Source organism: Sphaerodactylus townsendi, linkage group LG08 (assembly GCF_021028975.2).
Source record: "Sphaerodactylus townsendi isolate TG3544 linkage group LG08, MPM_Stown_v2.3, whole genome shotgun sequence".
Lineage (NCBI taxonomy): Eukaryota > Metazoa > Chordata > Lepidosauria > Squamata > Sphaerodactylidae > Sphaerodactylus > Sphaerodactylus townsendi.
In genome coordinates this window covers 82693947-82765455 of record NC_059432.1, presented here as the reverse complement: position 1 = coordinate 82765455, position 71509 = coordinate 82693947, and the positions used below count along the sequence as shown (strand labels likewise).

Sequence of the window (71509 nt, the reverse complement as noted above, 5' to 3'; positions counted from 1 at the left end):
ACATATTGACTCGCCTATAATCTGAAGGTGGGAAGCCAGGAGGCGGAGGGAGCTCCTTATTTGGGCAGTGATGCCCCCTGATGTCATTGCCCAAATAAGGAGCTCCCTCCACCTCCCTGCTGGGTTTGAGGAAGCCCAGGCAATCAGGAGGTGGAGGGAGCTCCTTATTTGGGCAATGACATCAGGGGGAGTCACTGCCCAAATAAGGAGCTCCCTCCACCCTTCAGGGTAGTGGCTGGGCTCCCTCAAACTCCAGCTTTTCGGGGAGGAAAGTGGGAGGAGAGCTCAGACTTATTTGGGCAATGACATCAGGGGGAGTCACTGCCCAAATAAGGAGCCTCCCTCTGCCTCTCCCCGGAAAGACTTTGAGGAAGCCCAGCCAGCCAGGAGCCCTTCACACCCTCCGAGGAGGGCAGCAACAAGCGGCTTGTGCAGCCGCAGGGAGGTCGTCCCGGCCACGCCCCCAGCCTTGGCAGAGGCCTGAAGAGCCGGCTGGTAAGCAGTGACTCATGTATAAGCCGAGGGGGCATTTTTCAGCCTTAAAACAGGGCTGAAAAACTCGGCTTATACGCAGGTATATACGGTACCAATTTAATGAATACTATCTTAACTATTAAAATATTTATGTTATTGATTCAGCCTTACACTGAAAAAGTGCTTCCCACTTCTCATCAAACTCAGATTTTTACTTTCTGTTTACAAAGTTTGTCAGTTTCACCATTGTAGCATATTCTCTTACTTTATACTCCCAAGTTTCCATATTTGGGCAACTCTCGGTCCTCCAGCTAGATGCTGTTAACACTCTGGCATCCATTAACATATACAAACATAATTCATTAAGTTTCTTTGAAGTTCTTAGGAAGAATACCAACATCATATTAGCAGCAAAAGGGAATTTAGTCTTGAATAAGTCCAATATAGCTGAATCCAAAAAAAATGCTGATTTTTTTGCACACCCCTAATGGAAACCTTGGCTACTTTCTGCCCTGCCCTACAGAAACCATGGTATAATTGCCACATGGCTGTGAATCTAGGAATGGACTACAAAATTTGCCCCAATGAAGCTCCCCATCCTGCTCTCGAGAGCAGGATGTCTCAGTAAAGCAATCTTCAACTCCTATAGGAGAACTTTTAGAAATCGCTTTCTTGGCCACAATAATGATTCAGTTTTATGTTTGACATAGAAATATCACCTGCTTAATTTTTTTTAAAATGCAAGTTACCTATTTAACCTTCTCACAACAAAATATGTTATGTTTGCTTTTAGGTGGAACAAGCTGTTAAAGACGATAACTGCTGTTTTGGGACAGTTGACACATGGCTATTGTATAAACTTACTAAAGGTAAGAACAGTAACAAATTGAAACCATTCATGTACACACACACAGAATGGAGAGAAAAGTCACATGCCAAATTTGCTCAAGTAAAAAAAATCTAAGAACTATAATTGCAAATCTCTGCTAATTCTTGAATTGTTCTCTTTTAAAATACTGTAGGCTTGCCTCAGTTGTACTTCTTCCAGCTTCACTAATTTGTTGCTGGTTCCTAACTACTTCTGCCTTCTTACAGTGCGATCCTGTCTGTGTAACTTAGAGCCAAACTAGATATGGTGGTGATAGCTATGTTGGTTTAATCTTGTGTCTGTCCTGTTGACATGTGAAGTGGATAGAGGAATAGGAGTATGTGGGGGCAGGGAAGCCATGCCTCCCAGGGGTCTACCATCAAGGGCACCTTTCTTTCATCATTGCTCTTTATCAGTGTTAAAGTGAGACTGAGTAAGAGAGTTCAAATGCAACTTCTGATATAAAGTCAACTCCCCACCACACCTTCATTCATAATAGGAAGATATGTGATGAAGCTAATTTACTGTCATGTCTAGCCTTGCCTTCAGGTTGTATCCCTATGAGCAAAGAGGTGATCATCTCTATAGACTTCAGCACACTCTTGCCAGTAAAGAAATGGTTGGTGAAAACGAGGTGGTAGTGGTAGTATTAGTAGAAGATTGATAATTTGGTGTGTGTCCTTCTACTGAAAATCTAAAATGTGCCTTTAAAAAAGATTACTATGAATATGTAGCCTGGATATTAGGTGGGGGATTGTGTCTGAGCATAGATCTCCAAAGTTGAATCTATTGATTATCAGTGAAATCTTCCTTTGCATTTTGGGTTATCTTGTTTTGTTTATTTCAATATCCAGGTGCAGTGTATGCTACAGATTATTCAAATGCAAGTACCACAGCATTTTTTGATCCATTTAAGGTAGGACTAGTTACCTATGCCCAGTTGTTGTGGTAATTATTCTATATTGCTTTTACCCCTTTTTTATGCATGTGATTTCAGCTGCAGTGGAGTGTGATTCTTGGCAAATTATTTTCCATTCCAATGTCAATTTTTCCTCCAGTGAAGGACACAAGGTAAGAAAAGGTCTAAGTCTAAGGAATATATGCGTAATTTTCTTTGACAAAAAAGCATGAATGTTGATGTTTCTATAAAAAACAATATGGAAGAAACCCTGCCCAAGTCTGATTCAAAAAGAGTATGCATATTTTTTACTCTTATATATTTATTGAGGCAAGTATTTTTAAAAGGGCGGTGGTGGTAGAAAAATATTATTAATATTCCTGTAGGGTATGGCAGGATGGGCCTGCTTTGACCCTATTCTACCCTACCCTCTCCCAGGGGTTCCTGGCTTCACCTTGGAGGAGCTTGTATTGTTCTCTCTCTGGTTACTGCTGCCACCATCTGACTGTTGTTGGAATTGCCCACTGGGGAGGGTCAGGACTCCCCAGTTTCCCTTTCAAACTCCGAGGCCTGCCTCTGTATCTCTGAGGCCTGTACCTCTGTATCAGCCAAAAGAGTGCTTCTTCCTTGTTCTCACTAGTTTTATTCATTCCCTTTCTCCACCCCATGACCAGGTCAGCCTGGTTCAAAGGACCTTTTCCTGGAGCCTTCTGAAGTCTTTTCCTTCTTCCTGAAGTCCTTTTTAGCATTTTAGAACCTCCAAATGAGCCCCATAGTGCAAAGTGTTAAGCTGCAGTACTACAGTCAAGGCTCTGCTCGTGAGCTGAGTTTGATGCTTATGGAAGTCAGTTGTATGTTGCCAGCTCAAGGTTGAATCAGCCTTCTATCCCTCTGAGGCTGGTAAAGTGGATATCCAGCTTGCTGGAGGTAAAGTGTAGATGAGTAATATGAAGATGGCTACAGATCCCTCTAAAAATAGTCTTCCTAGTAAATGTGATATGATCTCACCCCATGGGTCAGTAATGCTTGCACAGGGACTACCTTTACCTTTAGATAGTAGAAACCATAATAGCCCAGCCTAGCCTGATCTCATCAGAGCTTAGAAGCTTAGCAGTTTTGGCCATGGTCTGTACTTGGATGGGAGATGACCAAGGAAGACCAGAGCTACTGTACAGAAGAGGGCAATAGCAAAGCACCTCTCCTAATATCTTGCCTCATAAGATTTTCGAGGTGGAACTTCACAGAGTTGTTGTGCGTTGGTTGTGACTTGACAGTACAATTTACCCTTTGGTTAATTATTAAAACTGGGTTTCTACAACTTTGCCAGTTGAACTGAGAAAAATAACCATTAACCTTCTGTTTGAAGTTACATGTTTGGATTGGCTGATGCTGAAATATTTGGAGAGCCTATTCCAGTAACAGCTTTGGTGAGTGAAACATTTTTCTCTTCTTTTTCACATCTGTTTAGAGAAATATTTAGGTCAAATTGGCTACAGAGTGAAATGTATTCATCTACACGTAGAGTGGAAATTTAAGCCGCAGGTGTATTCACTTTCTTCCTATCATGTCAGACTTTGTATAAATATGTTTTTTCAACCAGTTTCAATCTTGCCTTTCCATAGTTGCTTGATTTTGATTAACATATAAGTGTTCTTCTAAAAACCAAAGGAAAAGCTCTGTACCCTATAAAGTGTTTTGAAAAAAGTAAAATCTCTGAACTACAGTATATACTCGTGTATAAGTCAACCAGCATATAAGTCGAGGCACCTAATTTTACCACAAAAAACTGGGAAAACTTATTGACTCGCATATAAGTCAAGGGTGGGAAATGCAGCAGCTACTGGTAAATTTCAAAAATAAAAATAGATACCAATAAAATTACATTAATTGAGGCATCAGAAGGTTAAGTGTTTTTGAATATTTATTTCAAAGAAAAACGGTAAACTAGCTCTGTAAGTGGAAAAGAGGGTCAACAAAAACAATATGGTCTCAACAATAACTTTAAAAGTACAAAAACCTTAGCTCAATCAGCAACCAAGCTAAAATACAAGAGTTTAAATCCGTCAAAACTGGATTTTTGGTCAGGGGAGAAATATTAGCAGTACCAACATTTCAGAGTATCTTTAGGAGACCCTCCTGATGATACCACCCAGGTTTGGTGAAGTTTGGTTCAAGGGGTCCAAAGCTATGGACCCTCAAAATGTATCCCCATCTCCTATTAGCTCCCATTGGAAACAATGGTGGATGGGGATCCAAAAGTATGGACCCCCTAAACCAAACTTTACCAAATTTGGGTGGTATTATTAAGAGAGTCTCTTGAAAAATCCCTGAAATTTTGGTGCCGCTAGCCTAAAAACTGTGCCCTCTGGTGGCCAACAAAGTAAAAACCCTAAAATATTTTTTAAAATACACTCACTCAAGGGGGGCTTTTTCAGCACAAAAAATGTGCTGAAAAATTCAACTTATATGCGAGTATATACGGTATTCATCCAAGCAAAGTTTTTGCTTCTTTTTTTACTACAGTTTGAAATGCAGGTAAGCAGACAAGCTTCTGTAGCTGCATAGCTTTTTTCCTTACAGGTCTTTTCTGCACAGCACAAATATAATGTCTTCAGGATATTATAAAAAGCGTTTGGTTGAGAATGTTCGCACATCTCTCTCCTCTAAAATGTTTTCATGTCATTGTATGTTTCTCAACCTGGGTTTTTCAAAAATCGCTAAACTAGTGATTTTTTTCCCCTCCAAGCCAGATTGAAGAAGTTTCCTGCTTGCCCTGTGTGAACAAAGCAGACAGGAAACATATTATTTCTCCTATACAATTTCTCCGGCCTGAATTTGAAGCTTCTCACACGCCCCTCCCTACTACTCTGCTATTTAACATTTGTACTGCTAACTGACATTTTAGGTTGACTCTTGGCCCGCCTGACATTTTGTGAAGTTCCTCAAGCATGTTTTCTTTCCTAGCAGAGATGCTGTGCACCAGGTCCCTCAGCACAGTGACATAATCATTATAGCATGCCTGCTTCATGAAAGTGCCCTTTTCCCTTTTTAAAATTTTTTGTCTGTTGAAAATGCAAAGCCACAAAGCAGCCATGATGGGGCATTTATGAGAGGTGGGTAAGATTATTAATATATTTTATTGATTATATCACTAAGTTTAAGGATAAAGGGTTGGGAATTGTTTTAATTGTTAAAGTACTGTAGGCACCAAGCGAACAAAAAAAAATGAAACCAGCTCTTTTTATAACTTCATGAAGATGTTATATTTGTGCTGTGCAGAAAAGGCCATTAATGTGTATCAATGTAGTTGTAAACTAAAGGAGGGAACAGTAGTGAAAAAAATAATTTATTTAAAATATTTGTACCTTGCTTTTGGCTCAAGGTGACTTAAGGTAATAATTAAAATATTACATATTAAATTCAGATCAATAATAAATAAATAAATAAAAAACAAACTACCAATTGGTATGAGTTGTAGCTAAAAATACATAGCCAAAAGAGTACACTAATCAAGTCTAATGGGCTTTTAGTTGGACTTTGCAAACATGGACAACATAGGCAGGGACTTTGCCCACTGTGCACAGAAGTATTTTAGTTCTGTTTCCTCAACACATATAGCAAGAGTGCCAAGGTCCAATCTTGAAATCTGCCATTCTCTGAAGTTAATAAATCTGCTTCCTCCACAACATGATGACATTCAAGTATACAAGCTTGGCAAAATCTTGCCAATAAAAATAAAATTTAAACCACAAATGAAACCAAAAAATATTGCCAATTTAGCAATTATTACCAATTTAGCAATAATGGTGAATTCTGCACCACTGCAAATGGAAAGTCTTGTAAAGTGATTATTGCTGCCTCTCCTTCTCCACTAAAGTCCATTGTGCTTCCTAAAAACTCAGTTCTGAAGATGGAGGGGTACCCTCAAGAACAGTGCGATATTCAGCATGAGAGACCAGATTCAGAAGAGGGTGAATTACCAGGCTATTCTCTGGCTGTTTCTGCATGGGCCAATAACAGCACCTCAGGGATGGTAAAAACACCATCCCTGTGGTGCTGTTCACATGGCACTGCAGCACCACTGTGCTTTCCCCACCCCCTAAACGGCAGGAAAACGCTACTTTCTTTACTTGCTCAATGAGCGAGTCTTTTGGAAAGCGGCGTCTTCCCACCAGCGCTGTGCGAAGTACACCGGTATGAGGCCGTTGCTTTTAGGTGCTGCTGGTTTGTTTTGTTCACCTAATTTTTCTCCCTGTTTACCTACTTTTTGTTTACATACTTTTTCTCTCCAGAGGGCAGTAAGGACATGCTTACGTTGCCCTCTGACCCCTGGAGGTTGAAAGGCAGTGTGAGCGTGTCCCTCCAGAGAGTCACAGGGAGAAAAGGTAGATAAACAAAACAAACTAGAGGCGGCTCCATGCGGAGCTTCCCTTTGGCCGCAGCGGCTTCGGGACTGCCCGCACGGGACTATGCAAGTGGTCCCAAGGCTCCACCAGCATAAATTATGCCAGTGGCCACCCACTTCTTTCACCCATGCGGAAACGGCCTCTGACTCTTGCAAGGAGTGTGTGGGGGTACAATTGGGGCTGGTTTCAGCATACTCTGAGATGGGGCGGCTGCAGTCCAGAGTTTCTAGCAGGGCCCATTGCTGTTGACATGCATGCCTTTCCCCAACCTAGCTGCTTCCTGGCACTCTACCATGTATACTGCTACCCATACACACTGTCCAGCATAATCAGGGAAAAGGCATGAAGATGGTGCAGGCATTTGTAAATGTGGGCAGTGAAAAGTCACATAGAGGTTTGGAGGGGGGAAGTGTAAGCACCAGCCCCTATACTGGTCACAGAGCAGGTAACAGGACCTGAGCAAAAGTCATCTTCATGTCTGCCATAACGCTGTAAGCTGCCAGCACGAAATCATTACTAAGCAGAATAAAAGAGAACTCAATTGTATTCAGTTATAGAAGTAACAAAACAAAGGTCTTTCTCTAAACCAGTCTCTTTGGCAACATTAGTTTGCAAGATAGGAGCCTGTCAGAAGTGTGTGTGTTCTCTTTGTTCATTATACCAACTGTGTAAGGATAATGAAGACAAGTTGAAAGTATCCATAAATGTTCTGGCTTAGTACGCATTTTATTCTTGGCCCGCATCCTGAAAAATGCTTTAAGAAGCTCTGATACTTGTCATTCTGTGTGATTTTTCTCTTGGTGCTGATCAGACCCTTTTGATCTGAATAAAATTAATTCTTTAATTTTAATTGGTTTTGATTTTTTGCTTTAATAATCTAAACTTGGTATCCTGGCTTAAGGCAAATGAGAGATCCTGCCTTCCATTGAGGTAAAAAAGGAACTTCTCTCTCTGTGCTAACAGGTTTTCCTGTCTTCTGTAGAGGCTGATCGGAACCTAGGTCCTGATTGGGATCTGAAAACAGGGTTTAAAGAAAGGAAAGATTTCATTGTCTTCCATTGAGACTGGGTGAAATCTAAATTGGGACACATCAAAAGAAGATTCCTGTCTTCCATTGAGACTGTTTGGAATCCAGGGTCTGTGCTAACAGAAGGGAGGCATGAACGGGGAGAAGGGGCCCTGGGGACACTCTTCCCAGCGCCCCCTCTCAAAACAGGAGCTGGTCTTAGGTATAATTCTTGAAAATTCCCCCCCCCCCTTCAGCCTCTAAACCTCAGTTGCTTCCAAGAGTGTTCCAGATTATTTGCTGCTTGTTGCTTTTTTCTCCCCACAAAAAGGGCAAGGAATGAATATTCTAAATTAACTAAGAAAATCAGTAATTCCTTGTTCTTCTAACATTGTCTCGGCCATTGAACTTTACCAGAGAGTTTTCCATTATAATTTTTGTATTATAGGTAGCAGACCAACAAGCAGCCATGTTTGGAGAATGTTGTTTTAATCCAGGTGATGTTAAGGTCACCATGGGGACTGGCTCATTCTGGGATATTAACACTGGAAGCAAAGTTCATGTATCTGGGACAGGTAAGCTTGTATGTTTGTGTACTGAATCAGAGGTTGATAGAACTGATATTGGGAACACTTTCATTTCTAAAATCTCGCTGTTGTGTAAGAAAGATCAAAGGGTAGACACAGGAATTTATAAACACACACCATTTAGCTTGGGAACTAAGGAAGAGCTTGTTAGAATGGGACTAGGAGTTGAACTTCCTCGGTGAAAACTACACATAGGCTTAAACTGAACAGAGGGGAAAGATGAATTAGGAGAGAAGGGAACAAAACTTTACTTCTGTGTCTATATTTCGTGTACTTTTGTACTTACATTCTTGTGGGTAAACATTTTTAAGTGTGCTAGCCTTGGATCTAGGGTTGCAAGTCCCCCGGACCACTGGTGGGGGGATGGGTGGGGCAGGTTGCTGGATTCAGGTTGAGAAACTCCTGGACATTTGGGGGTGGAGCCTGGGGAGGACAAAGACCTCACTGGAATACAATGCCACAGAGTCCACCCTCCAAAGCATCCATTTTCTCCAGGGCAACTGATCACTGTAGTCTGGAGATGAGATTAATTCCAGGGGATTCCCAGGTCCGCTAGAAGGCTGGCATCCACACTCCCTTCCAATGATTTCTCTATTTTCTCTCTGCCATTTTCTACTCTCTTTCTCTCCCCAGCCTTTTTTCTCTTCCTCTTATTTCATGCTTCTGCTTTCACAAAACTTCCAGTCGTGCTGTGAGTGCTTAGGCCCAGCTCTCAATGTCTTGGTTGCTAGGCAACCTAGAGTGCCAAGTGTAATCTCATCAGATGGTGCAAGATCTCAGTTGGCATTCTCCGTTTGGCATTTTTCAACTCCCACAGCTGTTGTTTAGTTTTGGTATTTTTCTGCAAATGAATGAACAATTAATTAAAGAGCATTTTCAGTTCACTAAGGAACATTTTTATGAAGGCAATCTAACAACTGATGTTCACACTAATTCTATTAGGCTTATATCCGTTGGTTGGATGGAAAATTGGGAAAGAGCTGGCATACTTAGCAGAAGGCAATGCTTCTGATACTGGGAATGCTATAAAATGGGCTCAGGACTTAGGTGAGTAGCTTTCTGAACCTGTAAATAATGTAGGCTGTGAAATGCCATCCATGATTTTCTTTAGTTGATTATTTATACCCCATCCTTTCCCTGAAGAGCCAAATTGTGTAATAAACTTTCAGACAATAGGATATGAACATTTTCTTTATTCATTCAATTTCTTTTTTTTACATATTTTGTCAAAAAAAGCCATGTGAAACATCAAAATTCTGTTAAAGGCGCAAGGCAAATATTGATGAAAACTATTGTTCTTTATTACAAAGCATAAACTGAAAAATAATGTGATGTGTAACCTTGCTTAATATTGATGCATTTTTTGATAGATGAAAAAAAAATCTTTTTTAGGTTTTCCCTTGCTGACACTTTTTATCTTTGGACAATTAAATTCGAGTTCAGTAGCACCTCAGGGACCAGCAAGAGTTTCAGGGTATAAATTTTCTAGAGTCAGAGCTCCCTTTGACAGACATGAGCAGGAAATAAGAATCCTGTATCCTTATTCACCCTTGGAGGGTCCAGTGTTCTGAATTACTGAAGGAACTCAAGTTCAGCGATCTCATGTCGTCATGTTCTTTGTTTGAGGACTGCTATTCTTCGGTTAAGAATGGAAAGACCTGAAAGATTAACATTTTCTCCCAATGGTTTTTGAATGTTGTGGTTTTTAATGTTAGATTGGGTCCATTTAATATTTTTCATAGGGACTGATGCGTTTGTCCAGTGTAGAAAATGGAAGGGCATTACTGATATTTGATGACATATATAACATTGTAAGATAAACAAGTGAATGAACCTGAGATAGTTTTTGGTCTGGATATTGTGTTGGCCTCTTGGTTTGTTGCAGGGCGTGGTTCCAGAGTTCATACCCAAGTTTGGAAGAATATTGCTGTGAGTGCAAAGTTGTTTAAGGAAAGAAAAGGATTGACTCCCAGTGCTTGTAAGAGGAGTACCGTTGTCTAGCATATGTTGTCAATTGTTAATCATGCATTGAACTGAGAGCTGCATGTGACCACCAGTGGTGTACTGTTGTTATTTCATTTGGGCCTGTCTTGTAGCAGGTTATCCCTTAGTATCATTCTGGCTTTGTTGAAATGCTTCCATCAGGTGACCACTGTAATTCTATGAATGTTGTAGATAATGTAGGTGAGAATCTCTGCCCGAGGGATTGGAACAGATGCAGCTGTAGTATAGAGCTTGGCTGTCAGCAGTGGATCATTTGGTGGGTTTAGGATGGTAACTGAAGACATGTAGACATATTTGGTGATCAATGTGTTTTTTTGCTTCCACTGTATATTTGTACAGTAGTGTCTAGAAAGTGTATTTCTTGCATGGATTGGTTCACGGTCTGGTTGATGGTGGGGTGGAAGTTGCTGAGGCAGAGGAGAAATTTCTCCAGTTCTTCTGTCTCATGTTTCCAAATTATCAAAATGTCATCAATATATCTCAGGTTCAAGAGGAATGTTAATGGCTGGGAGCTGCGGAAGTACTTATCCAGGTTGGCCTGAAAATGTTGGCATATTTTGATGACATGCAGTTGCCCATTGTTATGCCATTGATCTGAAGGAATAAATCTCCATCAAATCTGAAGTAGTCATGAGTGAGGACAAATTGGCAGAGCTTTGTAGTAAGGTGGGCTGTGGTGTTGTCAGAGATGCTTGTAGTTAATCTTCGTGAGGGATGTTGATGCATGGTGATTCAACATCCATGGTAGCCAAAACAGTGTTTCTTGGAAGACTGTTAAAAAGATGCACACCAACTTGCTTGCATCCATTATTCTGCCTTTTGAAGTAGGGATTCTCATCCACCATCAGTCCTCCCTTCCATCTCAGTTCTTGGGCTATGATACAAGCCTGAGGAAGGGATAAGGATTCAGAAATCAACCTATCTTTTGTACTTTCACAGATCTTTTTAGCAATGCTGAAGAGACATCCAGAATGTCATACAGTCTGGACAATTCAGGAGGAGTTTGCTTTGTTCCATCTTTCAGTGGATTGCAGGTAAAGCTGATGCCCTTTATTATTCCAAAAATATGTGTTGGTCCATTGGAAATCATTTCTGCTACTGTGTCTTACCTAGCTCTTGCCATAGTGATTAGACCTTATTTTAGAGTGTGTGTTTGTTTAATTCACATAAAAACAGTATTGGACTGCCTGGTGGTGTGTTTAAATGCCTATTATTATTCTAAAAGGCCCCCCCCCCCCCGAGTTATGGAAATATATTGTTTCACTGAAGTCCACAATCACATTGGTGACTTGAGACAAACATGGAATTCACTTTCAATACTTGGAAAGCTTGAGCTACTTCTTCCCAGGCACTCAAGTTTGAAATGCAAAGACTGGATTGACTGGAGCAGATCACATGGACTGAAATTTACTACTCTGAAACTCTGAAATTTACTACTAGTGGATGCAGTAAAGGCCAATGGTGTAAGTGTGTGGCCATTGCTGCGACATATCTATTACTTCCACTTGGAGATAAAAACTTATTTGACTGAATTAAAGCAACACATTGATCACTAAATCATGGTGCTATCTGGTGACTGAATGTTCCCTTACTGTGTCACGGAGAGAAACCCATCTCACCATGACATGCCTCTGAAGTTCTTAGCCAAAAACTGCTTGACCATGACCACACAGTTTGGAAAACCCACAGTTGATTCCAGCCCTGAAAGCCTAAACAGTACGTTCCCTTACAATGTTTAGTCTTTGCAGGCCGCAGTCCTTAGTCTCTAAAGGAGGGCACTGAGGTTTGCCTGTTTTCAGATTCGAAGTGAAAACCTATATTTCCCAGCCAATAACCTGTCAGTGCATTAAAACTTTTATTTAAAAATGGTATGATCACTCTAAATCTGGTTAAACAAAACATTAAACAGACAGACAGAACACTAGCGTACTCCATAGAAATCAATCCTGTATAAGTATGTATCTCATTCCTAACTTGACTTGAAGAAAAAAGGTTAAGTTTCAAAGTTTCTTACCCATAGCTTTACCAGAAAAGGGAGGGGGAGCAGGTTTCACTGAATTCCAGATATGAGAGAGATTCATAGTTTATCGGAAGGTTATAGAAGCTATTAGCGTAAGTAATAGAAGTTATTATGTTGGTCAACATATGACTTTACTAAACCTTCTGATTTGTGCTGTCTGAATTGGTGATGAAAGACACCTCTGAGCATCTCAAACAATAATTCTTGCAAACTCCATTCCATTTGTTCTTGGATTTATTCTGGGCATAAAACCATTTCTCTTTCAAGACTGATCACAGTGAGTTAGCTAGAACAGTGTGGGGAGGGGGAATGTTCTGCACCAGGTTCATCATGGACTCACTGGCCTCCCCAACTGCGATCAGCCCGCCCGGGAGACCAGTGGCCAAGACTGACCCTGTTGAGGTGAATTGTGGCAAGAGGAGTGGCCAGGCTGGGAACCAACCACTGGAAATGGGGCCTGCCCATGAACAGGGAAGATGGGTGACCCTGAGGTAAGTGAGGGCAAGGGTGATGGCTCAGAGGCAGCGTCATGCAGCAGGTATCCGCCGCCCAGCTGGGAAGTTCAGTTAGGGACAGAGAGACTTGAGTGCCTGCCTCCTTTGCTGCCTATTCTGAGACCAGCCTCTCCGAGCCCAACCAGGAACTTTGTGTGGAGAGTGGAGACAGCACAGGGAGGGTGGTCGGCAGTCACAGGCATCTAACAGGGAAGTTTAAGAATCTATAAGCAAACTCTCAGGGAGTTCGTGCTGGTCGGTGTTGTGGTTTCTGGGCTTGTATGGAAACAGTGTTTCACATCACCTTCTCTCCTGATCAAAGTTTTGCCAGATTCTGTGGCTGCGTATTCAGCTGGGATCTGATAGTTGGAAAGAAAAGCAAGTAGAGTATATATACCTGTGCTTTCCTTTCCAACTATCAGATCCTCTGAAGATGCCAGCCACAGATGCAGGTGAAACGTCAGGAGAGAATGCTGCTAGAACACGGCCATACAGCCCGGAAACCACACAGCACCCCAGTGATTCCGGCCGTGAAAGCCTTCGACAATATCTCAGGCCTGCTGTTTCATGAAGGATAGGTCCATCAACAACAACTAGCCATGATGAGTACAGAAGTCTACAGTCCTTAAATGTTCAATCGCAGTGCTAAGAGGCAGATTCCAGGGGCTAAGAGGGGCAGATTCCAGGGGCAGATTCCAGTGCTAAGAGGCAGATTCCAGGCCTTCTATGCCCTAGTTGTTGTTGGCCCTTCATGGCAATTGGCTGACTTCTGTCTCTGAGGCAAGATTGTGGACTCGAGGGGCCACTGGTCAGATCCAGCAGCACATCTCTTATATTGGTACCGAAAAAAATTATGTCAAATGGCACAATAAATTATGCAACCCCTTAACAGCATTTAGGGAGTATTTTTAAGCATAGGCTACTCTCAGTCCTGAATATAAACAAAGATTAGTATTCCAGAAGATAGACATTCTAATCAAAAGCAGATTTTCAATAGAGGAACTATTTTAAAGTGTATTCTAAATAATAAAGCAATTAAGATCTATTTGCTACTTATTGCTACCTTAATTTTCTTCTTCTTACTATGCTGCCTCTTATTGTCATGTGTAAGTTATTTTTTTACTATTACTTCTGTCCATTCTTAAACATCTGCCAGCAGAACATATTCATGCATATCTTAATTTCATACCTTTATTTTAGATTCCAGTGAACGACCCTTGTGCATGTACCTCTTTTATGGGGATCACATCCTCTACCACCAAAAACCATCTTGTTCGAGCTGTGTTGGAATCTATTGCTTTCAGGTACTAAGCCAGCTATGCCCAATGACAACATGGTGTCACCTACAGTTGGATCAGGTTGTTATCTGTCAGTGCAGTTACTGTTCAGTGGCTTGTTTTTAATATTGTTATTTTAATTGTCAGCTACCTCAAGCAGGACTGTGAAGAAGTGGCGTAGAAAGTTCCTAAATAAATAAATATTGTACCTGAATTCAGGTGTTCCCTTCCCCTTGCACTCTTACTCATATATTTTGATATCAAAAATCCAGCAAACCATGTTGCCATTATGTTAAGGCTCTTGCCAAGCTCCAACCTATTTCTGATTCCTATGGCATCCTGAGTTCACATTTGCAAGAAATTACACCAGGTCCAAAAGGTAGCATGTCTGAGTTTCTGCACAATTGCGTGGATCTTTACTTGAACACCTCCCATGCACAAAAGTCCAATTACTGATGGAGCAAATAATTGAAATGTGTGCACAGGTCATGGCAGCCACAGGAACACTCAAAAAGAGAGGCCTCAGCCCTGAAGAAGACCAGAAATTAGAAGTATTCTTGTTGTAATTCCTCATACTCATACCTGTCTTCGCACTGCCCTGCTTGATGTGCTGGTCTTCCCAATCCTTGCTCCTTTTTTCATGCCTAAAAGACATTTTACTTTGCATCTTTCAGTCTTCTGCTTGCACTTGATCTAGAACCTCTATTTGTATTTAGGACCCGCCAGACGAAAATGTTAATCTCTAACCCCCTGTGTGCTTACCCTCATCTTATTGTAAATTTTCTATGTGGGTGGTTTAAACTTTCTACAGGCACTATGCCCATTGCTTTCTCATGTGCCCTACTTCCTTGTTTTGCTTTCGAAATGGCTGCTAGAGCATCGTTGAGCAATAAGAATTTAAGTTCTACTATGAAATTACCATGAACAACAAGCAGTGGTTGGTGAATAATAAATGTTTCATAATAACAACAGTAATGTTAACACTGAGGCCCTTTCTGCACGGGCCAAGTATCCCGGCATTTAGCCGGGATACGTGGCCCCGAAACTGCCCCAGGCCGTTCGCACGGCCCAGGCCAGGGGCCTGCAGGACCATAGCGGGTTGCTGCCATGGCTCTGCACAGAGTTGCGGCTGCCTCCTGTGCTCCTCCTCCCTGGGGCCCTCCAACCAGCCCGGCCAGCATTGAAGCTGCGACCAGCTGGTCACCGTACAGAGTGGGGGTAAAGAAGATGGAGCAGCCGCCACCAACCCAGCTTCCCGCTGGGGCTGTTTGCTCAGCCCTGCCTCCATGCCAGGTTTTACAAAAAGAACTGCAGAAAGTGCGACTCACGTAAAACCCGGCGGGGGTGTGTGTGTTTCCCCAGGATTCACCTAGTTTAGGGGCGGGAACTTTGCACAGTTCCTGCCCAAACCGGGTTACATCCCGCCCCCACCATGGGATATTTGGCCAGTGCGGAAGCTGTGTGAACGCATTGTTTTGATTGATGGGTGTAGAATAGATAATGGTGCCTGTATGCATATTAAACTTAAAATTGTTGAAATACTGAATTATTGAAATACTAACTGGTTTCCTATTCCATTAGCTAATAGAAGTTGCTATCTATGCCCTTTTGCTAATACAGCTAGGAACTATGGGTACTATAAAGAGTGAGCATACACAATTTGTTTTAGAATAGCTATTTAAACCTTTTGTGGAATCCAGCTAAGTTTGAACAAACTGGTGTCTTGGTCATTAAAATGGCATTCTGTGCTTCTAAAGTGAATATCACATTTATATAAATGCTTTCATTTCTATTGAATATTTTCTGCAAGAAACAAACAGCTATATGAAACCATCGCAAGAGAAGTGGATATTCCAACTACATTCATTTGGTATGTCAAGTTGCGCATTTTTTGTGAGTTTGCATAAAATATGAGTGGTTTCTGAGATTTTTATTAAACAACAACCAGTGGAATTTTGTCTTTTTGTTGAATTTGGATTTCTGTCTTTTGAATAAGCAGTGAAGCTTTCTAACTGCCTGTATGTTTTCTATCATCTTATTATCAGCAACCTGGGGGGATCAGTGATAGATGCCAATTCATCTCTTTATCAAAAACAGGGGTGTCCAACTCTGGCTCTCCAGATGCTCATGGCCATGCTGGCAGGAGCTGTCCATGAACATCTGGAGGACCAGAGTTGGACACCCCTGATCTAAAATGTTGTTAGCCTGGCTATCTTTTTGTAGTCAGTGATAGCCTTTTAACATGGAACATATCCCTTAATTTAATGTCCTATTAAATAATATTATTTTAGCTTTGTTAATCTTTTAAACATAGTTTGGGGCTAATGGAAAACTTTCAGGTTCTTCTGCTCTTCCATACTGGCTGTGATTTTTTTTTTTGCCCTTCGGAATGAGAGACTCTATATTCTTCTGTGGTAAGATGCTGCATTTGAACTTGTGCATTTCACTGCAGAGAGGTACAGGAATTCCCATTCACATGTTGCAGTAGAAAAGCCAAAGGCAAAAGTCCTTATTTTGCTGTGGGGCAAAAAGTTTCTTCCCCCCTTTCTGGCTGGATACAGATAACGCAGGCAGCACCTTTCATGAACTGAAATCCACTTCTTGGCATAACTTTCAGTTACGATGTTCTTTTTATTGCTCCAAACAATATTTATTGAGAAAGATGTTAAATAATGAACAGAAGGCACAAAACGAAGGAACAGATCTTAACATAGGATTGTTATGTGCACCAGGTTAGAAGGGATTATGTTATAGTATGATGACTTTGTGATTAAAATATGATGCTCCACTTTATCTTGTAGAAATACCTACTGCCCACATGCCTTTTTTCATTCCCTGCATTTGCTTGAGACATTTAACCATTTAAACCAGCCTTTAAAAATTTTTTCTCCTTTTTCACAGTGCCGATGGAGGTGTTAGTAAGAATAATTTTGTAATGCAGATGACTTCGGATTTAATTGACAAAACAATAGACAAGCCTGTAATTACAGACATGTCTTGTCTTGGAGCAGCTTTTTTATCAGGCCTTGCTATAGGTATGTAGCAGCTGGAATGTTAAAGTTAATTTATTAATTAAAATGTTTATATCCTGCCTTTCCTTTAGTTATTTCCTATTTTGAGAAAGGAGGGGGTTTTTGTTTGTGCGCCCTATGTTATAATCAGAAAGACAGACATATTTAGTATGCTTATTATACTGTTGTAAGCTGCCCTGATCCTGGGAAAGGTGGGATTATAAATACAATTATATTCTATTATCCAAAGTAATTCTGTTCATTTCAGAAGCAGAACTGGTTTTGTGCTTGCTTACTGCTTCCTAAATTGGCAGTACAAGTAAAATGGAACTTGTGGTGTTTCCCCTCCTCACCCGGGGATCTTGGGCGACTGATTCTTCCCTCCTTCCCTGACCTGGGGGTTGGTTGCCCCAGCCGATGACTTTTCCAGTTGGCCAGAGAGGCCAAGAAACAACCGCGCTCACAGGGCGCCTGGTGTACGCAGCAGCCCTTGCCCACGCCACCCTCTTCCTAGCAGGTCTCTCTGCCCTCCTTCCCCTGGCTGACCTGAGAGGTCGCACCCTCCCCCTCTTTCTCCCTTGTTGCTTCATAGGGATAGGAGTTTCCAGGGGTTTGCCTCACCCCTGTGGACTCACAGGGAGAGGAGGTTTCTAGCCTGTTACTTCACAGGGTTGGGACCAGCCTAAACAGTGCTCTAGGTTCTGGCAGGGGGTCTGGGCTCCAGGGTCCTCTTCCCTCCTTCCTCCTTCCCACCACTGAGCTGTCCCTTTCCTTTTCACACCACCACCCACATTTCCTGCTGCTGCGGCAGCTACTGTCTCTCCCTTTCCCACTTCCTTATATCCCTTCTGCCCTCTCATTTCTCCCCTGTCCCAGCTGCTTCCCCAGCCCATCTCCCACATCCGCCTCAGCTGTGGGTGGGCGGGCCCTGCTGGGCCTAAGATGCTTCTCCAGCCCATCTCCCACATCCGCCTCAGCTGTGGGCGGGCGGGTCCTGCTGGGCTTAAAACTCCTGTCCCCCCGCCTTCCTCTTTGAACAAGGCCTCTAAGGCTTCCACTGCCGCTGCAAGAGGCTCCTCTGCGGCTCGCACGTGATCCAACCGCAGCTGAGCCCGGATAGAAATGTTCACATCAATTTATTGAACATTGGCCACTGTGTATAATATTTTTGAATAATAAAGAGAGAAATAATTTCCTTGTGTATGAGTTATTATAATGCCTGTTACTTTGTGTAGTTGTGAGTAAAAATATTTGTGTTGTGTTTTGAATTTGTACTTTGGTTATATATTGAACGTGTAATGATTTGTAAAGAAAAAATTATACTACAAACTTCACTTGAGACTTTGTTTCTCTATATTTCTGATAGAACATTCTGTGTCTAGTTTTCCATCTATATGTTTTTATAATTATATGAATATAGCACACTAAACTTCCTCATAGTATATGTTGTCTCTTTTGAAAGACATTGCACTATGGATAGGGACTAAACTCAGCAGTCTCACCTGTATACGTGGAAGCTAAATGCCCTTTTCTATCATGGACTTAACTTTTTGGAATATAATTATTTATTCAAATAATCAGCTAAGAGACCTGGTACTACTTTTAGCTATTTTTTTCATAGAAACCATCTGAAGTAGTCATCTGACCTAGGCTGACTTATTTGGGTATAAATTCTGCTGAAAATGTATGGAACTGACTTTCAGTTAAATTTATTTTCATTTGTGATCTACAAACCACTTTAAAATTGTGGCTTTGAAGCAATGATTTCAGTAGGGCCAACAATCTAATCTACCAGTAACACAAGCACTGAGTAATGAAAAATATGATCCATTTGTCTGCTATTTTTATACTGTGTGTTTTTATTGTCTTTTTACTTTTTTTGTTACTGAATTTTTTAAAAATCATTTAAAAAACCTAATAAACTTAAGTAAGCCTAATGACAACTTTCTTGCTGGTGGATAATTGGATCTATTTTCTATAAATTAGTTGCAGAATAAAAATTACAAGTGGGAACCCACGAAGACTTGTGGGGGACATCTCACTTCTCCTTCCCCTACTACTTTCTCGTTCCCTTTCCTGAAAGCCCCCCAAAGCCTCTCCCCTTTTCCTGCTTCCTTCTTATTCCTGACCAACAGCCAACCTACATGCATCTGTCCCTCTCTCTTCAGCTTTCCCTGTCTCTCCCCACAGCAGCCTCTCCCAAGGAAAACTGTGGGCTGGTTGTGTGGTGCTGGCCACTGAGCCAGGCCAACCTGCATGGCAGAGAACCCTCAAGAACTTGTGGAGGGCAACTCACTTTCCCCTGTATCCTTCTCTCCTCACAGTTTCTTCTGTCCCTGCTTCTGCCAACCCCAATATCCTCTACCCTTTTTCTACCTCATTCTCTGCCATTCACCCACCTACCTTTTATCTGCCTCCAACCTTCAGTTTATTTTTTTATATTTCATTTTTATCCCATTTTTCTCTACAGCGGGGACCAATGCAGCTTAAATTGCTCTCTTCTTTTTTCTCATCACAACATCTCCGTAGGATAGTTTAAGCTGAAAACATGTGATTGGCCAAAAAATCAAAAAGTGGGCTTCCACAACAAGATGGGGATTCAAATGTAGATCTCTCATCCATCTCTGAAGCTCTGCTACAGCACGCTGTTGAACAGTAGCAAGCAACCAGGCCTAGCTGAATCATGCAAGTCTGGTAGTATCAAGTCATTCAGTGGTTGCTGTTAGATCTATCCCTCAAAAGCCAAAACATTCCTGGAAAGGACCCTGGCCCCTCTCCCTGCCAACTTACAGAAACCAAGCTTTGTAAGCTGTGGTTGTCTAGCAATGACCACTGAGGGTCATTTGTCAAAGTTACAGGCATTGCTTTTATCATGTCGGGTTTTTTAAACTCAAAGTATTTTTTATTTTAGATTGCAGATTCTTCTGCAAACCTGGGGTGTTGCTCAGGTTTGTAGAAAGATCTGTCTTGAATATTCACAGTTCCAGTCACCAATTTCAAGTTTCCTCAGATATGACCAGCTTATGCCTCTTCGTTAACATGTTACATCTAAATTACTTTCTTCTGCCATTCCAACATGATTTATGTATTGGTCTTCATTTGTTCTTGATACTAAATTTATGGGCAGCCTTATGAAGAATTATTCTTTGTTTTTCTTTATAGGATTTTGGAGTGACAAAGAAGAGCTTAAAAAGCTGAGAAAAACTGATATGGTTTTTACACCACAGAAGGAGCCAGAGGAATATGAATTTGCCATAAGTAACTGGAAAAAAGCTGTTCAGCGTTCTCTACATTGGTATAGTCAGATATCATAATAACATTAGGTGCAAAAATCTAGATTGTCTATGAAACTATGGCTTACTTGGACATTAAATTCTGCTTTACAATAGCAAATACTGTACTTCATATGTACAGTTACTAATCCTGTATCAGTTGAAACATCTGTGACCTTCAGTGACTACCATGTAATGTTGAAGAAGGTTGAATGCCAGTGTTACATGTGGTCCCAAGGGATGACTTCCTGTAAGAGCAGTAGATCTCTTCAGCATTTTTCTGCTAGTTCGTGATTTCACCAACTATCACAATATCTACATAATTGAGTACAGAATGTTTTCTCATAAAATTGTACCAATGGTCCAAGTAGCAAACAGGCATATTTTAAAAAAATGATTTTGCTTTTGATCCATCATACTTGATATGATTTTCATGGTTGAAGAATAATTTTGGAAATCAGTCAGCCACCTGGCACTGCTTAGGAAACAAAAAAGTGTCTTGTTTGTGAAGTATTGCTTCTGATGCCTTATCCTAATTGTTAAATTCCATAAGGAGAAACTCCTTGCAAATCTGTAAGCAGTGTGAACAGATCATGATGATCCACAGCAAGGAGAGTGTGGCATCACAGCGTTTATCTCTTGGTCTACATTCCAGTTTTTCTAAGTGTTTATATACCGATTCTACTCCCAGTGTTTCAAATTTGTCCCCCAATCACTGACAACTTCCCAATCCAATCATTAACACTATGTACTACCTCAGTTTATATGCAATAGTGCACATGCAATAGATGTTTTCTTTTGGCAGCTAAACTGTTAAAGCCCACATGAGCATCTGCTACACTGTGAGGGTCAGGTGGGGCTGATGCACCTTCCAGAGACTTCTCCATGTAGACAAGAGAAGAGTTTAACACCATCCTTGTTCTCCCTTCTCCTTTTCTACTTCTTTCACCTGTAGCCAGCTAGTTGGCATGATAGCCAGCATGTCCTCCCAGGCCTGGGTCACTGGGCATTATGGGGGATACTCCTTTGGGAATGCCTGCCCCTTCCTCTTCCCTGAGTGTTGCCCCACCCTTCTGGGTTGATTTGCAAGAGCTATTGCCAATCAGGTGTGACTGGGCCAGGCTGGTTTCCTCACCTCCCTCAATCAGCTAGTGCCAGCACATTAAGGCTCAAAGCTGCCCAATACAGCAGCTCTTCCTCTCTTGCCCTGCTCTGCTGGGTTGGACATGCTGGCCTCTTGGGCAGGACTGATTTCAATGGACCTACTACCTGAAAGGCAGACAGACTGCCTTGCTGGGTCGACTGCCAGGGGTGGGGCTGAATTCTGTTGCATGCTCCTGTGCTCTCTTCTCTTCACCTTTGGGAAGTGCTGGGGCTACAGCCAGATAACTCCAAACTTTTTTTCCCCAAAGGGGTTTATGGTTAAAGCAGTATAAAAAGCTGCTCAAGGGGGAAAGGGGTAGCATCCTATAAATAAGGAGTGGAAAGCAGATCTTTTCCACTTTCCCTAGCAGCTCCCTGTTCCACCCCTCCAAACCTTTTATACTGGGAACCACAGAAGCCTCATGAAAAAATGCCATGGGGCGCAGGTGGCTGCAGCAAAGAGGAGAAATAAGTTGACACAGACCCCTTGTGGTGATGGAGTCTCCTGCTCAATGAGCAGAAGAGGGACAATACTGCCAATTTCTGCCTCCTTGCAGTAGTTGCACGGTTGTCCATTTCACCCACACCGCTCCTGTGACTTGCAGTATCAATTTCTCAAAGAGTTTTCAGGGCTGCTGGGGAACAGGATGCCAATTATATAGTTAGCGAGAAATCCAAACGTTAGAAACTTTGTTAGGAATTTTTAGAATTCCAAACACAACATTTTATCCTAGGAAACAGCTAATGTCCTTGAGTCCTGTACTAAAGTTCGCAATGTTCTGTGAAACTGCTGGCTAATACCCGTTCTGCTGCCATTTTATGTACTCTCTGAAGAGTTTGTGGGTTTTTTTTCTGGAGCCGCAGGTTAACTTAAAAAAAAGGCCTTGTTAATTATTTTGATTAAGCTTTCTTTAAGGCTGGAAAAGGGGTGTATAGTAATACAGCCTTGCTTTGGGATACAAATAATAATCTCTTCTCCATAAACCATTGTCCCCCATCTAGTGGGCCCTAGATAGAATGCTACAGACACAAAGTGGAATTTGTAGGTGAATCATATATTTTGCAACATCATATGAAAAAACCTAGCACATGCATTTCTAGATCCTACTGATAGCATGCAAATGCAATTAAGCATCAACATAAAATGTTATGTGGCTTTAATTGCAGAATCTGGGGGTTTTACCTAGATTTTTGAATGCAGAATTCTGGATAAACCTGCCATATGTTACCATGAAGTGCCTGAATGGGAATGGGGCACAAACAGAATTTTACATGACAAAAATCTGTACTGCATTATTTCCTCTGTGTGTATATCCATATCACCATATCCAGTGAATTTTAATAATGATTTATTTTTATATGAATCTGTTAGTTATTCCATATTCTGGGCTACTGCTCCTGGGTGAACTTGACTTTGTGAACTTGAAAGAGATGGAGAGTGCACATGTGTGCAGATGCTTTACAGGCCATTGCCATGGGCATATTTGCTTCGACTGTCTTGAGGTTGCAGAAATGTAACCAACTAGATTTCTAATCGTGTAATACAAGAATTGTATTGCTGCTCTAAATTAATGATGGTTATTAAAATTATAAGCACTATCGTCTTTGGTGCATCTTTAACAGCATTTAATACCTTTTTACTTACAAAAATTTAAATGGCATCATGTATTACTTTTTCACTATGTGCTTAAAGCTGGGCATTCCCCAAACTGTATATATTTTAGAAGATATTGTTTTCTGAGAACTTTTGCAAGTTCTTAGGAGTAGGAAAATTAGCATGCTGAAGTCCTGCAAGCTTAGAGTATCTTGGGGTGAGTGTGCATGTTTTGCGGTTTCCAAACTGTTCCTCCCACCTGCATTTCTTCACAGGGCCTCTTGCTTATGATTATAAATAACTCTGCCTCTAAAAGCAGGTGTTCAGTTTTGACAGTCGACAGCACAATATAATAAAATAATAGAATAAATATATAAATATAATACTAGAATATAATAAAAAAATAACATCTCATGCCTTTTCTACAAAAGTCAATGCATTGTTTCATGTTATCAAATGCCTCATGTTAATTTTTAATTTCTGCACATTTTTCTCTGGTTTTCAAATGTTGTCTTTTCATTTTTTCTTGTGTTTTCTCTGAACACTTTAACCATGGCTTTAAAAATCTATTTCAAAGCCAGCTTTCAGTGCATAAGCAAAATTCTCCAAATGTTCTTTTTTGCTTCACTCCACCAATGGCCAGTCCATGTCTGAGCCCCCATTTTTTGTTTTGCTTCATGGGGGAGTAAGAGTGACATACAACATTCACACAGGCTCCCCCCCCCCACTTTCCTGTCTAGTCTTTTGTTGTTTTTCTTCCTTCCCCCTTTTCCTTCCATCCCAGCACCATCTCACCTAGCCCAAGCAGACACGTTAACAGCAGAGAAGGAACAAGTTGTAGATTACTCCCCCCCCCCCGCCCCCCGCTGTGCTGGCTCCCTTTTCTTACTGCCCTCATTGGTCTGTCAATGAGCTGTTGGTGTGAATTACGATGGCAGTGGTGGAAAGGCAGAAAAGAAGATGAAGCAGACTACATGTTTGTTGCACTGAGGTGGAAACAAAAGAAGAAGAGTTGGATTTGGAAATTCAGAGGGGTTTACAAACTCCTTCCTTACCTCCTCACAACAAACACCCTGTGAGCTCTGAAGAACTGTGACTAGCCCAAGGTCACCCAGCTGGCGTGTGTGGGAGCGCACAAGCTAATCTAGTTCACCAGACAAGCTTCCACAGTTTAAGTGGCAGAGCAGGAAATCAAACCAGGTTCTCCAGATTAGAGTGCACCTGCTCTTAACCACTACACCACGCTGGCTCTCTCCTAGCTTGGATTATTATTGTTGCCTCCCTATCCCTCCATCTATTTACTGTGCTATATTTTTGTGCTAGGATACATGTGACCCACCATGTACAGTAATGCCTGGGGCTAGTGTTGTTAAGCACTAAGAGGAGGAAGGAGATGCATCTGCTGGGCAAGTGTGGTAGTGATGCCAGAATGTTCCATGAACTTTAACTCTAGTGTCCCACAATAAGCTCAATGTAAGGTATTACTCTTAAGTGTGCGGGTTCTAGACCTAGGTGGGCCATATGTCCTAATTTCCCTGAAGATAATGGGGCTCTCCTTTCCAGAGGTCTGTCTGAAGACCTCTTTTGAGAAAGACCTCCACACCTTCGCCTCTACGCGGGGGAGGGGCGCATTTACCGGAGAGGGCTGAAAGGGAAACACAAACAGCGGCGCCATTTTCTCACGGAGGCGGCGCTCAGCGACGGCTCCTCCTCGCAGTCAAGGAACAAGCGCCCCAGTGTCTTAGCCCCGCCCTCCTCTTCTGAGTGGCCAGCTGGTTGTGTACACACAGACCTGCGCGCCAATGGGAGACGGGAGGTGCTTTACCTCGCGCGAAGCCATCAGCCAATGAAGGAGCCCCGTTACCAGACGCCGCCAAGCTTGTGCGGGGGAGAACGAGCGAGCGCCTGTCGAAGGGGAGAACAGTTCGTGGGGCGGCGCGCGGCGGCGGCAGCGGCGGCTTTGAGGTGGGCAAGATCCTGAAGTCGCGCGCCGTCCTTCGCGAGACTCGCTCGCCTCACCCGCGGGGTCGTCAATTCCCGCTTTCTTTCACTTTCTCCCCACATAAACTGGCGTGTATGTTTGGGAAACCGTCGTTAGGTACGCCGGGCCCCTCCTTCTCCGGGGGGTCTTTGAGCAGTGAGGTGCTTCCGACGACTTCCCACTCCAGCCCTTTCCGGCGCGCTTCGAGCTGGTGGCAGCTCTCTGCTGAGGTGAGGGGAGGCTCGTCTTTCCCACTTCCGCGTCCCCTCCTCTTCCTCCAGCTTTGGCCGTTTGTTTTCCTAAGGCTGCCTGCGCTTCGACGCTGCTGGTCGCCCTCGTCAGTTTTTTGCTTCTAGGCTGTTGTTTTGTCATTCCTTCCCAGTCGTCCGTTCAGCTTCTTCTTGTGGAGAAATAAGCCCCAGGTACGTATTTCACTTCACAGTCAGGGCCTCGGCAATAGTGCCGCCCGGCTCGGTCGCAGGGGCCTCTGGTAGCGTTGCTGCCAGTTGCAGAGTGCGCGCCTCGGTCTGTGCCATTTTCTCGCGGACCAGAACTAGAGGTTGTTTGTGAGGTTTGCCTCCTTGGAGGTCTGACATTGACAGCTTTGTTACAGATATCGTGATTGTGCTCATGGTTAGATGAAGAACCTGTCCCTAAACTGATACTGCCTGTGTTGCTTCATGGGATAGTAGGAGGGGACCCACACACCTAAAGTTGCTTCAGCCCATCTGCACTGGAAGGCATTCTGGATCTCTTTTCAACAACTTCATTTATTTTGCCTTGAGCCTTCTTGTAATGGACGTTGGTGAAATACTGTCTTTTCAGTCTGATTCAAAAAACGAGTGCTTGGAAAGTAATGTTCACCCAGTTGAATTTGACTTTCAGTGTTCCTTTGGTTTGGTTGATGTGCCAGTAAACCCATGTCTGTACGTCCTTCTAGATTAAAATTGATCTTAGACAATGTTAGCTAAGGAAATAGTTCACAAACTTTTGGGTGGGATGGGCAACCTGATTCCTCTTTTTGCTTGTTCCAGCCCAGTGCAGTTCCAGACTTCCATTCAACAGGTGATGATGCAACTTTCTTTGGTTACTGTTATGTGTTACACATATGCTGCTTTGTCAAGCATATGTGGATTAGGACAAAGTAGTATTCCCGATTTGTAAGAGTTGTACTTCTTTCCCTGTATCTTATATCCTTTTAATTTTTGCAGTTGTTTATCCAGTGCTTTGTCTTACAAATTGAAAGCCTATGGACAGATTGATTTAAAATGTTAGCTGCCTTTCTTCCATATGGAGTTCAAGAGTGCTTACAATATAGATAAAATCCATAAAATTAAGTACGCATCCATTGAAATCCAAATTTTAAAAAGCTGTTTAGGAAATGCAACCCTAAATGAAACTGCCTTCAACTGTCTCCTAAAAATAAAAAATAGGTCAGGTGCACCTTTCTGGCAGGTTGTTCCATACTCATGGGGCTGCCACTGAAAAGACCCACCTCTCATGTACCCACCACATAAGATTTTTTGATTGATGGGACAGTCAGGATGGCCTCTCCTTGTAACCTTAAATTTCCAAGCAGGAACATATGGGAAAAGACAGATACCCCATTCTCAAGCCATATAGGACTTTAAAGGTTAAAATGAACACCTTGAATTGGGTTTGGGAGCAAATCAGTAGACAGTGTGGTTGCTGTAGATGTTGGAGATCACGTGCTACCATTAGCTGACTTGAACATACCATCTTAACTGCAGTGTTCACTAACTGCTACTTCCAAAGAGTCTTCAAAGTTAGCCCTACATATAGCACATTGCAGTAGCATCAGATTAGTCTATATGTAACATAGGTATGGATCACAGTGTATCATCTGACTGACCCAGGAGTCAGCACAATTGATGAAGATGAAATCGGGCAAAATCACTCTGAGCCACTGGAACAACCTGGCTTTTTAAAAGGTTTCTGTAGGAAATCTGTGTTTTTAAAAACACAATAAAATCGAGTAGCTCATGAGCTCTCATTTACATTTGTGAATTAGATGACCACCTGTGAAGGAACAGACAGCGTCAAAGAGGAGTGGTTTTATTTTGGGTTGTTTACCACTCACTATGTCATATATTAGACTTTGGATATTACATTTATTTTATTTATTGTAAGGACTTTCAGCCAATCACAAAAAATAAATGCTCAAGACAATTAACTAAGTAAAAAAAATGAATCCAGTAGTTTGTATTAAATTTGCAGTGCAATCAATTACATGACAATAAATACATAACTTTATAAAAAGGAATAATGTACAAACATCAAGTTGTTGCTTCATGTTTACAATGAAGCATGATTTTTACCATATAACAGTGATTCTACCAGAACACAAAACATAATACATTCTTCTCCAGGTTTGTTTTGAAGATGAGAAAATAGAACTTCAGTAAAGCCATGTCAGTAGCAGAAATTCTTGCAATATATCTGCTCAAAAATATATAGAATTCTCTCCCATCTTGATCCTATCCAGGCATAAGGCACAAGAAGCAGGAAATCAAATAACATGGTGTTTGATGGTCTGTATGGTGAGTCTTGCAGCATTAAAAGTATTTGATTCATCTACATTGTTACCCCTTTTTAATTGAAAATTGACTCGCTACAGAAAAGATGTCGAGACACTGATGAAATATTCAAATTGAATATTTTATGTTGCCTGTACAGATTTATTCCACAGAACATTTGATCACTGGGTTTTTAATTTGACCTTCAGTGAAAACTGTATAGAAACCTGAAACCTCATGTTTTAGTGTGCTTCTGTGGTGCAACCTATATGGTAGCAATTAACAACAGATAGAAAGCTATACTTAGAGATAAACTTCAAGGGTTCTTTCCTCTTAAAAAGACAAGAAGTCATAGCTGACAGTGAAGTCATACTGGCTGGGTTTTTGAGCTGTTCATAAGACTGGAAGAATTGTGAGAATTAACTGAGAATTAACTAGAGATCAGTCTAGTGAAATAATTGATTTTGGTGGACTTTTAAAAAACAGTTGCTCTTCAAACAGTTTACTTTTTGAGAAATTTCCAGTAGTTCTTTTTCTGATATCTCTTAAGTTTATATGTATTAATATCACTCAGTGTTTTCAGTCTGTCATTCCAGATCACTTAAATTGCTTAATGCCAAAATCCACAGTGTTCAAGCAAGTTTCTGTGTTTTTCGTAGAAAAGATAGATATGTTTTAAAATGATATAAACTGTTTTGAATGTTGTCCTCTGAAAACTGCTTTTTTGCTTTCTATCTTCCAGGCTAATGGGTTGCTGTTGTGTTTTCATGATTGAGTGTATGAATGTCTCTTGAGATAGATGAAATGGCTGTGTTTGCTTTTGAAGGTAAGGATCCCTGTCTTCACACACAAGCTTGGTTATGAGCTGAGAAAACCCTGCATTTGACCATCACAGTCTCAACATAGCTAATTTAGTTTTATATGATATTTGAACACAGTCTGCCGAGAATCTGCAATCATTTTGCAAGACAATCCTCTGCATGTTCCTTCCTCAAAGCAGCATAGCTTTGATTTTACATACTTATCCATTCCTATGACATCATCGGTTAGTACTCTGATTCTCCATTCTTAAATCAGATTTGTTTACATTCCTGTGCATTACCACTTTGCGTTAAGAAGAATAGCAAAGTGTCAGATGGCAAAATGTCAGTGATGAATATGGTGGTAAGGGGTGAATGACTGAATGTAGTTGCTGTCCTGAAAAATAACTGTGTGATAATTCAAGAGTTGAGGAAGAATGAACAGAGACAAGGTTCTTCAGGTAGGGAGAAGTTTTAAAAAAATAGGCTTAGAGAAAGAGCTCAGGTAAATCCAGCTGGAAAGAACTACAAGTAGAGCTCACCAGTATGGTCCAATTTCCATATATATCCCTATCATCTGATGGGTATCTTGCTAGCATATCTCATATTTTGTGTAATAAATATAGATATATATTTCTGTTTTTCTCTGTAATTCTACCAGCAGTTAAAAGATTTCTCACAAATGATGTCTTGGCCAGTTGAGTTTCCTAACAATTTCTAAGGAAACGCTGCTATAAAGACCACTAATAACAAACAACTTGAGAGATAATATATTATGTTTATTTTACTTTGCTTAGACCAGGGGTAGGGAACCTGTGGCTCTCCAGATGTTCAGGAACTACCATGGCCAATTCCCATGCTGACAGCCCCTAGGCTGCATGGGAATTGGCTAGTTCCTGACAGAAACTGATGAGCCTATGTTCCCTACCCCTAGGCTGATTCCTAATAGTCTCAACTCATTCATTTATGCCTCTATTGCATCTGTCAGTGCAGATCTATACAATATCTTGCTATATCAGTTAAAATCATACTGAGAGAAACCAGCAGTCATTCACAGACAAAAACAATGGGGTGTTAACCAAAAGCCCCACAAATTGAACTAATATAATCTGGACACTTCAGAAGCATGGGCAACTTTGGCAAGATCAAGTGTACTCAGGAAGAACCGCAACTGCTAAACAAAATGAATTTGGTAGAGCTTATCTATTTGCTGGTTGGGCACTTGCCTATAGAGCAGGAACCTCTATGGAAATAGTTCTGTATCATCAGCCTCACAGTATAATTTGCTGGAACTCCTGTTATGTAGCTGTCCTTGGAGGAAGCGTCTAAGACAGGAAGATAGTTGCCACTTTCTTTCTCTTGGAGGCATTAACAACTCTCTGGACATTAATAATCACTTTTCTTCAATTAAATGTTTTAGGGCAATGATTGAACATGTAGGAAATAGTAAAGTGTAGGTAAGCTGTTCCCAAGTAAGTAGCATCTTTCTCAGTTTGAAGGATGATGTTGTATATAATGAAGCGCTTAAGTAATGTCATAATGGTCTTATTTCTATGAGCTAAATTATTCATTGATTTTTCTATGTCAAAAATCTTTGAAGTCTGTTGTGTTGAAGTCGATATTTTATAAATACGTTATATTCTCATCACTTTTTCTAAAGCCCTTAAATGTGTTACTTGCTTTGTTTCTATGGAAAAGAATAGCTTATCTCAAAAATGTTGGTTCTAGTTTCCATAAAGATGAGCCACTGTTACTCTTCAACCAGTAAATCATGCAGTTGTGCGTAGTAGATAACATAAAACTACCTGAATCCAGCTAACCATCTCTTCTACAGTGAGAGAGTTTGCATTACTGGATAGGCTTATAAGTCCAAATGGAATAATTAATTATGGATTGAATATAAGAAATTGCAGCTTGAGTATTTCATTTGTAGGATACATTACCCAGAAAGTTACAGTCCTCTAAGGATGAGTCAATTCTTTGATGTTTAGGTTCAGCAATGGTTCTTAATTGTGGTAGATAAATGAAACTTCTATGTTTAGAGGCAGAGCATTTCTGAATGTTAGATGTTGAAGACAATTGGAGAATAGTCATTGCATTTACATCCTATTCGTGAGCTTCCAAGCAATCTAGATGACTCTGGTTGAAAATAGAATTCTAAATTAAAAGGATCATGGCCATTAATATTTTTAATTTACTTTAACTGTATTTAAAGCAACAATTTGTTTTATGTTGATTTAATTTGAGTTCTGAGCAGAGTCCTGAGTGTTGAAAGCTTAACTTAGCTGAGCCTAGCATGGAACAGGCACCCCCTCCCCCCGCAAACTCCTTGTGGAGTTTGGGGCAGGGTGAGGCTTGCCCTAGGTGCCTTTTTTGGCAGATGCACTCCTGCCCCCCTTCCTCTGCAGATCCCTACTAGGCTGTTTCTGAGGATCCACTAACTTAGAGTTACAACATTTTAGAGCAGGGGTCCCCAAACTTTTTAAACAGGGGGCCAGTTCACTGTCCCTCAGACTGTTGGAGGGCCGGACTAAAAAAAAACTATGAACAAATTCCTATGCACAAATGATTGTAAAATGTTTGATTTCACCTTTCAGCCTTTCTGTCATGGTCTATTTTTAGAACAGTGACCAAAGTATGTCAAGTACAGGGTGGGCTCCAAATATTGTTGGGGAGGCTGTGGAATACCTTCCCCTGTAAAAAAAAAAAAAGCAGAACTTTCCCAATGAAGCATTCCATCTAACCCAGGATCAGGTATCTTCCTGGGTTATTTCCCTGAGCAGCCAGCTGTTACCCCGCCAGCCTGGCTGATGCCAATGGGAGTGAGGTGGAACAGAAAGCCTGAGAGCAACACATGGAGAAGCCGAGAGGGAAGGGCGGAGCAGGCGTTGCCACATGTAAGGTTTCCAACTCTGGGTCAGAAAATGCATGGAGATTTGGGGGTGCCATCATGTAACTGAAATCAACGGCTGTTGGGGCCAGTTCCTCATCTCCCTCGAGCCTCCACTGCACATGAATGGAGCCATCGCTGCCATGCCTGGCGGGCCGGATAAATGCCTTCAGGGGGCCACATTTGGCCCCCGGGCCGTAGTTTGGGGACCCCTGTTTTAGAGTGTTCAGTAGACTGCAGCAGAAGAGTAGTTCTGCTGCTGCTAAGAAAAGGCTGCTTAATTTTTCTTAATAGTTTGGTTGGATACAAGCCATTATCTAGTAATCCTTACAAAAACATTGTAAAGTGGATCAGTATTGCCATCTCTAGGGTGTAAGAAACTGAAAAACTGTGGTTTGCCTAACCCAGCCTCTCCCCCCCGCCCCCCAGCAGGGTGCCTTTGGACACTGTGGCACCCACAAACACCTTTCCTGGTATCTTCCAAGTGTTTTTGAAGGGGGTGGGGATTTTTCTCAGCAGGTGTCTGGTTGGCCAATGGAGATTTGATTCACTGCAGAATTTTTTAAATGTTTCTTTGCAAGCAGCTGCTGTCACAACACAAGGATCTTCAGTGTGTAACTGAAGGTAAGCTTCAGCAGCCATTTAATGGCTGTCTCTGCCTCCTGAAGTAGCTCTTTTGCAGCAAGCATTTTGTGACTGCATCATACCACGTTGTGCAGAACTTTAAAGGTGTAAAAAGGTTGGGAACCACTGTCCTAACCTACGGCTACCTGTGAGTTCCAAGAAATGGTGAGAGTGGCTTCAGGGACATTTGAGTTTATTTCTGGTCACCTTTCCAAATTTCCAAGTAAATTGTTTTATAGTTGATTTTGTTAGCAGAGTTGCCAACTGATGAAAAAAAACCCTGACCTAATGAGGGGTTGATCTGAAGCAAGCAGGCAGAGCCTTATTATAATGCAGAAATCAGCATTAATGTCTGCAGAACAAGCTGCTGTTGACATGTTCTTTATCTGACTAAACAGAGCACAGTGTAGAAAAACAGTCATTTTCTACTACAATAAGATATATTTTTAGAAATGCAAATAGTTAATTCTGTATTAGAGTACACATTTCATGTTCTTATCCAACTAAATTTCAAGCTTCCTCAAATGAACTGAAAGTGAAAAGAGCTTGAGAAATAATTCTAATAAATATACATGAGGCAGACTGCATGTGTGTATGGAAATGCTAGAGATTTCTGCCATAGTAGCTGGGTGCAAGCTGCTCCTTACTTAAAAAAAAACTGTCTGAAATTGAGAGATTGTAGCAGAAATAGCAAGATAAAATTATATCTGCACATGCATTTCTCTTGCTTGCTCATATAACTTTGAGTTTTGGCCAGGACACTGTTTCTCAAGATGGCTTTTTCAGTTTTATACCGAAAATCCTTTCTTGCTAGTTTTTCTATAGACATGTAATAAGTAGAGTATCTTCCTGGACTATCCTGTTGATATTTTAGTAGTGGATTGGTTCTGAGTTTGATTGCTCAGGCCTGGAACCATCTCGGGTTTCCTCTGAATGGTAACAAAGACTGTGGAGTATTGGTACTGCAGTAAGAGGCATGCTTCTTTAGTTCAGCTAAGAGGGAATGTTCTTGTTTCTGTTAGCTGTGTAAGTATTTTACAAAATATGTTCAGTACCATTTGTCTTCAGTAAAAATTGAGCATAGTTAGTAGCATGTTAAATAAAATATTTTTGGCAGCTGAACATAGAAAACTACTCTGTTCTAGGGGAGGGGTGAATGTATTATTATTATTATTTAACCTTTAATAGGCATAGACAGATCAGGATTTACACAGACACACTCTGCAGTCTCAAATATAGTTCAATGGCAAGGAAATAGTCCACATAACTTGATGGTTGACTTCGAGGGGTCAGATCACTTCAGATTTTTTTTAAATAGCCAGAACAAGTGACAGTAAATACCCCTACACATCAATGTAAAAATACAGTCTAATATAAAATTGCAGGGGGAGGGGTGAAGTGACTGTAGTTTGTCACTTAAATAGAAATTCATAATTGGAATCTGTCATAATTGGAATCTTGCTTTAGTCTTAACACTCGTGACTACCAAGGTAGTTTGAAGAAGAAACATTGGCTTTAGTTTTATGAGATTGAACACATGTGAAAACGTGAAGTCTTCTTTCTAAAGGCTTCATAGTTATGTTACTTAATTTCCAATAGTGTTAGAGAGTGTAGTAAGAGACTAACTGTTCTCACCAAGTTTCTTAAAAGTAAGCTGGGAAGAAATAAATGACTGGAAAAAATTGAGCTCTTTACTATTCAACATACGCTTTTCTGAATCGTGTTTCATTCAGAGATGGGATCTTTATCCTAATGACATGTGAGTATTTACTCAAAAAGCATGCTAAAGCATTCCTTTACCTTGTTCTTTATTATAAGACAATGTGAATGACATAATTTGCCTGCACTTTATCCATGATTGCCATTATGTTAGATTTTCTTACTGGCAGGTGCCTAAAGAGAATGAGGTGTTTTTAGAATTTAGCAGTACATTTGTAGAGTATACTGTCGTGGATTCATAATGAATTAATTCGTTGTGTTTTGGGACACTTGTACATACCTTTGGTAAATGCAAATTTGAATACTGTTTCCTTTATACAGAGCTTGCTTACATAACCTGTTGCTCTGCAGACATGACTTTTAACAGCATATTTCTTGTTTACTGAAATTCTCATTTCGGTTTCAAAGACTTAAATGTCATTCACATGTAATTTACCTTGGAAACATGTTTGTTGCAAAGAATTCTGTGTACTGCCCTACTTTATGTATAAGCCCTGTTTACTATTCACTCTGACAAATTGCACATAGTAACATAGAGCAAGAATATTGTGAAATCATTTCAAATTGTCTTGGACAAAGTTAGACAGAGATTGAAGGCCTGATCTGTACATGCTGCAGACTGAGGTGAGCAGGGTATCGTGATGGTAGAGGGAGGGACCCCATTTTTGAAACTTCTCCTTTGTCACTTTAATAATTTCCTCTATGGAGAAGCAAACTAAGCTAGAATCTGACTCCCTAATGTGCCATATTTTTATTTGCAAGGAGTTCATCTTCCCTTTCGGGGGTAGAGCGGTATACCAAGATAAATAAATAAATAAATAATAATAATAATAATAATAATAATAATAATAATAATAATAATGTGACTTTCTTCACCTGCAGTCTGAAGTGGCAATGACCAGCCATTCTGTCACCCCTGGGCCCACCACCTCATTATACTGTATGTGTAGACTAGGACTGATGTTAATGAGGTCACAGGGTTTTTCAGTCTCAGTCTGGTTTGGTATTAGATGTGTGTATGATTAATGCAGCCTTTTGTGAAAAATCAAGGTATATCAAGTATTTAGTTCAAAGGAAGCAGGTGTGTGTTAGAAATGCTTGACTTTCAGATATACTTTCCTTGAAGAATATATTTCCTTATCAAAAATCCTCACAATTTGTTATTAGTTAACATACTATTTGAAACTGGCTGGGTTTTTAAAATTTTAATTTTTAACAATTTTGGGTGCTATTTTATTTTGTTTTACTATGTAAACTGTCTCAAGCAGCTTCTCTGCAGAGAGGACATTTAAAAACACCTTTTTTTTTCAAATTCTGAGTCATTTTTCAGACACATGCTTCAGTAAATTCCTTCTCTACTTACAGTGACAAGCTCCCATTGTCCTTGCTGCTGAATCACGGAAGTCATCTCTGCCTACATTCTCTACATTGTCCCCTTTGTCTTTGTACTTCCAAGGGTGCTGGCATAGGTGAGTCCTTGCTTCCTTTAGCTCTTGGTCCTCTTTCCTTGCTGTCATTGTTAGTGCTCTTTCATCTGATTTCCTGACTTCATGATGATCTCTAAAGAAAGCATAGAGAAATGGCAGGGGATTCCATGACCTGCTGGAATTACCATGTAGTCCATGCTTACGTATTAGTGCACAGGCATAGAATTGCATTCTCAAGTTAATAAAGGACATCTATAGCATCTGTTACAGACTTTGAAGTATTTTTCCATAAGAAGACTGTTTACTCATTCCACAGTAACAAATATATACAAGTTAGACAAACTTCCTTCCTACAAAACAACTTACATATTGTAGTTAATTGATCCTAAATGTCTGACACTAAATCAGACAAACTATTGCCCATTTTATTTTAGCCAACGGCTAATAATAGTGCAAGAGGGTCAGTTTTTTCTTTCTTTCTTTCATTCTTTCTTATATTTTTAGACTGCCCTCCCCAGTAGTCTCAGGGTGGTGTACATCATAATTGGTGAAACTGCATAGTGTATGAACTGTTAAACTTTCTATTCAGCCCCTGCTCTAATTGGATGCCAGAGTGAGTTCTACTAACATTTTAAGACCACTGGAGGACCTGATTATGTCTCTTTCAGGATCTTGTCTAGTTTGATTCTTAATCCATTAATTGTGGAGAGTCTATCAATGAATCAAATCTATTCTATCAGTATAAATATGTGTATAAACAGGCCGTAGTTCTGCAAAAATATTATTTGCTTTTTGTTTTACATGCACTGGCTTACAATAGCTCACTTTTGTGTGAAAAAAGAGGAATGCTTGTCTGTTTCTGATACTCATGGTACTCTGGCAGAAGTATTACAGTGCTGCTCTTTTCTTGGGCTGCCTGGTTAGCAGAAAGTCCCAAACTGTGCAACACAATGCAGTTCTGCAGTTTTATCCCATTCCTGAATTGGCTCTTCTCTTGTTTCCCAAAAGTGCACTTCACAAAGTGAGATAAAACCAAGGTGGATATCATCAGTTTCCATTAATTTAGACTTGGATCTGGAGAACCAGGTTTGATTCCCCACTCCTCCACGTGAGCGGTGGAATCTTATCTGGTAAATCAGATTTGTTATCCCACTGCTACCCATTCCTTCTATGTGACCTTGGGATAATCATTGTTCTCTCAGAACTCTCTCAGCCCCACTTACCTCACAAGGTGTCTGCTGTGGCAAGAGAAAGGGAAAGGAGCTGTAAGCCCCTTTGAGTCCCTTACAGGAGAGAAATTGGGGGAGATTATAAATCCAAACTCTTCTTCTTCAAGCATTAAAGATCAATATTTTTCATTTAAAGCACAAAAGATCAATATGTAGAATACATGACAGGAAATACATAAAGTACAAATCAAAGTTAAGTCTGCATGATATCTCCTACTATAAAGTCCATGGGTTAAATTCTACTTTTAGCAAGTTCAAGGATTTGTTATTAGTGGCATGAATAGTTGTGTAATCTTTAAGTCCTTTCCAACGAAGTGTTTAAACAAAAAAGTTTCAATTCAAAAGAAACAAAGCCAAGCCAGACTTCTATTCACAGTGGAGTTACTTAGTGGTAAAAAATTAAATGGGCATTTTGCCCCAAATAGAATTTTTCTCTGGCAACTGTTAGGTAGTCTAAGAAAATATGTTTCATTGTCCATTGCTCCTAGATGGCTTATTACAAAGCAAAGCTTTCTTGCTCCAGAGTTCTTAGATTAAACGGAAAAAGACTTTGAAGTAAATATGGTAAAAAACAGACAAGAACTCAGTGATCTTCTTTGGAAAGAGCAGCACTAGTGCTATAGGTATGTAAACCTTTTAGGATATTTTAGGTATTTTTTGGGCATTACGTAAGGAAGTGCAAAACTTCCTTGGCTTCCTCAGATGGCTCGAACCTATTTAAATAGTGTTTATGTCTTTACATACATTATAGCAAGAACAGTTTTCTTAGGCTATCTAAAGTAATCTGGGATGGTGATCTTTTGTCATAGTAAAATAGTGATGGTATTTCTCATAAAAATACAATGTGCATAATGGTGGACTAAATTTTTTGCAGATTTCATTGTTAGTATGTACTGAAGCCATGCACTTTCTTAGCAGTCTGCTGCTTCTGCTTGATTCTATAATGCATTGTTGACTTCACAGCCTTCCAGTAGTTTCATGGCAGAACTGTTATACTAAATAAAGAACTGACCTCATATTGGATTCCACTAAGCAAGCAGTCTAGATCAGGGGTAGGGAACCTGTGGCTCGAGAGCCGCATGCGGCTCTTCTGCCCTTGCACTGTGGCTCCAAGAGCTGAGCCGCCGGCCCCATCCTTGCCCGCCCTGCAGGCAGCAAGGTGGGAGCATCCATGCGCTTCTCAGAATGAGCGGAGTAAAAGGTAAAAAAAACCCTATATATGTAGCGTTATCTTTATTTTAAATGTCAAAAATTATTTGCGGCTCCAAGTGTTTTCTTTTCCCGTGGAAAACGGGTCCAAATGGCTCTTTGAGTGTTAAAGGTTCCCTACCCCTGGTCTAGATGCTGCTGAGCAGCCCTCTATCATAATGGATCATGCATCTCTCTACTAGACAAGAAAAAATGAAGAACAACATAGGAAACCTGTAAAAGGTAAATGTGCATCATTTTTAGAGTGTGTCTAAAATACAGGCAAATCTATAAGGCTTCAAATATAGAGTTAGATCCATCAAGGCACTCAGTCAAAGATTGTAGATATTCCCTGCTTTCCCTCTCCCTAGCAGCCATTTCTGACCCTAGAAAAAACTGTTTCCTGGAGTTGCAGAACCATATGGATTAATAGCCGAACAGGTCAGTGGGTTGCAGTGAGGAGAGAGAAGAGGATGAAATTGCTCCCATCTTCCTGTTCAGCAGCTGACAAATGGAAGAGGCAACCTACAGATCTTCATGACTGTTATTCCATACAGGTTCTGCAGTCTTGAGAATCTTCTATAGAGGGGTTAGAAATGGCTGTGGGATGGAAGAGAGGGGAAAGCAGAGAAAATCCAAGGTTGCCTTTGCTGATGGATGATTGGATCTCATCCCATAGTATTTAGCTGAAAAGGCTATTTGAAGAAGTCTCCCTCCATTTTTTTAGTTAAAAAGGACTTTATTAAACTGAAACCAGGGGCAAGGTATATAGAAATAAGACATTTATGGTCAAATGGTAATGAAAAGGTTTGACGATAGGAAAATTCATATTTTTTTTAACCAGTGTAGCGTTGTCTGTGTATGTTGGTGTTAAGAACTTTGCAAGCTAGTTAGAGGAAATTATTTTTGGTCTTTCATCCAAATCCAAATCCAGCTGGGGACATATGCTAATATCCCTAGTGAGTTGAGGAACAACAGTCTACATTAAAAGTTGCTACTAAGCATTTTGCTTTTTCTTGATTCAGCTGTTGGGGCTGCTTACACATAGTCCAGACAGAAAATCAGAAATTATGCCATTACCAGTATGAGGGGAGGGGTAGGATTCAGTCCCATTGAACAGCTGATTCACATCATTATTGACTATGTAAGTGATGCTATGTGTGTACAGTTTTATCTATCTACATGTAGTTGCCTTGAATTTTGGAAGATCAAAAAAGGAATGTATGAGGATGAACAGTTCATTGCTTAATTTTGTGGAAGTATGAAAAGGATATACAACTTGTAACTGTTTTCCTATGACTGTGAGCCAATGTTTGAACAAGTGGGAAAAGAATGCAGTGAGAATTCTGGCTCCTGGCAGTTGTATAACACTTTTTTGGCAGGTCCATTATGACTTCTCATGAGAGTTTTGGCTGTTTGGGATGTTGATCTCATTTTTTTAAGTATACATGATTGAAACATGGTAATCTGTAAAACCTTTGCACGTGAGAGCTCTTCTCTGGTTCATTGTGTTTCATGCATTATATATTGGATGGGAAAGAAGGGAATCTGTGTGAATATTCATGTGAGTAGAATAGTCTTGTGCAAATATTGCCTTGTTGGGAAATAGGGGGAAGTTAGTTTTGTCTGAATAGGGAAAACTTACACTGATTGGAGTGAAACACCCCCAAGGACAATAAATCCACAGATTTACTTCCCCAACCTCAGTCATTCTGGAGTGGGGGACAATATGCTTATCATACTGAATCTCAAGCATACTGGTCCTTTACACATTTACCTAAGAATAAATGTCGTTATCTGTGAAATTTGCCTCTGAATAAGTGTCTTTAGGATTCTACTGCATATTGCACAAAGCAGTGCTTGCTGCTCTCTCACGATGTCCTTCTGGCCTTTTCCGCACATGCAGAATAATGAACATGTTCAAATTTCTGTTTGGCTATGTATCTTCCCAGTGATGTTATTGGCCTGTCGTATCCATTATCAGTACTGTAAGGACAAACCTTAATGCAAAATTCCTTTAAGTTATATTTTTCCTTTGTTGGCGTATGTGCCTTTTTTCCAAGCAGGCTTGCTATTGGCATTATTTACAGGTGAAATTGGTCGTACAGCCTTATATTAATAACCTTGCTATTTGTTATCCTTTTTAGGAACTGTTCCCAAAATCGTTCTTCTAGTGACTACCGCCAACCTGCTCAATAAGATTTTGCCAAAACCATTAGCATTAGTAAATGTGAATGTGGGACTCCAAATGGTAAGTAAAGCTCTTCAACAATGCTACATGGTACAAGCATATGGCAAACTTCCTGTTTTTCTGAAAAGTAGCAAAAAGTAGTCAGTAGAATGGACTGTGAGTGTTCAGCGTATGCACTTTGTTCCCTGAAGGAATTGGAATATGGGTGATTTTGTATACTCAGATAGGAAATTGCACTAATCGTAGCACTTAGTTGCTGGGGTGATATTTTTGGATGCTGAAGAGAAAACCAGAATTTGTTCTTTATGGTGTGCAGATTTCTAGATTGGAGAGAACATTTTGCAAGCAACAGTACAACTGCTTTTGTGAAGACATACATTTTTGTGGATGATCTGGAATGGTATTATTAAGAACTGATCTGTATGGGGCAGTAAGTGGTTAAAAAACAGAAACAGTTGCACAATATTTCCCGCTGCTTCCCTGGAATAGTTTCCTTGCGTAGTATAAACACACATCATAGCCTTAATTAAAAATGAAGCTTGGAATGAATAGAGGACGTTGCTGTTACAATCAGTAGAGCTCAAGCAATAGTATAAGCACGGCTTTTGTGAGTTTTATCTTGCTTCTTTGCTCACTGCTCACTTGTTTCTGCACATTTTATTATGGTATTGACAAGAAAGTTAGCTCTGTCAACACTGCAGTTTTCGTTGTATTGCTGTAATTATGATAGTAAAAGCAGTTTAATACTAGGATAACTTTGAGCAGTTATTTCTGAATCTAAAAATGGGTGACATGGTTAAAAATAGAAATTTACATACCAATTCCATAATCAGGAGTTCCATATATAATTTTTACATGCAACAGCACTTTAATAAATAAATAAATGATCAATTAAAAATTATGTCCTTTTGTATTCTTTAGTATTAATTTATCCCCTTCTGGTTGGTTATTAAAATTTAGGATGCTGGGACATTGTACTGATATTGTTGTTTTATTGATTATTGCAAGCTGCCCTGAGCCTGCTTGTGGGGAAGGATGGCCTGTAAACCTAGTAAATAAATTTATTAGCTGCTATTCTTTCTTTTTCAAAATGAGATTTTATTATTAAGATTTAAAAGAGTTACAAACACAAACAAGAAAAAAGGAACTAAAATATATATTTAACAAAAAGGCTCCATATTTATTGGCACATGAAGGTATTACTACTTGCTCTTAATAACTTGTATAAAATCAGTTCTTAATTGTTATTTCTGATAAACTTCACACTTTTCTCTGTTAAATCTTACGTTTTGATGATTTTCTACCTCTCAAACCAAAAGTAATCAACTCAGAAAAAAAATTAGCTGACTTTCCTCCATATGGAGCTCAAGGCCACTTACAACATAGATAAAGTACATAAAATAAACCACATAAAAACAAATTTTAAAATCATAGTTTAGGACTTCTGGTAAATTTGTTAAATGCAATCCTAAATGAAACCATCTTCAGCTGTCTCCTGAAGATCAACAATGTGAAGGTTGTTCCATAAGTGTGGGTCTGCTACGGAAAAGGCCTCACTCATGTGCCCACCAGATGAGCTTCTTTGATTAGTAGGATGGTCAGGAGGACCTCTTCCCACGATCTTAACTTCCAAGCAGGAACATATAGAAGAAGACAATCCTTCAGATACTCCTGTCCCAAGCCATGTAGGACTTTAATGGGCTCAACCAACACCTTGAATTGGACTTGGGATTCGATTGGTATTTACTGTAATTGCTGTAGTTATCAGGGTCACATGCTCTCAGTAGCTGGCCCAAACAGTAGTATAGTTGCAGCTTCTGAACGTTCTTTCAGGGTAGCCCCGTTTGTAAGTATGTAAACCAACTCCACAAAATTGTATCAACGGATTGGTTTCAGTTCATTTGTCCCAGACTTGCAACCCAAAAGGAAAAGAGCAGATTTATAGAGTTGTAAAGCTTCATTTTGCTAATGAAACTTCTGTGGCTTTGATGTAGGATGATTTGACATGGAGATTTTTTCCCATTTCAGCAATCCAAACTGAGCATTTTTTTGTTCTCACTTGATATTGTCCTTCCATTCATGAATCATGTGCCACCAAAGTTATCCACTGGAAATGAATCGGGAAGAAGCCTTGTAATGATTTTAATGCGTGTGTGACTTAAAACTGAGAACTGAGTCAAAGAGAGAAAGGAGGGTGAGGGTGGGGGCGGGGGGGAGATGAGAACACTGTGATTGTTTGATTCTAGAGTGTGCATGTTTGAGGACTGTCCTGGACTGGCAAGAGTGTGACAGAAACTCTAATCAGAGAGAGTTAAAGCTCTGTGTGAGCATGGCAAAATGTGTTAGGGGTTCTGAGTGAAGACCCAGTGTTGAGAGAATGAGGCAGTGTCAGAGTGTATGCAGAGAAAGTCAGAACCTCAATAAACTGTTATACAAAATAAAGACAGTCTGAGAGAACTATGAGAGAGAGAAGCTGTCAGAAAGTGTCAGAGTGAATTTATGTTGAGTGGTGTCCTAAAAGTGTTGGCCTAAGTTTGATTTTATTTTACGTCGTAAATATTTTGCTTGAAACCTTGAAGTTACCTGTCAGTTATAAATAAAATCTTAATTTTTTTGAACAAACATTGGAACCCTACCCGATTTTCCTTAGGACCACCTAGGCCATCCATTTTGCCTTATAATCTCATACACACTACCAAAAGTAAATAAAGGGGTTTGTTTTAGAATTTATATTCCTGGTGGCAGCTACTGTGTGGGGAAGAATTAAGGAGATAAATATTGGTTGGCATTTATTATACATTTATTTATTTTAAAAAAGAGTGGACATTGCTTTTGGTGGCCACAGGTGGAATGGTCATTGCAAGCATCGTCAACCATATGAATCAGTAGAATTGACATTTTAAAATATCCTGTTCATATTGGTTTATGATGTCTTCTTCTCCAGACAGCAGACCGGCAGCAGAAATTCACTGCAGGCAGTAATCCAAGGGATCGCAACAGTTGAAGCACCAGAAACTCAGAGTGAGGAGCAGCAGCTAAAACCAAGCTTTGCGCTGAACTTTATAAAACCTCTGTCTGAATGTGGGTCTGCTAGAACCAGACATCCCCCCAACTATTCCCCATAGACTTTAATGGAGCTGAATTTTTTGGATATCCACCCCTTCCCATTATTATTATTATTATTGATATGGGTATTCAACTTTTTTTGCTTTTTCAAGAATTTTTAGGTCAAATAAACCTGAATTTTAAAAAATACCAGGAAAAAATGGTGCATACTCCCAGTTGGGAACTGAACCTTCTGCTTTGTACAAGAGAGTGGTGTTTAAACTCCAGCTGTAAGGGCAAAGTTCAAAATGATTCTGTCTGCTTTGGTTTTGGTTTGTGGCTGCTTTCTTGTTAAATAATACCTTCTATAATCAAGTCTGTCTTTTCTTGACAGTAGATGGCAGTAGAGTAGAAGATAATGCTGTTAGAAACCTATGTTATGTTTAATTTCTATACCGCCCTCCCCCGAAGGGCTCAGGGCGATGCACAGCAAGATAATAATACAGTACATATACAATAATCATCTGCATTATTCAGATGCAACGCTAAGTGTAGCTTTCTTAATCTAAATATAATGTACTGGTTGTCATAGTAATGAAGCCATGGTTCAGTTAATAGCTTTTGTAATAAATCTAATAGGAAATATCTATTTAATTGGACCTACCCCTTTAAATCAGAAAATTTAGTATACCAAGTATTGACACTGACTGGGTAGCATACAACTGTAAGGAAATGTATTGCCCTGTTCAGTTGTCATAAGCCAAAATGCCTCTGTTTGTAATTCTGAGTGTGGTATTCTAACATTGCCCTAAACAAAAAATAACAAAATGTATGCTGTAAAAAGTAATTCTAACGTTATTTCGGAAGACATATTCTGTATCCTGGTTCAAAAAATGCCTCACATTTCTTCTAATGGTTCACTCTGTATCCTGTAGTTCATTATTTATTTATTTATTATTTAACTTAAGTTATTTAACTTGATACCCCGTCCTTTCCTGGTTTCTGCATTTGTTTAACACTAAATTTGTTTGGATTTGTTTATATCAATTCTTGTTAAAAACATAGTTTATCAAAGTTTAAAGTTGCTGGTGTATGTGTGTAATATTTTTCTTCTATGAATGTCATTCTCAAAAGAATTTCACATTAACCTTGGGCTTGTTCAAACAACAACTCACCCCCAGGATTCTGCCATTGTCAGAACAGGCTCATGGGGAAAAAATTGGACTCTTGCACAATTTGTGTTTTTACATCATTAGAAGAAATTGCTGGGCTTTATGTATGTGGTGGTTTTTTTTCCTGCTTTTTTCTTTCATCTAGCACTCTTATTTTAAAAGAAGCCTGTCTCCGAGTAATGAGGGGATATTTTTCTTTCTCTCTTTCCCTGTCTCTTTTCCTCCTTCCTGCAGTCAAGTCACATTTGACTTATGAGGATCTCTGATGGGGATTTCGAGGCAACAAACATTCAAAGGTGGTTTGTCATTGCACACCATCTATTATCATGATCACATCATGCTGACTTTATTGCAAAAGAGATATCCTTAAGGGTGTAACCAGCTCTGCAAACTCATGCTGTGTTTCTGGACTTCTGAGCCTTAATAAAAAATAGAAAGAAAATGTTTTTTACATTGCGGATTCACTTGACCTTACAAAGAGTGTCCATTCTTAGTATGGTTTTCCCAAAGTCTTATAGTGTTTCCTGCTCCAGTGGGATATAGTTGTGGACTACTTTGCTGCATAAAAGACAGCCAAGCTGCTGTACCCCTCTTATCTTTAAAAAATGTTTATGTGTGAAGAACTTATGTTTCACTTCCTGCCTAAAATGCAATTTTGTCATTTTCTTTCATGACAGAATACGGTTTTGGTGCTGCAGTATCATAACTTTGAACAAAAATGTACATGTGCAGCAAATGAAAAAAATATTGTCACTGGTAGGAGAATATTGTACAGAGGGTCTCTGATCACATACTTTCATGAGAAGTTCACTGCATTTCACAACTTTTTAGCAGTACCTTCACACAAGCTTTGATTGGTTTCCCCTCCCTGACTTTTAAAAACATATTTATATGATCAGTGGATTATAACAGCAACATCTACTCATTTGGACTTGGGTGTAATGTGCCAGTAATTATAAAGTAGTAGGCATATTTATATAAACATCTTACAATCATATGCTTTGTAGAAAGAATGAATAATTGGTATCTTTTCCCCATTTTGCTTTCCATAAGAACATAAGAACTAGCCTGCTGGATCAGACCAGAGTCCATCTAGTCCAGCATTCTGCTACTCGCAGTGGCCCACCAGGTGCCTTTGGGAGCTCACATGCAGGATGTGAAAGCAATGGCCTTCTGCTGCTGCTGCTACTCCTGAGCATCTGGTCTGCTAAGGCATTTGCAATCTGAGATCAAGGAGGATCAAGATTGGTAGCCATAAATTGACTTCTCCTCCATAAATCTGTCCAAGCCCTTTTTAAAGCTATCCAGGTTAGTGGCCATCACCACCTCCTGTGGCAGCATATTCCAAACACCAATCACACGTTGCGTGAAGAAGTGTTTCCTTTTATTAGTCCTAATTCTTCCCCCCAGCATTTTCAATGAATGCCCCCTGGTTCTAGTATTGTGAGAAAGAGAGAAGAATTTCTCTCTGTCAACATTTTCTACCCCATGCATAATTTTATAGACTTCAATCATATCCCCCCTCAGACGTCTCCTCTCCAAACTAAAGAGTCCCAAACGCTGCAGCCTCTCCTCATAAGGAAGGTGCTCCAATCCTTCAGTCATCCTCGTTGCCCTTCTCTGCACTTTTTCTATCTCTTCGATATCCTTTTTGAGATGTGGCGACCAGAACTGAACACAGTACTCCAAGTGCAGTCGCACCACTGCTTTATATAAGGGCATGACAATCCTTGCAGTTTTATTTTCAACTCCTTTCCTAATGATCCCCAGCATAGAGTTTGCCTTTTTCACAGCTGCCATGCATTGAGTTGACATTCCCATGGAACTATCAACTAAGACGTCTAAATCCCTTTCCTGGTCTGTGACTGATAGCACTGACCCCTGTAGCGTGTATGTGAAGTTTGGATTTTTTGCCCCTATGTGCATCACTTTACATTTAGCTACATTGAACTGCATTTGCCATTTCTTAGCCCACTCACCTAATTTATCAAGGTCCACTTGGAGCTCTTCGCAATCCTTTGTGGTTCTCTGTAGTAATTCTTACATAATTTGGTATCATCTGCAAACTTCTAGCTTACCTAATTCTACCCACCCCTACTTCCAGGTCATTTCATGCAATAAGCTAAAGCGCACTGGGTCCCAAAACGGATCCTTGGGGGAAATAATTCACTCCTTACATCTCTCCCACAGAGAACTTCCCATTTATACCCACTCTTTGTTTCCTGTTCCTCAACCAGTTTTTAATCCATAGGAGGACTTCCCCTCTTATTCCTTCATTGCTGAGTTTTCTCAACAGTCTCTGGTGAGGAACTTTGTAAAAAGCCTTTTGGAAATCCAAGTAGACAACGTTCACTTGCCCCCCCCTTATCCACATAGTTCGTTTACACCCTCAAAGAAAACTCGTAGTAAGTTCTGTAACACAGGACTTGCGTCTACAAAAAAGTTTGCGCTTTGACTCTTCCTCAGCAGGTCTTGCTTTTCTACATGTTTAATAATTTTATCTTTAATGATAGATTCTACTAATTTACCAGGAACAGATGTCAAACTGACTGGCCTGTAATTTCCTGGGTCCCCCCTAGACCCTTTCTTAAAGATTGGTGTGACATTGGCCATCTTCCAGTCTTCAGGGATGTAGCCTGATTTCAGGGATAAGTTGCATATTAATGTGAGAAGATCAGCAATTTCATGCTTGAGCTCTTTAAGAACTCTTGGATGAATGCAATCTGGGCCAGGGGATTTGGTAGCATTTAGTTTATCAATGGCTGCCAGAACTTCTTCCTTGTCTACCACTATCTTCGCTAGTTCCTCGGATTCGCCTCCTAAGAAGCTTGGTTCAGGTGCAGGAATTTTCCTCACCTCCTCTTGGGTGAAGACAGATGCAAAGAATTCATTCAGCTTCTCTGCAATCTCCCTGTCATCTTTTAGCACACCTTTTGTTCCTTCATCATCTAACGGGCCTACCGCTTCCCTAGCCTGCTTCCCTTTCCTTTCACCATCTGAAAAAAATAGGTTCTGAAGAATCACATGAACAGACTATCAAAACAAACTTCATATAGTTTGTATCCATTCTTGTAATTGGCCTTATTTTGAAGGCTAAACTCCCCCCAAAGAGCAAAACCTGATTTGTTAGGCCATGTGAAATAATAATCAGATCGTATTAGAACTCCCTTTCTGAAAAAAACTCAGTCCATTTTACATCACCTTGATGGAAAGGAGTCAGAACCCTCCCTTGCCCTAATATATTCTTGTGATCTTCTGAAACACTCCCTTCATGATTGAGCATGATAGTCTAAATGAGTTGCAGATACAGGAGAGCACACAGTAAAAGAACAGAAGAAATGCTTATATAAAACAGAGCATTGTTTTAGATCAAGGGTCCCCAACGTATTCATAGGCACCATGGCGCCTGCCAACACCTTTTCTGGAAATTTGATTGGCTGTTCAGATTTTTTAAAATGTTGCTTTGGCTTCAGCTACCAACACAGCACAGGGATCTGTATTGTGTTGCTGAAGTTAAACTGTGGCACAGGCAATCATTTTGTGGCTGGCTCTGCCTCCTGTGGCAATCATTTTGTGGCAGTCCTTCTGTTGCTGTGCCAACCATACCATTTAAGAATTCCAGATGCACCCACAGGCTCAAAAAGCTTGGGAACCCTGACATAGACCCTATTTATATGTTGCCTCTAGCTATAGGGTTGCTAACTGTTGGTAACCTTTTCCTGTCGGTAACTGACTTATGTTGAAAAGCAAGGATGGATGTTGTGTGAATTGGAGAATTCCCATCAGAATATTTGGGTGGGAGTTGGTCTTGTGGTCCACTATGCATGGAATCTTCAAAGTGAACCAAGGCCTACTTGCATTTATATAGCGCAAGACCATTCTACCAGATTGACTAGTGATGCCAGGGGCGGAGCAAGGGAAAATTGTGTCCAGGGCATTCGTGCGCCCTGCGCCTCTGCCCACACCCTGTCTGCCCCCGCCATGCCCTGGAACGCCCCAAAACACCCCATCACACCCCTGGAATGCACTTGCCGTTCCCTCGTAGGGGCATGCGTCCAGTGTGTTGTGCACCCCTCGCTCCCTTGATGCTGTGCCACTGCCAAGTGCCCAAACTGGGACGATGGCATGTGTGCCCACAAAGAGGGCTCTGTGTGCCACCTCTGGCACGCGTGCCATAAGTTCGCCACCACTGTGTGGATAATGCTTTAGTAGGATTTGTATTTCTTTCCTGGAACTTTGACATTAAGCCATTACTTATTGTCTGATTACTTACCACCAACATTTTTTCCTTGAATATACTGATCGCATTTCTAATTCTCTCTTTTTCTCTTGCCCTCAGTAAATCCAACCCCCCATTAGGCTAGTACCTGAGATTGAAAAGGTAGAAAGAATCTGGATTGATCAGCTGTGTCTGTTGAATCACTTGTCTCGGTGTGTGGTCCAGATCAATGCTGACCTCAGCCCGGGTAGCTGATCGTTTTGTTTCATGTGCTTTATGATAGGAGTGGGATGTGTTGAGATGGACTGGTTCATTTTTAACCCAACCCACCTCCTTTGAGTCTGTGCCACTATTCTTATTTTACTTATTTTTGCTTAAGTTATAATCAGATTTCATTTGATCACAGAATACTTTGCAGAGTTTAATTTGTTTTTAATATCTAATTTTCATAGATTATAAGTACACCGCAAAGACTGACCAATTCAGGAAGTGTTCTGATTGGAAATCCGTATACTACAGTGCCAGCCATGGTCACTCAGACTCATATAACAGAAGCCACTGGCTGGGCCCCAGGGTAAATAACATATTTGTCTTTTTTTCATTCTTGCATACTCCTTTCAAGTTGCTTTGTTTTTTCATAGCTCAGAGTCTGCTCATCAGTGTGTTGAAGACCTGTTGACTCTTGCACGCAGACATATTGCTGTTTGACTTTGGTCAAGATTTATTGAACTACATCATTTATATACAGGTTGATGGGCGAACAATCAGGAGCTTTTGCACAATTGAAACAAGTCCTTACGATTCCCATAAATCTGTGTTTAATGTCTGCCAGCAGGAAAGTATGTATGAAATACTTCTGAGTAGAGGGAAGAGGGAGAAAGGTTCAACAAGAGTGGAAAGTTTTAATGCCCGATTTCTTAATAAGCATTGCACAGCCAGGTTGGCATAGGTTTCTTGATGAAAATTAAGTAGCAGAATTAAGTACCAGAACTTCTCTGAGAGTATAAGCTTGATTGTGACTTTCATTTATCCTTGTACACGGGAGTCTTGTTTGCAGTGTATTTCACTTAATGCTTGTTGCAGAGCATGTGCACAAATTTCTGAAGAAGTTCATCAATGTTTATAAACTAAATAATCAAGACTGTTTGAGTCTCTTTCTTCCTAAAATAGAGGAAACAGGATACAGAAGTGAAAAACATTTATAATCCAAAGACTAGCAATTTATTAAGTAGCCTTTATTTTCCAGTTGCTTTAATACTTGAAGGAAAGTATGGTTTGTGCACACTGGGCCACGAACCCAATGTTACAGTCCTACTTACTATTTAGCACTGCTTTGGGGGGATGGGTGTAGAGAATCTGGGTAAGTATGTTTGTATGTGTATGTTAAGTGCTATCAAGTTGCTTCCGACTTATGGCAACTTTATGAATTAATGTCCTATCCTTAGCAGCCTTGCTCAGGGTTGTAAAATGGGGACCGTGGCTTCCTTGACTGAGTCAATCCATCATGTTGGGTCTTCTTTTTCTGCTGCCTTCAGCTTAGCTTAGCATTGTCTTTTCTAGATACTCTTGTCTTCTCCAGTATAACCAAGGTACAATATCCTTTCCTGGTAAATTCAGGCTTGATTTGATCTAGAACTCACTTATTTGTCTTTTCAGCAATCCATGGTATTAGTAAAGCTCTCCTCCACCAACAATTTCAAATGAACTTTCTTCCTATCTACTCTATTAGTTGTTCAACTTTCACAGCAATGTATAGTAGTAACATGAATTAATATTTCACCAGTGACATATCCTTACACTAAATCTTTTCTAGCTCCTCCATTGCTGCCCTTAGTATTCTCAGTCTCCTGATTTTTTGGGGTGCAGTCTCTCTTTCACCTGCTGATTGAGCCAAGGAATAGAAAATCTTTTAACAATTGCAATTTATCTATTAAAGTTGTATAATTCCCCAGTAATTATTTTCTTGGTGTTTAGCTATAATTCTGCTTTGACACTTTCTGCTTTAACCTTCAGTAATAGCTGTTTCAAGACCTCACTGTTTTCTGCCAATAATGTGGCTTTATCTTCATATTTCAAATAGTTCATGTTCATTTCACCAATTTTCACTTCACCTTCATTTAAATCTATTCCAGGTTTCTGTTCTGCAAACAGACTAAACAGAGAGATAAAATACATCCTTGTATTTTGACTGAAACCTTTGCCAATTGGAAATCATTCTGTTTCACCAAGTTGTAGCCTCTTGTCCAGAGTACAAGTTGTGCATCAAAACAATCATGTGTTGCAGCACACCCATTTCTTTTAAAATCACCCATAACTTTTTGTGATCCTCACCTTTGACTGTTTTGCTATAATCTATGAAAGAAACAAGTTGTTTTTCTTGTGGATTTCTCTTGTATGCTTCAGTTACTAAGGTAAATTTGTAATATGAGTTTTAGTGCCTCCTTTTTTGAATTCAATTTGACCATCTCTGGCATTTCCCTTCCACACATGGTAACTATCTTAATTTTGAACTTCACTTTTGACACATGAGAAATTAATGCAGTGGTCTGATAGCTGTTGTAGCCTTTGACATCTTCTTTTTTGGAATTGGGCTGTAAATTGAGTGTTTTCAATCTGTGGGCCATTGCTTTGTTTTCTATATTTATTGGCATATTCTTGCTAACATTTTGATGGACTGTGGCTTGGGATAGCTCTATTGATAGCTCATGTAGTCCTGTTAATTTGTTTTTCCCAATTGCTCTCAGTGCAGATTTCACTTCTAAAACTTTAGGTTCTTCCTGAAAAGATTCTTCTTGGAATGAATCTGTCATGCTTTCATCTCTTTTGCATAGTTCTTCAATGTGTTCCCATCTTTTCTTTATTTTGTCTTGTACAGTTATTGTATTTCCCGTGGATCTTTCAGCATTCCAAACAGTGTTTTAAATTTCCCTTTGATTCTTGGATCTTGTGGAACAGATCTCTTGTTCTTCCTTTTTTTGTTGGTCTTTTCTGTTTCTTTACACTGGTTATTATAATAGTTCTTTATACATGCAAATTGCTGAAATGCTGCATTTAGATTTTTAATTCTGTTTGTGTTGCCTTTTATTTGCTTCTCGTCCATAAGCACTTTTAAGTGTTTCCTCAGACATCTATAGAGGCTTTCCATTTCTTCTGGCTTCAGGAATACTCTTTGCTCCTTCCTTGATAACATCTCTGGTTTCATCCCATAGTTCTTTTGGTTCACACTTGAACTTTGTAATGCAGATATGTTCTTTACATGGTATTTTAACTCTTCAGGAATGTTGTTGAGATTGTGTTTTGGCACTATGAATATTTTAGTGTTTTTATTCAGCTTTATTCTGATTTTCAGTATTGCTAGTTCGTGATTTGTACCACTTTCACATCCTCGTCCTGTTTTAGCAGAGAGAACAGAGCTCCTTCATCTTCTGTTTCTGAGTATGTAATTTCTTTTATTTCTGTGTTAGCCATCCAGTAATGTTCATGTGTACAATCATCTGTGTGGTTGTCTGAAATATGCATTTGCAATGAACTTTACAGAATTCTATGAATCACTCTCCTCCTTCATTTTGTGCTCCTAGCCCCAATTTTCCAACAGTGCTTGATTCTTCTTTGTTTCCTACCTTTGTGTTCCAGTCGCCTCTGATTACCTGTACATCTTGCTAAAATATGTGATCGATTTCTTCTTGAAAATTTGCATAAAAGCTTTCAATTTTTTCTTCGTCAGCATCTGTAGTTGGGCTATAAACTTGAAATATGGTTATTTTGATAGTGTTCCATGAAGTCTGACATATCATACAGTGAGACTGATTATATCCTCTGCCTGAGCCACATCTCACCTCACTATTAGAGTAACTCTTGTATTTTGTATTATTTCCAGAGTATCAAAAAAGTCCTAATCCAGTCCACTTTAATTCAGTCATTCATGGGATTTCAAGGTTTAAATGTTCCATTTCTTGTTTGAGTTTACCTTGATTCAAATTTCTCATTTTCCATTTTCTCATTTGGACTTTCCTTTTGCATCCATTCACATCAATAAGTGAACAGCCTTTTGAATTTAGTCCAATTAAGTCAGTAAGAAGAGTGTTACTCAAAGTTGCATGAAAACCCACAACAGCCAGTTTTCTAGCTGTGAAAGCTTTCGACAATATATATTTAAGTATATCTTAAACTAAAAATGTAATGTTATATAATCATACATGTTCTAATGTTTTGACTTTTTAATATATTCAAAGGGACCGAAAACGAACTGGCGACTTTATGGAAACAGAGTTTTCAGAAAGGTATGTGTTGCTGTTGATTTGTAATGAACCTTACTCTGCTAATCAATTTTCCTTGAGTCTCAGTGAGAAAGACACTATACATTATCGTTAATTTATTAAAATATTTTACCCTGCTTGTCCCCTTGGTTTAAAGCTGCTTCTAGTTATTAAAGTATTACAAGTTAAAACCAAAATAAAATCACAAACCCCAAATACTCCTCCCCCAGCACAGAGATGCCTGCTGTTCATAGCCTATCAAAAGTCTTGGCAAACAAAACAGGCCTTGCAACACCTCCTAAAGCTCTCCCCTCATCTCTTTGAGGTGCCCATTCTACAGGGTGAAAGCCAGGACTCTTGCCTATGCCAGGTGTTGTACTTTAAATGTGGTGACAGCCTGCAGTTGATACACAAAAATATATAGGAGAATGTAGTCCTTCAGGTATGTGGGCCCCATGCCATGAATGGTTTTAGAGGTTATAACCAACACCATCAGTTGAACTCAGAAACAAGCTTGCATCATGGAAAAGTGGTTCCATGATGGGTAACATATGTTATTTTAAATAGCAGTTAGTCTGCTACATACTGGACCAGCTGATGTAAATGAAGTAAATATGCCAATCAGTTGCTTTGAATATGGTTATGAAATTTCAGCTTTGTCTCTGAGTCTGTAGAAATTGCTTGGTCTGCTCTATGGAAACCAATTCTTCCTCTCTTGTACTTTTATACTTTTACATTTCTTTTACTTTTTCCTGTTTTTCAGTTTACTTCTAAAGCATCTTTATAGCTCAGAGGTAGACAGCCTTTTTGTTCCAAGTGACAATGGTGATGCACCATCTATCTGTGAAAGTGTTGATTTGCTGATATACGAAATAGGGGTAGATGAGGAAGAATTGTACATGGCCAGACTCACTTGACATGGGCCAAGCTCCAGTGGCACTATTGACTTCTTGGGAATTACCCTGGGCTAGCTGGTGGCTGTGTAGGTCTAGCAGGCCATAAGCAAAAGTCATGCCTGGTGGACAGTGGGGAGGCAGGAGGCCTTCTCCCCCCATCCATGGTACTGTTCCAACCCCTTTAGACTTCCTCAATTTTCTTTGCTTTGTTTTTTTAACAAGGGGTTATTCTTTACAGCTGCTATGTGGCTGTCGAGAACCTGCACTCAGGTCTTTAAAAAAACAATAGCATCTAGTTTGGCCTTCAGTCTTGTTAATTCTGCCAGATAATTGGGTGGATACATATATTTATTTAGAAAACTTTCATGCAGGGAGCCTGCTTGTCTTACAAAGTAAAACATGATAAAATCATAAAGCAGCATAAAATCATTAATCAGTTATTTTACAAAAAAACAGCCAGAGTGTAAAAACGGTTAGTATCCTAAAATGTGAAAACAGTCCTTCTGATTTTTGTCTTCTCTACAGTAAAAGAAGCAAGAAAGGAGATAAGAATGGCAAGGGTCTAAGGCATTTTTCAATGAAAGTGTGTGAAAAGGTCCAGCGTAAAGGAACAACATCATATAATGAAGTTGCAGATGAGCTGGTATCAGAATTTACTAATTGTAATAGCTACTTAGCTACAGGTTCAGTAAGTAAAAACCAACAAATATTTTCTAACAACTATATTTTTGTCTGTCCTGACAAGTTGCAGTCACCTTTCTTAAGATCAGAAAAGATCAGAATGGAGGGGGTAGTTTGATATATTGATTTTTTTGCCAGTGGGAGCAAGTTCTTATCATGGCCTTATAGGAAGCCAGAAGGGTCAGAGGTATTTGCTTTCATACTACATGTCTTCCTAACAGAGCAATCATTTAGACTGATATGAATAAGTTGTCTGTTCAAAAGTAACTGTTGCAGCTACAGTCATACAAACATTCTTCTTTAATATGATCTCACGATTTGTAGTTTCAAGGCAACCACTTAGTAGTGAGTTTGTACAGACTCAGATGTCCTAGCATGAATTTCAGAAATCTTATGGCAGAATGTATGATCAGTGAGAAATAAAAGGACTGCACTAGTCCCAGGAGATTAAAAATAAGGCCCAAACTGATGATGCAAAATAGGTAAAACTGTATTTTATTATTCATGTAAAATTCCCTATGCATTTTGCCCAAGAGGCTTCTAAAGAGGAGTCTGTTAGTTCAACTTCCACTTCCCTTTGAAAAACCGTTTCAAGACTAACAGATTTCCCTGAAGATGCCTCTTGAATGAAATGCCTAGGGAATGATAAAATATAGTTTTACCTCATTTGCACCATCAGCTTTGACTTTATTTTTATATCCAGGATATATGATCAGGCTATTAAATTCTAATTGAAGTTTTGTGTAATGTTTTGCCCAGACAGGCAGTAGGAGGCATAGGAGCTAGTCTTCAAAAGGCCTAAAACCACCTGATGAATGTTGATGTGGAATGAGGGAGAGTATAAGTATGGTTGCCAAAACCTTTTTACAAGCTTCTGCCTTTGTATTCTTGCCAAGGTGGGGTAGACCCTGTAAGGACTCTCAGTCAGCAGTTTAGGGAAATGATTGTGGCAATGCTGCTTCAGTGAAAGCTTCTACATGACATCCCTTCATTGATCCCCATGCCTTGCTTTGGGTGGATGTTTCTGTGTTGGGCTGGAAGTGAATAAAGCTGGGAATCATGCACCATCTTTCTTCTAGTGGAGAGAATGCTTGTGGTGATGGACTGGGCATACATGCAAGCCTGCTTCTGAAGAGAACAAGATAATTGGTTGAGGAGGAAACAAAAGCATGTTGTAGCTCAGCCTGCAAGGAGGTGGGGGAGGGGGGAGCCCATCCCTTCCTTCCCGTATTCTGAGCTGTCCAGAATGAGCCAGCAATAAGTTGGAGGCAGGCTAGAAAAGAAGTTCATGCTAGTTTTAATGTTCAGTATTAAACAATAGGAGTTGCTTACTGTCTATGGATGAATGCATTTTTCTATCAATCTTTCAGTCTGTTCACACATTACATTTTAATTATTTAATAAAAAGATGGAAGTTGAACTGTGAATAAATGTCACATGTTGAAACATTTCAGTACTCCAGAAAGGGTATTCAAGGAAGTTGAAAATTCTATTCCTAGTCAGTGGGAGATTCTGTTCTTAGACCTAACCTTAGTAAACTAGTTGTATCTTGCTCAGTTCAATCTTTGGAGACAATCAAGAATGCTTTACTAGCGGACAACTGTAAGGAACATGATATGTGAAATATTCATGGACACCCAAGTTACCTAATCCTGGCATAATTTTCACATATGACTGTATACTTTTTTCCATGTTACCGTTTGCAGCTGGTAGAAGCAAAGTCATTTCCCTCTGCTTATATAAATGTCTTGATTCCAAAAGCACACACTGTTATTTAAACCTTGAGAATATCAAATAAGTCTAGTTATAGGCTTGGGCTAGTCACAGTTCTCTGAGGACTCTCTCAGCTCCACCTACTTCACAAGATGTCTGCTGTGGGGAGAGGAAGGGAAGGAGTTTATAAGCCACTTTGAAACTCCTTACAGTTGAGAAAAGTGGGGTATAAATCTAATTTTTTCTTCTCCCTCTGAGGCAGGAAGTCATCTTGAGTGGGTGAGCCCCACCTCTTGGTATAGAGAGGCAGGAACACTTTTTCCTGCACATTCTGCTTTCTCTAGTGGGAGTCCTTTCCAGATGGACATTATGAACAACTGAGATTAAACTGTGACTGTCCCCCTCGATGTTAAAACCTTGCTCGTTTGGTGGATTTTATCAGGCTGTTCACAGATGCCAGCTTGACGGGATGGGAAGCATCTCTAGAGAAGCAGCATGTTCAGGGATGGTGGTTACCAGCAGAGTCGAGACTTCCCTTAAACCAGCTGGAAATCTAGGCCATCTGCTTGACAATTTCCCAGTTCAAGACCAGGATCCTGGAACGATATCTCATCCTAAGAACTGACATCTTGGCAAAAATAATCAACAACAACCATAAGAACATGAAGGTCATTGAAACTCCTCTCCAAAGTTGGCAGAAGCCAACATGGCCTCCATTCAAGTGGAGTATATGAAGGACTCGCTCAACGTCATGGTCGATTGATTGAGCAGACAAATGATTCTGAAGCTGAAATACTCACCAAAAGTTGTGAATACTACCCTCATGTCGTGATGAGCCTGCACCACTCACATATTCAATATGACATGGAACACATTCTGTCAGTGGTGCCAGGAGAAGTACATGGGCCCATTAAAACCGAGCGTTCCTTCTATCTTAGAATCTGTTGCTGACAGCCAGTCTTTTGCCCTCCAGGGCACAACCTTGAAACACCAGATAGCAGCCCTTGCCACAGTTCTTCCTCTGTACAAAGGGAAAAGCATATTTAAACATTCACACGTGCAGAAGCTTATCAAGGGAGTTACACAGCCAAACTCTGCCCACCCACCAGTCCATAGTTTCCCCACATGGAAACTTGCATGTCCCTAGCAACACTTAACCAGAGTCCCCTTCGAGCCAATCTAGGAAATCGTCATGAAATGGCTTCGAATGAAAACCCTATTCTTGGTTCAGTGACATCGGCTTGAGGGGTATCAGTGATTGGGGCACTATCTATTAAGTCTGCGTTTTTCCCAGGGACAAAGTCATCTTTAGACCTGACTTCACCTTCAAACCTAAGATGGCGTCAAGATTCCTCTTCACTCGGGAGTTTTGTCTACCATATTTTTGCCCCAAACCCTCTAACAGTAAGGAAAATGTATGACATGTCCTCAGTGTCTGTCGGGCACCTAAAGTTTAATCAAAAGGATCAGAAACATTGGACATTCTGGGGCCCTCTTCATCTCAATCAGTCTGCCCAATTTAGGGCTGCCATCAATTCAGTCCTAAAGGCATGCATCACTGAGGCATACAAGGCTCAAAGGATTAGTATTCTATCAGGCATCACAGCACATTTCCATTTGAAGTTTGGTCACAAATGCCCCATTAGCCAAACATTCATCATTAGATGAAATATGTAGGGCTGTTGTATGGTCCAGCGTCTCGACCTTTGTAAGACATTACAAGCGAAACATAGTTCTGCAGATATAGCCTTTGGCCAAAGGGTGCTGCAAAATGTCTTGGAACGATAGATGATGACCCATCCTGTATTCAGGGACACTGCTCTGGGAGGTCCCACTCTAAATGTCCTTCTGCCTCAGAGTGAGAATGGTCTGTTGGATACTCACTGTAAAGGGTCCTCCTCCTCTGAGACAGGAGGACATCTTGATCCCTCCTGAAATAATCATCTCATTGTTACCAGTGTCTCCTAACAGTTACTTAATCTCATCTATTCTTGTCTCTTTCTGCTTATTGTCACGTATATCTTGTGTTGCTATTTCAAGTTCTATGTAGAGTTAATTAACAGAACTTCTGTGGGAAGTACTCAACTGGAGAAGGTGACTCCTATTAGAGGACTCTAGAAGCAGAAGAAAAAATGGCTCCCATCTCTCTGTACCAAAGGGTGAGAATCACCCCCTCAAGATGTTCTCCTGTCCTCAGAGAAGGACCTTTCATGGTGAGTATCCAATGGACTGTTCCTTTCTAGTTTTAGCCATAACCATGGTACTCTGTTGTTTTCCCAAGATGAGAACCAAAGAAAAACACATGCCATATGGTAGAATCTTGATAGGGTTTTTTTGAAGCCAACTTTAATGTTTTGGATATTTGTATGAGTGATATATGTAACCATTTTGTGTTTTACTCAGGCTTATGATCAGAAGAATATTAGACGTAGAGTTTACGATGCTCTTAATGTGTTGATGGCAATGAACATTATTTCAAAGGAGAAAAAAGAAATCAGATGGATAGGCCTTCCAACAAACTCTGCTCAAGAATGTCAAAATCTGGAGGTAAGAGTGTGGTGGGCCATACATACTCATCTAATTCTTTCCTTGTCTTTATAATAAAGGAGTTGTACTTCAGAATAACAATTTTGATGAAACACAGCATTTATTACATCTTGGTATTCAAGTGAGATGAAAGATCCTGATAGAATTTGAATGTAGCTGGCAACTTCACAGTGTATGTTGTGCACACTGTTATGTACTTCCCTAAAACAGTTTATGTCCTCACAAAATATATAAATTTATCCACCAAAAATATCAGATGTTGATGTATATATTCTTTTGTCTCTTTAACTTGGCCTTTGTTCTGAAGATTGAGAAACAGCGACGTATAGAACGAATAAAACAGAAGAGAGCTCAGCTGCAAGAACTTCTACTGCAGGTAAAATTTTACTTGTAAAAATACCCCGGTATAGTTGCTTGCTAAAATAAACTTGCAGTCTCAGTAATTCCTTTTTGAAATACAACTGAATTCCTGCTGTATGCTATACAAACACGTCCACACCGAGGAGCTACAGATGTAAGGTTCTCTTTCATCACCCTCAGAAATGATGTTTTCTAATATCTTCTATGTACTTAATTTGACACTTCATATTTTAAAACACTCCTTTGCTGAGCTACTTGAAGATCATTACTGTTGCCCACCATGAACGTTAACACATTCTGAGACAGTAACCTAGGAAAGGTTACGTGTGTTAAAATCTGATCAACTTCACTTCTTCTTACAGCAAATTGCTTTCAAAAATTTGGTACAAAGAAATCAACAAAATGAACAGCAGAATCAGAGCCCTCCAGCTTTGAACTCTACCATACAACTGCCTTTTCTAATAATAAACACAAACAAAAGAACAATTATAGATTGCAGCATCTCTCCTGACAAGTGAGTGTGATGTGGAAGCATGCATTTAAGCGTTCAGTCTGTTTTATAAGAAGTCTAGAAAACTTGGGACAAAAAAGGGGATTGGGTTTGGTTTATTTGTTAAGTACTTAGCTCTCACATGTAGTCTTTATTTTTCCTTGCCACATACCCATTCACGTAGTCCAAGAACCCATGCAAATATAAGATACAGAAGAATTATTTAAGTATCTTCTAAACTGTGGAGTTTCCGAACTGCTATTCTAACAAGCCACTATGTGGGTGGCTTGGAATTCCAAAATTTTGGTGGACGAAATTCCCCAATAGAAAGTAATATCTCCAACTAACTAATGAATTGCCAGCATTGTTACAAGTTGCAGCAGAAACTTTGAGACTAGTCTTGAAAATAGTGAGGAGTGCCAACAGAAACACACCATTGTGACATACAACCCTGTCATGGCAAAACATGTATTTAGGATAACAAGTAGAAGCAAGTTTAAGTTCCGTGATTTGTTCATGACGCACAGTGGATTTCACTTCTGCCTGGCAGTGGGAAAGTTCATAGAAGAATTGGGAGGTACTCACATCTTGGCAGAAGCTGGAATGCATGTACATGAATCATTGGGTTCATAGCAATCTTCCGTTTAACAGATTTGAAAAAGTACACCTTGTAATCCAGAATCTACGTATTCTGTTCTCACTGTGACCTAGCTGATTAAAAAAAACACCAGTTATTCAGAAAGGAAGATTAGATTGAAGAGCTGAGAGTTCATATATGAAGGCGTGGGAAGATGGCCCAGTACTTGTAGTCACTCCTTGATGTATAAGTTTTAAAATACTAGCAATTACAAATGATGTCACAAGACATAGGTAGCCATGAAAATAGAGAAGATTATTTGGATCAGTTTTAAGGGAGGTAAGAGCCTTTTTCTTTGTGAAACATTTAAAGCAAAATGCACAGACCCAGGTTTTTGAGTACAGTTTTTTTAAAGTTTCTTCAAATAGTCCTAATGTCCTTAAAACAATTATATTAGTTCTGTTTGTTATAAAGCTACATTTTTTTATTTTCAATTTGAACCGCCAAAAACAATGTTTGAACCTCAGATATTATGAAGTCATTTTATGAACTCTCATAAATTTGAAAGGAGAACATCTGGCATTAGTAAATTCTGTGTGCATCTGGACTGTTTTTGTATCTCAAGAATTTAAGTTGGTGATGAGATATATGTTCTCCAGTGCAAGGACACTGGTTGTGCCAACTTACAGGCAACCAAGTGCCTTACAAAGCAAGCTCGCACACCTGGTGCTGTATTTTCAGATACAGTATCCTCACTAGAATTTTGAAAGCATCCTCCAAACTTAAACTGCATGGCAGCTGGCACTTCCACAACTGTAGCTTAGCATTTTGAGTGATTTTGTGATTACCTGATAAAACCAGGCTGGTTTGCAAGCTTTACCAGGTTGTTGGTCAGGTCTTCTAAAAAGAAAACCCCAACAAGTATTATTTAAATGCCCTTTTTTCCTGCTTAACTGCAAATATAACATAAATGCTATTATGTCCCTCAGTAAAATACTGTTACCAAGATAAAGCTCTAGTAGCTGCTCTCTTTATTAAAATAAAAAGGCCAGATTTTGTTACTTCTCCACTCCAGCCAGTACCTCATAGGTCCATGGTGGCGGACCTATGGCACTCCAGATGTTCATGGACTACAATTCCCATCAGCCTCTGCCAGCATGGCAATTGGTCATGATGGCAGGGGCTGATGGGAATTGTAGTCCATGAACATTTGGAGTGCCATAGGTTCGCCATCACTGTCATAGGCTTACTGATGGCAAATGTCCTGTTTGGCATGTTGATGTTGGTAGAGAACTGCCTCAGGCTCCTTCACAGACTTCTCTTTGGTCTGAGTGAGGCATTCTTCCCATCTCTTCTGACAGATGTAGCATAGATCTCTTCCTGGGCTATCTGTGGTCTTTCTACTGCTTTCTCTTTCATGGCATATCCTTCTTGTCTTCAATCCCTCACTCATCCAGCTCTTAGAAGGCCTCAGTTGGTAGTTTTTGCTCCTTTTTCCTATTCTGAGCTCAAAAGTCCCTCTTTAGTTATTTTAACCCCCCCACACCTTCCTTAGCATCACTCGCTTTCTTCACCAACTGAACATTCAGTGAGGGAGGTTCAAGTTCATTAGCACCCTAAAGACCAACAAGATTTCCAGGTGTGATAAGCTTTGTAGAGTAAAAGTTCCATTGATCAGATATCTGATCATGGGGTCTTTGATTCTCAAAGGGTTATCTCATAGAAATCTTGTTGTTCATCATCGTGCTTGTGTGCACTCCCATATTGGGACTGCATGTATGCAGGCCCAATGTGTTCCTATACAGAACACTAGCCTATGAACAGCAGTTACAGGTAAGTGCAATGTTGTCTTTAATTCAACTGGACTTGAATCTTGATTTACTATTGCAGACCAACATGGCTACTCACCTGAGACTATGTTTATGAAAATATGGTGTAATACTTTGAAACCTACTGCTGTCCCCTTATAATAACAGTAGCATATATTCTGAAATTGTTACAAACAGTATTTTTCTTGTCAGAAACTTGTTTCTCCATTTAACTGCCTCTCCACTCATACCACTACCCGCAGCAAACATGTTGTGGTCATACAACACAAGTAGGAGAAATTATATACTGGGGTCTTATAGTCTCAATCTTTACTATTTGATATTTGCAGAATACCTGCAGAATGGAAATATCAGAGATATCAGAGATACACATTAATTGTAAGTGTCTGACTTAACTGTGCTCAGCTAGTATTCCTTTACAGGTTTCAACAGTCACAACCTAATCGATCAGTTCACCAAGGGTCATTAAAGATGCTAAGATCCGTGACCAAAAAATAACATATCCAAGCAAAACCTATTAGTAATTACCATTAAATAGTTTTATTAGTCTGGTTATTAATAAAATGGTCAGTCACTGTGGGCATTTCTGAATCAGCCAACCAGCAGAGAGATTAACCCTAGTCAAGCATTTAGAAAAGCAGTAGGGGTTGGCTGCTGATGAAGAAAGCAATTCTGTCTTCCTTGTGCAAAACATCTGAGTTTTCAGGTCAACTATGTGTTCAAAATTTATCCTTTTCAAACTGAAGGGAGATTTGGCTAGCTCTTTCCAACCAAAATTTAGATGCAAATGTATTTTAACACTTCACAGATATCATCTTTGATGAATAGAAAGTTCTGGAAAGAAAAACCTGTGGGTATTTTTTGCCCCAGTATTTAACTTAAGCTGGGGTAAAAAAAAATCCACCCAGTGATAAAAGCTATACTCTTCTTTATACCCCTGCTGCTTTTTTTGGTTTACAGAAAGAAAATTGTATAAACTGTAGTGGGTAACTGTACTTTGGGAATAAAGACATTTGCACATTAGTAAACATTGTCCTGAGAGGAAAAAGTTATTTATGCATTGTACACCCTTCCATGAAGTTTTGTTAGATAAACTATCATTAAAAAGTTTGATTCATAGAAACTAGAACAAATGTATACTGATGTGGGAGGAGAAATCAGAAATACAGAAACTTTGTTTTTGTGGCAAGGCTGTAGACGACCTTTAAAATCCATTGGGTTTAATAAAAAGAAAAATTGTGTCTAATGCAAGATTTTCCTCATCTTTGAATCTGTTTAATGAGGGAGAGGTTTACCTCCTATTGCCCTGCATGGAAAAAGTGTTTTAATTGGAAAATATAATAATTTGAACCCTGCTGAGATGCCAGTTACACAAATGCAATCAAAGCTCTTGCTGAACCAAGCTGTGTTTTAAATTTATCTTTCTCAAGATGTAATCTCCTTGTTTAGATGCTTGTTAACATTATAATTTAGAAAATGCAACTAGGCTCCTGCCAGGAATAGTTCTTTCTTTGATTTTTATTCTTTCTGCAGATTTGAATATCTTTTTAATTTTGATAATACATTTGAGATCCATGATGACACCGAAGTTTTGAAGCGAATGGGAATGTCATTTGGTTTAGAGGCGGGCAAATGCTCATCAGAAGACCTAAGAACTGCTAAATCCCTGGTGCCAAAAGCTTTCAAAAGCTATGTCACAGGTAAGATAATTGCATACTTAAATGGTAGCTTTAAAATACCTTTCTGGTGTTAGGTAGATTTAGAACAAGACACACATTAATGGATGACTGTTAATCCCTTCTGCCAAGACTGTGTTTAAATGTTTAAAAAATCCTGTACAGAGGGACAGTGCAGATTTCAGTATGAGAATCTAAAGAGGATCCTGGCAATAAACTTTATAATTGATAGTGTTAAAAGCTGGGTAACCTGACCAGAAAATTGACTTATGGGGAGAGTCCATGGCTGGGGCTGCTCCTCTCCCACTTGGCTGAAGTAAGTTTATGCTGATATAACCTAACTTCATGTAGCTAACACAAGTGCAAGCATGTTTAGCTTGGGCCTGTTGAACTGAGTTAGTTTGCCCAATACTAAAAGAACCAAACAAAAGAAACCCCCTTCCTGCTGAACAGTGCCATGGAGGGAATACGATGTCACCAGCAATATTTAAGAATCAAGTGGATTGCTACCCAAAATCTGCTTGGATAACCCACTACCCTGAAGTTACAACAATAATTAAAAAAAACCTTTTCAACAAAGAACTAAGTAGAATTGTATCTTCATCTGCCACATGCTGAACCATCTTTGTTTTTGAACTCTCTGCTTGGGTCCTAGTGCCTACCAGCAGAACTAGGTACTCACTAGGACCCAAGCAGAGCATTCTAAAAAAACCCCCAAACAAACGTGGTGGATGAAGTTGCAATTCTATTTAGTTCTTTTTTGTTGAAAAGGGTATAGGGAATTCCGTATATAATTCACCGCCAGCTCTGTTGAAAAGGATGAGGCTTACCAATCAGAGCAGGAGGAAATGTGGTTATTCTTATATTTTTGAGGGGGCTTCCTTCTTCCATATTTCTATGAAATGTTTCATTCCATCCCACCCCCAACCTATTTCTAATGTGTTCCACTTTCTGGATGACCATTTCAGTATAAATGATTCAGATCCAATAAGACTCTAGTGCAGGAGGGAGCAACCTCTGCAAGACAGGGTGTCTCTGATTGCCTACTCCCCATGTCATGTTATCCACTATTCCAGAATACCCCCTTACTTCAGAAATGGCTTTTCACCATATGGAAGGGTTGGGAGCAAGAAATCTCTAACCATGCAGAATTTCTCTAGTAGTTATCTGCATTCATGCCATTGTTCCAGGATAACATGACATTTGCACCATTTTAGGAGAGCTGGTGTTTCAGAAACTTGGGCAGGTGTTTGTGTTCTGATTGATGGCAACAATATGAATGAATTACCTCTAAAACAGCATTCGTGACCTTTTGGTACTTAATTCTTTTTTCAGGTTTAAGTTTGTTAATTTCCCCTTTTCTTGTTGACATGTGAAAAAATACAATAGGCTCTCCATAGGCACCCTCCCCCCCATTTCCGAAGCTGATGCACACTTTGCTAAAGGGCGGGGGTGGGGGCAGCCAGCAGAGTGTCTGTGAAGAGGCCTCACTCTCTGCCACTCAGAGGTGTAGCTCCGGGGGGAGGGGGGTGAAGCACTAGGCGTGGGCCCCTGTGAGGGTGGGGTGATGGTGGGACGGAGCAGAGGACACACTGGTGCACCAGGCACTTTCCCCCCTTGCTATGCCTCTGCTGCCACTCACCCTGTAACATGCCATCCCTTCTCTTAATCTTTTCTATGTTTTCCCCACTACCCCAACTCTCTTTTTGGTCCCCTACCCCAGCTCAGTTTTTAACTTTTTGCCCTGCTTCCCCAGCTCTCCCTTTTTCTCTCTTTCTGTTCCCCTACCCCAACTCTCTTTCTCTCCCCCCAGCGCTCTCTGGCTGCCTACTTATTCCGGCTCTGTTTTTTCTCTTTTCCTATCTCAACTCTCTATTCTGTATGTTTCTGCCAACCTATCCCAGCTTTCGTTCTCTCTTTCTGACCATCTACCCTAACTCTTTCTTTCCGTTTCTGCCTCTCCCTAGCATTCATTTTCTTTCTGCCTTTACTCCAACTCACTTTCTTCCCTACCCCCCCAGCCCAATTTTTGGTAGCTTGCCTGAAATTTTCTGGGTGGGTATGGTGAGAGCTCTTCCCACACAGACCCGCTCTCCCCACCACAGCCGGAGCAGTTCCAGGTGTAGTGAGGCATTCCCCTGCCCCCACAAACAGCCTGGGTGGGGTTGCCTGTTCAGTCCTTGCTGCTGGCACCAGGCTTGCTACTGACCTACTCGAGCATTGGCTCAGGCAAGGAATAGGACAGCTGTATGAAGACCCCTACTGGAGAGTTGGCTCAGTCAAGGAATAAAACGGCCATGTGAGGACCCCAGAGCTTTAAGAACTGTTACTAGTGAGTGAAAAGGACTCTGGAAGTTGTAGTCCTGTCAGCCTCTCAGTACACGACTATCTACTGATAGCCCTCTGGACTACATCTTCCAGAGTCCATCACTTTTTCTGGTTCATCATCAGGAACACGCTGCTTAAGTATATAATAAGATGACTGTTGTATTGATTTCATACAATTAATATGGCAGCTCTAGAAATGGTTAATGAGTTTGCTAGATGGTGAAGTTTGTTCTTCCTAATATGTATAAGTAGATGATCTTGCTTCCTTCCTTTCTGACTTGGAATAATTTCTTGAAAATCTGGCAGACTGTGACAGCAGATCAACTTAATTGTTCTGATGTCTCATTTATTTCCTTACTAAGCTATGCAAACGATCCTTTGGGCAAATTCTCAAAATTCAGCTTACTAGATCTGTGATGCAACTCTGTCTTCAAAGAGGTTTTCCCATAAGGAAATAGGGCATGTTAAGGTGGGGAGGTTTTGACGTCTTAACTTCATTCATACATTGTTTGCTTCCTTATTCTAGCTCTGTAACTCAAAGTCTAAAGTTATCCTTGACTTGAGATAGACAACCTGTTTTGTTAATCATAGTGAAATGAGGAAGGGAATAGAAACCTAACAAAAGTAGAAGTTAAGCTATGTATGAATTTAAATTGATGAACACCTGAATCCAACTATTCTACTTGCTTGTTTATAAGACTCACGCCAGCTCTGTTGGAGTGAAGAAATTTTGCACAGTGTAAATTATTCTAGCCCCACAAATGCTGCTTTCATGAACAATTTTTGTGTGTGTTTAACCTTTAATGTTGATAGTAACCCATAAAGTATAAAGATGATAGAAGTCCCCAACATGGCACTTGCTGCAGCCATGGTGCCCACTCAAACCTTTCTTTGTACTTACCCAGGGGTTTTAAGGAAGTGGGTGAAACCTAGCAAGTCTGTTGCCCAGCAGGACATCAGAGCAGTTACTACTTAGAGGTTCTGAATACCTTGCACACCGATTATGCAGTGGAAGGAGACGAATTGGAAACTAGGAGGAATGCAGAACACTTGCACTTCTGAAGTCTTAACAGACTCTACCCCATGACTGCAGATTAAAATGAAAAGCTGGAATTTTCAGCAGTCTCTAAGATTTAAGAAGGGTATGAGCTGTGTACATACAGACCTTTAAATCTGGAACAGTTCTCTGGAAAACTGCTCTTGTGTGTATACTTTATTGGTATCTTAAATGACAAGTGTAGCATGTGGTATTGTAATGAACGTTGTTTTCTTTTAGACATGTCTGCAGGAATTTCTTGGGTGAACAAGAAGCTAGTTTTCAATTCTTCTCAAGCAGGTTTACTTTTTGATACAGTGGGTGATGTTGCTGTTTCTAAGTCAAGGTAAATATATGTTTGATTTGCTTTTACATGGTTTGAAAGAGCTGTAGCATAAAAGCCTCCTCAAAGCCTTTATTTTCTACTAAATGCGAACACATTCATATTAAGTTGATCCTTTATAAGGCTCATTTTAGTTACACCTGTGTTGATTGCCTTTCCCTTGTATATATTTTCATATTTTTCTCTGAACTGTAAATGAAGAAATGTGCATTTAGATTTAAGGCTAATTAGACATATTTCACATTGTGATTGGGAAAAGAGGCATAAAAACAACATAATAACAAGGGATTGCACAACTACTTGTATGAAACTAGTAAGGGCACAAATGATGAGCTTCAGCCTTGATAGCTCTTGGCGGAATGTGGGATTTAGGCAAAGTAAAAAAGGTGCTAAGGGATGTGTTCCATAAAAATTTGAATACAGTTCCTATTTTGTTTTGAAAACTTCAGGGGAATTACGAGAACATTTACATGTAGATGTTACTTATAGATAAGAGAAGTGAATTAATTTCCTTGCGTGGATGTTCTTCAGCCTCTCTGATCCATGCATAACACTATATAGTTTGTATAGAGAAGATTTTGAAATGCATCTACAATTGGGTTTGTTAATATTTTCCTTTGCACCTTTTCCTGGATCTGCTGCATCGTATTCTTCACTGTTTTGTGCAGCTCCCCTTTTCCTCTGTTGACTGTTCAGCAGAATGTGCAAACTTCCCCTGTCCTCTTCTGAAATACATTATGCATGACATGATATTAGGTCACTGGAATGTTCTGTACATGGAAGTTCGTCTGGAATTGGTTCATCACACTTTCATTGGTTTATTTTCCCTACTCTTCTTCTAATGAGCTTAGGGGATGAGTATGTTTTCTTCTATTTCCAGTTTGTGCTGGAAAATAGTGACTGACCCAAGGTCATCCTGTTAATTTCAAGACAGAGTGGGGAAAACAAATACTCCTTGTCTAGTACTGTACATCATACAAGCTTTCATCATTTTTATAACAAACAGGAGCCATTACTTTCATTAAAAATTGACAAGTGATAAATATGTATGTGTTAATTAAGCCCAAGCTTCTCCCATCTTGTATGCTTCAGTACACCAGGTGTTGTATTGCAGCCCTATATAAATGAAATAAATGGAAATTTTTTAGTTGAAAATGTAGTGAACTTCACCTTTTAAAACACATCTGCAAAGCTATTGAAGCTCTGATAACTAATTTTCTGCTTCTTTTTTTGATAGTGGAAATTCAGGGCTATCTCTGGATGCTGAAGTGACCTTAGCAACAGGGCACCTTGTGGCACCCAGCAGTCAGCAGTCCAGCAGTGCAACATCACATTACTCAGAGTCACGTGGTGAAACCCCATGTTCATTCAATGATGAGGATGAGGATGAAGATGACCCCTCTTCGCCAGAATGAAGGACCATCCCTACAAAATGCGGTTCCTGTGTGCTGTTAGCGTGAGCTCATGTTTATCTAGTTTCCTTTTCCTTTTGCTGTATGTCTTTTAGGAAAGATTCATTCGGTGTGAGAAAGGCTAACAGAATTCTTAATTAAGCCCAGGGCATGATCCAGTCCTTGAATTCATTCATATAGGACAGTGGAAACGCCTTCTCATAGGCAGATGGAGGTGAAAATATACAGTGTCATCAATACCTCTGTTCAATACCTGGGGCAGTGTGGATTGCATTGTTGGTCTTCCTTAGATTGGATGGGAAGGTCTGATGAAAGGCAGACAGCTGCTGTGTGTATGTTGTAGACCTGGACAGCACATTGTCAGTTTGAGAGGTAGCCATACGATAACTTATCTGGTGCATTAGGCCCTATAGACCATAAAACTATATGTCACCTGCTGGATCCTGGTGACTAATTGAGACAGTCTTTATCAGCCTCAGTGATGTTGCCTGGCAAATCAGGAGTCCCCCATAAGGCCTTGTGCAAGTTAACAGTATGAAAGGCCCCTGCCTGACTTGGTCACATGGCCGTCATAACAGCTGTACACTCACCCCTTTTGGGCCCATAAGCAGAATGATTGGGTTTACCATTCATATACAGTCAAGAAAAAAAAACCCACTTTCTGGAAAGGTCTGATGGAATATCAGTAAAGTGCATAGCTTGGTTTTCTGTAACATGGCGTCTTGCTTCCTTAGCTGCCATCCTTCATTACCTAAGATGCTTGTTATTTCATGGTCTTTTGAAAATACTTTCATTTGTCTTTGCAAAAGGTTGTCTTCTAAGCCTAATAACATTAGGGAGGCTATTGAGATGCATGTTTTGATCTTACCAGCTTGTTCATAGAAATGGCAGTACAGATTTGTTCAGGAAAATGTACTTGGGCTTAGAGGCTCCTCCATTTAAAGAACTTGAAATTTACCATTTCAACAGATCCTTTCTATTATCCACTATTAAGTAACAGGATGATATTCAGTATTAATACATTAAAAGATAACCAGTGCTAAATATTAAAACATTAATTGAGCTATAGGGTTACCTGGGTTTCATAAATGAAGTTGATTACAGGGAGCAAAAATTGTAGGCTATAATGTTTTATACCATTTTAGATTAAGAATATGTTACTAAATCCAAACTTATTTAGTTAACCATGAAATAAAATTATATTCTGAAATAGTACTAAGATAGTTCCACAAATTCTACACTAATCCTACAATAATTTATATGATACAACTATTTTTAAAGAACCAAAAGGGAAATTTTGTCACTTATCTTCTGAGCTCAGGTTTTAAAAAATAATGGCTATGAAATTCCATCTATGCTTAATGCACTGCTAATGAGAAAAAGTGCTTCATGGTTTGTAAGTAACAGCATGAAAATATAGCATTGATCACTTGAAGCTTTAATGCCATAATTTAAGGAGCATCTTTACTTGTAATCCAAGAGAGGTAATTTTTTCACTTTTTTAAAATAAAGCAGTTTGAGCACAAAGTATTGTGATCTAGTTCTGGGGAAATGAAATTAATATATTTTAGCTTCATATTCTTTGTGCTGGTGACATTCTGCAGTGAATTTTTTCAGATAAGTGTTAATATCCAGAAGAGCAACTTTATGAGAGAGGTTTTTGATCTTCCAGTACCTTGCAACCTGGGAACTAACAAGCACCTATTTCATTTTTAATATATTTGTGTGAGATTTGGCAAGTTGTCAAACGACCTTTCTCACATCTCTGTTTCTGCAATACTGGAGGGAGGACTGCAGTAAGCTCTAGACTCTGTGAACAGAGCTTTGATTAAACTTGACATTACTGTACCAGAAAGCTGGAGAAGTAAAGACACTCTGCCTTAATCTTCATTCAAACTCTCATCTGCTGGTTAGGCAAAGTGGTGCCAGTGTGGTGTAGCGATAAAGAGTGGTAGAACAAAGTATGTTTCGCCACTCCTACATATAAAGCCTGCTGGGTGACCTTGCACTTGTCACAATTCTCTCAGAACTTTCTCAGCCCACCTACCTCACAAGGTGTCTGTTGTGGGGAGAGGAAGGGAAGGAGTTTGTAAACTGCTTTGAGACTCTTTAGGGTTGAAAAAGAAGAACAGTTTGGATTTATATCCCCCCTTTCTCTCTTGTAAGGAAACTCAAAGGGGCTTACAATCTCCTTTCCCTCCCCCCCACAACAAACACCCTGTGAGGTGGGTGAGGTTGAGAGAGCTTCGAAGAACTGTGACTAGCTCAACGTCACCCAGCTGGCATGTTTTAGAGTGCACAAGTTAATCTGGTTCACCAGATAAGCCTCCACAGCTCAAGTGGCAGAGCGGGGAATCAAACCTGGTTCTCCAGATTAGAATTCACCTGCTCTTAATCACTACACCATGCTGGTTTGAGAAAAGCAGGGTATAAATCCAAACTCTTCATCTTCTCTGTTTGAAGTCTGAGGTCCAAATTGTGTTTGACAACAGCCGACAGACATCTTGAAAATTTTTTAATGAGTCTATCTAATTCATGCGTAAAGTAGGTAGGGCATGTGTAGGCAGTTTCCTCTGGTTTCATACCAAAGGGATATAAGCATCTCTTTCCCAGCTATCCTGCCGCTGGAACTCTTTCTGTGTGTGTTTCCGCTTGTTCCGCACTTCCTCCTCCTCCTCCTCCTCCTCCTCCTCCTCCCCCACCCCCAGTATTGTAAGTGAGCATGACTAATAGAAAAGTGCCTGTGTGGGTTTTTTGTTTTGTTAGGAAAGCATATAGCAAGGAAAGCAGATAGCGGCCACATCTGTACACCCCTGTAGGTCTTTACATTTCAGCCTCCATACATATGCTTTAAGACATAAATGGAATATGCCTGTATCTTAAAAACAAAACAAAATCAGAACTGCCTCTGTTGTGTGTGATTTGGACTTTCACTTGGTCTCAGGAAGTATATATGAGCTGTTCCCAACATAATTACTCATTATGTACAATTGCTCATACTTAGTATCAGACCTTCAATAAGCAACATTTGATGTATTCTAGGACAAAGACTTTGAAACAAAAGACAACTGACAGAAAGTACTGGGTTGGGTTCAGATTGTATGTTTCAAGAGGATGGTTGGACTATGTTCTATTCCAGAGCTAAATTTAAATAAATATCATTATTTCTGGAAATCTGATCCCACTAACAGTGACAGCTCTCTCTAGGGTGCATTACCAAGTTGCCTGCCAAGTTTCCATTCATTTCAGTTTTATTCTTCCTTTCATGAAACAAATCTGCTTGTTTCCT

General features: G+C 40.0%; 2 protein-coding genes across 12 annotated transcripts in view; both read left to right on the top strand.

Moving 5' to 3' along the window:
• The window catches only part of LOC125437926 (putative glycerol kinase 5), a 26727-nt gene extending 3668 nt beyond the window's left edge, over positions 1–23059 (top strand). For 2 of the 3 annotated variants that reach the window (XM_048506008.1, XM_048506010.1), the window contains exons 3-13: positions 1268–1343; positions 2197–2258; positions 2340–2413; positions 3607–3667; positions 8101–8227; positions 9182–9286; positions 11183–11277; positions 13958–14061; positions 15845–15904; positions 16936–17069; positions 20208–23059. In XM_048506008.1, the coding sequence (XP_048361965.1) occupies positions 1268–1343; positions 2197–2258; positions 2340–2413; positions 3607–3667; positions 8101–8227; positions 9182–9286; positions 11183–11277; positions 13958–14061; positions 15845–15904; positions 16936–17069; positions 20208–20359 (1050 nt within the window). In that variant the 3' untranslated portion in view covers positions 20360–23059. The remainder of the gene's footprint in view (positions 1–1267; positions 1344–2196; positions 2259–2339; positions 2414–3606; positions 3668–8100; positions 8228–9181; positions 9287–11182; positions 11278–13957; positions 14062–15844; positions 15905–16935; positions 17070–20207) is intronic. The other variant, XM_048506009.1, reaches the window with a different exon arrangement.
• Positions 23060–24889: 1830 nt separating this feature from the next.
• On the top strand, positions 24890–70298 carry TFDP2 (transcription factor Dp-2). 9 transcript variants are annotated; one of them, XM_048506520.1, is made up of 15 exons: positions 24936–25457; positions 26070–26100; positions 27542–27596; positions 28315–28398; positions 34971–35074; positions 39597–39700; positions 48529–48650; positions 52309–52356; positions 53754–53916; positions 58026–58169; positions 58477–58545; positions 58892–59043; positions 62959–63125; positions 66706–66811; positions 68046–70298. In XM_048506520.1, the coding sequence occupies exons 6-15, from the start codon at positions 39698–39700 to the stop codon at positions 68221–68223; spliced, it is 1152 nt and encodes a 383-aa protein (XP_048362477.1). In that variant the 5' UTR covers positions 24936–25457; positions 26070–26100; positions 27542–27596; positions 28315–28398; positions 34971–35074; positions 39597–39697; the 3' UTR covers positions 68224–70298. The 9 variants fall into 9 exon arrangements, with proteins under 9 accessions (XP_048362478.1, XP_048362475.1, XP_048362477.1 ...); XM_048506524.1 differs by lacking the exons at positions 26070–26100; positions 27542–27596 and adding an exon at positions 42585–42661; XM_048506522.1 differs by lacking the exon at positions 26070–26100 and having other exon boundaries at positions 25441–25457.
• Positions 70299–71509: the final 1211 nt, after the last annotated feature.

Coding starts and splice junctions, on each gene's coding strand:
- TFDP2 (XM_048506516.1), top strand. CDS start 32,820: ATGGTAACAAAGACTGTGGAGTATTGGTACTGCAGTAAGAGGCATGCT. Junction 39,701..48,528: donor TGAATGTGGGACTCCAAATG/GTAAGTAAAGCT, acceptor TAATTTTCATAG/ATTATAAGTACACCGCAAAG. Junction 53,917..58,025: donor GCTACTTAGCTACAGGTTCA/GTAAGTAAAAAC, acceptor TGTTTTACTCAG/GCTTATGATCAGAAGAATAT.